The sequence below is a fragment of the Eschscholzia californica genome, unplaced genomic scaffold, assembly GCF_041429995.1.
Source record: "Eschscholzia californica isolate CP2 unplaced genomic scaffold, dmEscCali1.0.p SCAF_5, whole genome shotgun sequence".
NCBI lineage: Eukaryota > Viridiplantae > Streptophyta > Magnoliopsida > Ranunculales > Papaveraceae > Eschscholzia > Eschscholzia californica.
The window spans coordinates 33,114,278-33,186,366 of NW_028238472.1; the positions used below are offsets into that span (position 1 = coordinate 33,114,278).

Sequence of the window (72,089 nt, forward strand, 5' to 3'; positions counted from 1 at the left end):
AAAGAAAATAAACATCAAACATTCGATTGTTTCTATGAATTAGTACAAAAAATCTTTGAAACTTATACTCAAAATCATATATGATCAACTTTAGAGAGAGAATTTGTTATAATAAACTGAAACATAATATAAAATCGTATAAAACAGAAAGCGTTTTGCCTCATTAACGATAAAGAAGATGATTTCAGCAGCTCTAATGAAGATAAACAATGGAGGTTTTTACTGCTGCTGTAATGAAGATGAAACAATGGAGGTTTGTACTGTTGTTGGTGAGTTTAATGGAGGTTTATTGGAGCTTTCGTTTTTAGAGAGAGAGAAAGTTTCCAGATTTCAGTTACGGGATATATTGAAGATGGAATTTACTTTGAATTTAAACGTGATTGGAGAGAGAATGTGGAGATAAAAATGGAAAAAGATATTTTGGATTTTAGAAAGTAAATCAGATTTTATATATAAAGAAGGTTAGTATAGGTATTATAAATTAATATGTAATCTAGGGATTTGTGTTTTCTCTCTAGATGAGACTAAATGGACTAGATATCCATTTATATTATTTTTCTGGTTTTGAAACCCTTTATAGGATTAGAGAGGACTATATCTACTATTAGGACCCGTTTTTTGAGATATAAGCCAAAAAATTCTTCTAATATTTTGTTGAAAAATAAGATATTGATGCAATTTTATCGAAAAAGAAAACAAGAATGAGAATTACAGTCTTTTTGGGTTGGCTTCTTCTTAGAAAATTATTGGTTATCATCAACAAAGAGATAACAAATCCTTTTGTGACTGGGGTAAATTTATGTCCACTCCAGTAGTGGCCAATCTGAATGAACCTCTTATCCAATAATAATAATAACTCTCGAGTACATTTGCTATCGCATGTCCCTCTCCTAAATCCAGGATGTCTTTCGATGAAGATCTAACAACAAAAATTGCAAGATTAGAAGAGGAAAAGAAACGAAACGATGATTCTAACTTCGCATAAAAAAGGATTAATTTTCAGAGAGTGATTTGAGCGTCGAAGTCTCTTTTCCCATTTTCCAGGTCCACCTACCCGACTTCAACCAGAATGTGAAGAGAGTTCATTAGTGAGACCAAAAGGATTAATTTCCAAAGAGATGCCCACTAACCAACTTTTCGACAATTATCAATTGGTTAAGTTGACATTAACCCTCATATTGATAGTGATATTCGTACTACACCCCCAAAATGAAAATGTTCAGGCGTATATCCCGTTTGCATGTGTTTCGTCAAATACCCGTTGAACTTTCCTGCGAAGCAGACGCGTGAATTGTGACAAAAGTACCCTTCACCCAATGCTACAGTGAGCATTCTCTTTTATGTTATGAATGAGTATTATTGAATCTAGACAAAAATAGTTGTTAGAATTTCATGCCGAAAACACCCCCAAACTCCAACATTTAGAACCATAAAGCTCTATAAAAAGAGCAAGAGATTCTTGTAAATCTATAAAAAGAGCAAGAGATTCTTGTAAATTTTAGGAGGTGTTAGTTTGTTTCAATACAAAAAGTAAGTTGATTATTGCCAAAACGATGCGAGGAGGACCTAAGTCTGGTTCAACTAGTCAGGTAAACTATGTTCTCTTGGAGTCACAGTTGGGGTCCTCCTCTAAATAATATATTTACAATGGGGTGTTATCCTTAATGACGTATGTTATTTTCGTTTACAGGGAGTCCCTTGCCAAGTTTGTGAGATGAAGTCTCATGTAGCCTTGAGTTGTCTTTTTCTTTACTCGGCATGCACGGAGGGAAATTTCGACGACATTTGATAAAACAAATAAAACAAAATAAAACATTGCTAGTCCTCGAGCAAATAAAACAAAATAAAAGTCTAACTCACTTTCGGAGGCATCCCGGTTGCATTTAGCGTATGCAACAAGCCTTTAAACCCCTAGGTTGCCCCTAAAGGACGAGTGTCGTCTCGTGAGGGTTTCCATAGATGACACCCACAAACATCATGGTTTCAAATACACAAGGTTCCAAAATCCAAATCATAGATAAACATGGTTCATATAGTAAAGGGTTTAAGCATGTTAATGCATAATGAATCAAGTAAATAAGCACTTGTAAAAGCTAAAGGCCCCTTCACTAATGATCTTACCCTAAAGTGCTAGTGTCATACCATAATGAGCAACATCTATGTTCCGAAGTCACAAAACCTTGATTCCTAAGTTAGTACATTTCGCTTCGACTTCGGCCTCACGGACATACACTCCAAATATGAAATCACTCAAGAATGGTGTATGTGTGAGTGTGATCATTAACATGGACTCAACACATAAAAAGGGGTGAGGACAACATTTTGGAATGAATGATCTCCTAAAAGGAATTAGCCACTAAATAGAGTGGGGAAGCTCACTCGCCCTTCTCACCCATTCTACCCTCTAAGAGTGCTTTCTAAAGGTTAACGGATACTAGAGATGGAATAATGATGGTGGATTCCCAAGAATGTCGACCTCTTCATGATAGAACCTCTCAAACACTTCCACATTTTTTTCTTGCTCGAATACTTATTCATGAACAAAAACACCAACACATATATACAATCACTCACACAAAAGAGCTAACATGCTCAAACATACTCATAAACAACTTTATTTCATTCTTGCTTTTTTTTATTTCTTTCTTCTCTTTTTTTTTTTTTTTTTTTCTTTTTTCATAACACAAATACAATCAACCAAAACAAAATAGAATGCACATAACTCTATTCTTGCAATCAACTTTTCATTTCATACTTGCTCTTGACATTCTTCATTCTTTCTTCTCATGTCTTCATTCTCGGGATATAGGATGATAGATGGTGATAGAGTATCCGCCTCCCTCTAATTGGCAATCTAATTGGGTTTCATGGACTACAAGGGCAAGGTTTATTCGTTATCCTAATGTCACTCCTAGTGGCTAAGGAAGTTGAGCACACGAGATCAAATGAGCTCTTTTATAAGTTACGAGGTTGAGTAGCTTTTCATTCTACTCGGAGTTAGTGCGGAAGAGTACAATCGAAGGACAATTTAGGCTTTGAGCTCTCACATGGGTTAAGTCTCCACTAATGACTACTCTAGGTCTCTTAGAGATGTTTCTTCTTCACTAAGATGTTACTCTCATAGTATAACACAAACACTCAAAGACTCGACTTTCATGCAAAAACCATTAACTATCACAAAACTCATAAACTCGACACATATGCATCAACATGTTTAAAACTATCACTACAAACACATGCAAATCTACTCAAAATGTTAAAAAAATTTCAAAATTTAGCTAATTTGAACCCTTTTGTCTTTGAAACCCATGGTCATGCATTGGTTATGGTCATATCCCGCATCCCCGAACTTAAAACTAACATTGTCCTCAATGTTCTAAGCATACACTCACCAAAAAATAAAGAGGCACATCAATTCAAAGAGAAGAGTGGAGAGATATTACCATAACCGAAGAAGATAAAAGATGATACTACCAAGGCTCATGTATAAAGAGGTTCCAAGTTGATGTTAAGCTCGCGTCATCCCCATACTTGGAACAAACCACGCCTTAGAAGTAAAACATATAAGAGATGCTCCTAAAATATCCAAAAATATAATGAGAATGAAACACATAAAAAGCATGACCATATAGAGCTCTACCAGTAACGCGGGTATACACGATTGCATTGAGCTATGCAATTAGCCTTTGATTATCTTGTTTTCACACAAGAGCACGAGTTATGTCTCGCGGAGGGTTTCCAGAGATGCTACCCACAAACATCAAAGGCCACCTTAATCGGCTAACGATCATATAGCAAAAGACGGAAGATTTGGGGGTCAACCCAAAGAAAGCTATATACACATGGTAATCGTCTCACAACTATGTACAAGCTATAACGTGCAAGTGAGACGAAGAGCGAAAAGAAACCATCCCCAAACTTAGTGGATGCACGGTCCACTAAGTACGCATAAATGCTAGGGGCGACGACTAAAAAATCGTCAAAATGCTCGACATATAAGTGAAGTGGGAGGAGGTCAGTCGAAGGCAAGAAGTCATCATCAAGCTTAGTGGATAGAATATCCACTAAGTCCCTAGACATGCTAGGGAAGACGTCCGAAGTGTCCCACAAGGGGTCAACAACCGAGTCTGAGATCATGTGGAAGGTCGAACTAGATTCTAAGGATAAGGCAATAGGCTCAGGGACTAAGTCAAGGTCCATAATTTCCTTAGGTAAATAATCCAACAAGTTATCCATTATCTCGCTAACTTCTATGTCGTCGACGTCCTTAAAGGCATCTGGAGCCTCAAAGTTGGTTACGACACCATTCCTTCCTAATATGGCATCTAAGACTGCCTCCTCACAAGTGTCAAAAGTTGAAAAGTTCAAAATAGTTTCATCCCCAAAATTGCTCATAAAGCCCTCATCCTGAACATCAAGGTTTACTGTAGTCCTATCATGGTGAGATGACGAAGGTCGGGAGAATGAGCAATAAGGGTCATCGGTCAGTTCATACTCTAAAGGTCTATCAGGAGCTTCTTCGACATTTAACTTAAGACTAGAGTTAGGTGTATTACCCTCACCATCATTTATAGGTCTAAATGGGGGGTTATGATATTGAATAAGAAACAAAAGAAAACAAATAAAACTACTAAACAATCTAAGTAAATGGGCAAGAAGGATTCGAGAGAAGAGTCGAAGGAACAAGAGTCGGGAGACGGTAAGACTCGATTCGGGCAACAAATAAGTGAGAGATGTGTCGAAGTCCGGGAATCCATAATGATAAACCTACGACTATGTGTAGTCCGATTTGATGTGTCGAGGTACAATCGATATTCGACTCCTAAAGTAGATGTCTCTAAGTACTATGTATATCCGGAGATCATACTTTGTCAAACAAACGTCTAAATCGTATAATCCCGAGTCATCGAAAGTGTCGTCTAGTCGCCTAACTATGTGAAGTGCATGACAAGACACATGAAATTATGACTTAGACTACGATCGATATCGAATACTTCGTTTCGTCTATTAACTATGCGAAGTGCTTGACAAGACACATGAAAATACGATCAAAACGATAATCGAAATAAATGAACATCAATTAAATCAAAACGTCAAATCATATTAAACATAATCACGAATTCATCACATTTCATCTCATATAATCGACACACTAAAGTTAGCTAAATATGGTGAATAATAAGAAATGGAAAGAAAATGATGAGAGAATCCCCCTTTTTCGATGTGATTCGAGGCTAAGATCGTCGGAAAATATGAGTCTTTAAGGTGCAGCCAATCTCCCCTTAGCAAATTCTGGGTTCCCCATAGCGACCACCATCATCTTCTCCATTTATCACACACCTCCATTAAAGTTAAACCCTAGCTTCTCTCTCTAGAAATTTCTTGTCCAAAATCAAATCAAACTACATGGGAAGCAAGATCAAGACATGGGGAGCAAAAGCCCTAAGGTTTCCGGCCAAGAAAGTGGCCGAAAAATCCTAGAATAATCCGGCCAAAGAAAGTGAAGAATCCGGCCAAACCAACAAATTCGGCCAAGAAATGCACTGTCCCGAGCTGGTTCGACTTGCAGATGCGTCCCGTGAAGGCATCCTTGCTGTCCCGTGTGCCTGCCGCCGTCCGAGCTCGAGAATGAGCAACACAGCCCAAGCTGTTGTTGCAGAAGCTGGCCGTCCGAGCTGCAGAACTCCCGTGGAAGCTTCCCGCAGCAGCTTCCTTCGCGTGTTGTTGCTGTTCTCGTGCTGTCCCGCGTCCTAGTGTCACGGCCTTTTCTCTCGATAGGCGTCGTGCGGCACTTGTGCGCGCTCTCGGGACAAGTCAGCCAACAAAGTAATATTCCAAACAACCAACGATAGCTACAAAAGAAGGCAACAAGATTATATTGATGAATAATGAGAGCTTACAAGGAAAGACAAGCATATGACTAAAGAAGCTTCCTAAAGGCTAGGGAAGCTTATGGCTCTTCAGTTGCCCACTATTTGGAAGGTAGGGGTCTTCCACTCAAAGTTTACCATCCACTCCCCTACATAGTGCAAAATATATGTTTCACCTATTCTCACAAGGAAATATCAATGCTTTCAACCAAGCATACTCCTTTGTTGGAAATAAAGACATCTACGTCCCCGTGCCAAGGGAAGCTATCTAAGGAAGCTACCTATATACAAGGCACCTTACTATGCACGCTCAAGACATATGCCGGTCTAGCGCAAGGCATATGCTACACTTATTACAATGCATAAAAGTAAAAGACATGTATCTTGGCAATACCAACAAGGCTTGACAAAAAGGGACATGACAAACTCCCCCACTTGTTATGTCGTCGTCCTCGACGACTTCGCTGCCAAGTACTCCACGATCTTTTCTGCATTGTCGAGCAAGGAGCTGGCGCGTTCCCAACTGGCTTCGGCTTCTGGCAGGTTCTTCCACTTCATTAAGTACTCGATCTCCGGTGGCGAATTGTGATGAGCTTGAGCACAGCGATCAGCTACTATCTTCTGCACCTCCTTGGTTGGCTGGAGTTCCGATCTTGGATTAGATCTCTGCTGGTTGGCACGTTGTGGATCCGCCTGATCCTGGTAGAACGACTTCAAGTTGCTGGCATTAAAGACAGGGTGGTGGTTCTGCATGTACCTCGGGAGTTGTACTTTGAACGAAACCTTTCCAACACGAGCGATGATGGGAAAGGGGCCCTCGTACCGTCTCACCAAGTTTCGGTGTAGCTTCTTCACGAACCAAGAAGTATCCCTGTTTATATTGACGAGCACCAAGTCACCTACTTGGAAGTTGTGTTGCCTCTGGTTCTCATATGCGGACTTCTTCATGCGGGCTGCTGCTTTCTCCAGGTGTGCTTTGGCTATTTCTGTTGTCCGCTGCCATTCCTTAGCAAAAGTGAATGCCCGAGGGCTAGTACCTGTATAACCTGTTGCAACCGTGTGAGGAGTTAACGGTTGCTGCCCTGTTACCAGTTCGAATGGTGTCTTACAGGTAGAAGAACTCTCCTGCAAATTGAAACAGAACTGAGCTGCGTCCAATAGATTCACCCAATTCTGCTGGTTGGCATTGACAAAGTGCCTAAGATATTCTTCAAGAAGAGCGTTGAAACGCTCCGTCTGGCCGTCTGTCTGCGGATGATTACTTGTCGAGAAGTTCAGCTGTGACCCTAAGAGTTTCATGAGCTCGGTCCAAAACCGCCCTGTAAATCTGGCATCACGATCGCTGATAATAGTCTGGGGCACACCCCAATATTTCACTACGTGCTTCAAAAACAAGAACGCCACTTCTTCCGCAGTACACTGAGCAGGTGCTGGAATAAAGGTTGCATACTTCGAGAAACGATCAATCACCACCATAATAGAAGTATACTCCCCCACTTTTGGCAAGCCACTAATGAAGTCCATAGATACACTCTCCCATGGACGCTGCACCACCGACAATGCCTCCAAAAGTCCCAAAGGTTTCTTTCGCATCACCTTGTCCTGCTGACAAATGAGGCAAGTCTGCACATACTCTTCAACTTGCTTCCTCATGTTCAGGCAGTAATATGCTGTCTCAAGTAACGCCAATATACGTCGGTAGCCAGGGTGGCCTGGCCAGACCGTATCATGACATTCCTTGATAAGCTCCCGCCTCAGCTCCGCAGAGTGAGGCACATAGAGACATCCACCTGTGTGGTATATAACAAATCCTCTTTGATTCTGAACCTTGTGGAACGCCCTTCCTTCACCATATCGACCAAGATCTTGGCTTCTTTATCACTCTGCAGCCGTTCACGAATCTTGTCGATAATGATGGTCTTCAGCTGGGACCTGCTCCTCTATCCCGTAGTAACCAAGGCGGCCAACTCTGCCTTCCTGCTCAGTGCATCACCAATATTGTTCATCCTTCCTGGTTTGTACTCCATATCAAAATCAAACTCAGCCAATGACTCCTGCCAGCGAGCCTGCTTGGAAGTGAGCTTTTTCTGAGTCATGAAGTGTGAGGCAGCAACATTGTCGGTCTTCACCAGAAACTTCGACCCCAACAAATAATGCCTCCAGGCCCTTAAGCAATGAACAATAGCTAATTACTCTTTCTTCTGAGCTATATAACGCCGCTCTGTTTCGGAAAGCTTGCGGCTCTCGTATGCAACTGGGTGACCATCTTGCACTAATACCCCACCAAGTGCAAAATCAGATGCATCGGTATGAACTTCAAAAAGGCTTGGAAATGTCGGGCAATGCCAATACGGGATCATTAGCAACCTGCTGCTTCATGTCCTCGAATGCTTCTTGACATTCCTTCGACCAAACCCAAGGCCTATCCTTCTTCAACAATCTGTCAAAGGTGCCGCTCTAGCTGAATATCTCCTAATGAACTTACGATAGTAATTCGCAAGTCCGAGAAATGATCTGAGCTCCGACATTGAAGTTGGCACCTTCCACTCTTGGATGGCTTTCACCTTCTTCATCTCTATCCGGATATGCCCATCACCAATAATGTGACCCAGAAAACCAATGTGTTTTTGTGCAAACGAGCACTTATCCTCCTTCACATATAGCTGGTTCTCCTTCAGGACTCTAAACACTTCTCTCAAGTGCTTTGCATGATCTTCCAAACTGTGGCTATACACAACAATATCATCAAGATACACCACCACGAACTTGTCGAGAAACTCATGGAAGATCTGGTTCATCAACGTACAAAACGTGGCAGGCGCGTTGGTTAAGCCAAAAGGCATTACCAAGTACTCAAACGCCCCATACCGCGTCACACACGTGGTCTTCGGCTCATCACCTTCTGCAACACGGACTTGGTAATACCCAGAGGGCAAGTCTAACTTCGAAAAGTACTTTGCCGAACCGAGCTGATCAAACAAGTGCGCTATAAGTGGAATCGGGTATTTGTTCTTCACAGTCACCTTGTTCAAAGCCCGAAAATCCACGCACAGCCGTAAGCTACCATCGTGCTTCTTCTGGAACAACACTGGATCACCATAAGGAGCTTTCGAAGGACGGATGAATCCCGCCTCCAATAGCTCATCGAGTTGCTTTCTCAATTCGGCCAACTCGGGTGGAGCCATCCTGTAGGAAGCTTTCGCAGGTGGCTTAACTCCTGGAATAATCTCTATTTGATGATCAACAGCACGTCGTGGGGATAGAGACTTTGGAAGCTTTGCTGGCATAACATCCCTGAACTCCTTCAGGATGGTTTGGATCTTGGCAGGTACAGGTTCTGCGTCTACTCCTGTAGTCTCCATCTTCAAGGCTGCCAAGTATGTCAACTCTTCCTTCATTAGCCCCTTCTCAAGCTGCATCACTGAAATCATCTTGTCGCCTCAACTCTTCTCGGAAACTACTGGCATCATGCACGACTTGTCTCCAAGGAAACATATGCTCCCCAAGTACGGCATCGGCACCATTTTGTGCTCCATCATGAAGTCTAGTCCAATGATGACCTGAAAATCATCCAAAGGTACACAAGTAAAGTTAGTTTTACCAGACCACTTGCCAGTCTCGAGGGGTACATCTCGAGCTACCCCATCTACTGGTTTTGGTGCCGAATTAACGGCCTTCATGCGGCTTGGATCCTTATGAAGCTTTAGACCCAACCGCTTAGCCTCCGCAACATCTACAAAGTTATTGCTAGCTCCAGTGTCTACCATCACCTTGGTAGTCTTGCCATTAATCTTACATTCAACATACATCAGCACCCTTGAGGCCTTAGGCTTCTCACTTGATTGGCCAACAAGAGCATTGAGTACCTGGAGCGCACCCATCTTTGAATCATCATCGTCACTGTCCACATCTTCCTGTGGATCATGCATACTCTCCTTGTCCTCTTTGCCGCCAAAAGACACTTTCAATGCATTGAGCGCGGCTAGAGATGGACAATCACGTATGCGATGGGGGCCACTACAAAGGAAGCACTTCAAAGGTGCTTTGGCTCCTGATGTAGCGCCCGTCTTCGACCTTGTGCCATCCCGGTGGGGGTAAGGTTTCCGCTCACCACCATGGCCTTTTCCCCTTCCAGGATTGGGCTTTCCTCCAGTGCCCGTAGGCATTTTCCTCTCTTGGTCATTCGTTCCGAAATCTGTGAGTCTCTCAGCGGCGGCCTGCGCTGTGGCCAAGTCTTCCACCCTTTGCCTCTGGAGCTCTATCTGTGCCCATGGCTTCAGGCCTTCAAGAAAACAGAAGAGCTTATCCTTCTCTGACATATATTTTATATCGAGCATGAGCGCTGAGAACTGCTTCACATATTCCCGAATGGTACCTGTGTGTTGGAGCTTCCGTAGCTTCTTTCTTGCCATATACTCCACATTCTCTGGAAGGAATAGAGCCTTGATCTCTCTTTTCAAATCCTCCCAAGAATCTATGACGGCACGTCCGGCTTGTATCTCTTCATACCGGGTGTGCCACCATAGTTTAGCATCCCCCGTCAAGTACATCGTGGCCATCGAGACTTTGGTGTCTTCGTCGTCGGGTCGCACGGCACGAAAGTATTGCTCCATGTCAAACAAGAAGTTCTCGAGCTCCTTGCCATCTCTGGCTCCTCCATAGGATCTTGGATCGGGTACTCGCACTCGAGGAGGATGCCCTTCTGCCGCTCCGGCTCGGTCTTGGGTACTTACAATCCTCATCAACACATTCACTTGTGCTCGCAACTCGTCGATTATGCTACCTTGCCCTTCTCGAAGGTCGCTTATTTGCACTAGCACATCCTCCAGGGATGCTCCCATAGCTTCCACCGCCATATCCACACCATTGTGGCGACCTTCCAATCCGTCAAGCTTCTCCGCGAGCAACGGGACACCTACGACCACTTCTTCCAAGCGCGCGGCCCGTTCCTCCAAAGCATCCAACCGTTCTTTCATAGTTCTTGGAGCTGCCGTCCTATGCTCTGATACCAATTGTCACGGCCTTTTTCTCTCGATAGGCGTCGTGCGGCACTTGTGCGCGCTCTCGGGACAAGTCAGCCAACAAAGTAATATTCCAAACAACCAACGATAGCTACAAAAGAAGGCAACAAGATTATATTGATGAATAATGAGAGCTTACAAGGAAAGACAATCATATGACTAAAGAAGCTTCCTAAAGGCTAGGGAAGCTTATGGCTCTTCGGTTGCCCACTATTTGGAAGTTAGGGGTCTTCCACTCAAAGTTTACCATCCACTCTCCTACATAGTGCAAAATATATGTTTCACCTATTCTCACAAGGAAACATCAATGCTTTCAACCAAGCATACTCCTTTGTTGGAAATAAAGACATCTACGTCCCCGTGCCAAGGGAAGCTATCTAAGGACGCTACCTTTATACAAGGCACCTTACTATGCACGCTCAAGACATATGCCGGCCTAGCGCAAGGCATATGCTACACTTATTACAATGCATAAAAGTAAAGACATGTCCCTTGGCAATACCAACAAGGCTTGACAAAAAGGGACATGACACTAGGCTGCTGGTCCGAGCTGCTGTAGTGCCGGCCTTGCTTTGCCGGCCTAGCTTGGTCGGCCAAGCTAAGGCCGGCTACTCCTACCTCCTTCTTCTCTCTTTTCCTCTTTTCCACTCAAACCCTAAAAGCTTAGAGCTCAAGAACACCCAAAAACTCTATCTTCTTCTTTTCTCTCTCTTGTTTCTTGCCTCCTTTCCAAGGTAGAAGATGATGAATAAGAAACTCCAACTTGTGTTTACTACTCAAACCCTAGGTCAAGACTTAGTCAATTTCTTTAGACTTTGTTGACTTGGATCCATAAAGAGAGGGTGCCCATATAATTCTTCCTTGTCATTCTTCCTTGGGCTCTTGGGCTTTGATTTAAAAACCAAGAGAGTGCCTCCATCCTTGTCTCTACATCTTCAAATTCTCACAAAGGACTAGAATACCCTCGGACTTCTTTCTTTAATATCTTCCCCGTCCGAACTCCGAATTGAATACCGTTTTCACCGTCGGACTCGTCATTGACTATACTTGTAATTTGATTTGCTTGAAGTCTTTTTCTCTCATTTTCGGCACATGAAATGATAGTGATAATTCGCTTTTTTTATTTCGAATCACACGCTTAACTCCAAAATAAGTACCTAACATGAAAAACACATAAAATATTATTGATAACACTCGAAAAGGACTAATTAGTCTAAGTTAGGCTCTCCAAATGTGACATTTTCGTGTCACATCAATGGTGTCGAGTACTTCCAGAAACCCAAGCGGAAAATATTTGAGATATCAATACCTCAAATGTGAAAGCTTTTAGTAACTAGATGAAGCCATTATTGATTATCAAACTCAACGTGTAATACAACATCGAAGTTGTGCGTTGTTATGGTTGTAGAGAGCCAAGTCTCTGGAAGAAATTAAGACTGACCTACGATAAAGAAAACCATAGACAAGCAAAGTAGCTCATTCTAAACTCAAATTGTAACCAACACCAATCTCAAAGAGTTTTGTAACAAATTTAACAAGAATTGTGTTAGGTGAAGTAATAAAACAATGTAGCAAGCCAATATTCAATAAGAGTTTAGTAGTTAAAGAGTAGACAAGAATGTATGAAGCAACTTTCAAACATAATTTGTATTTCCAACCAAAGTTCATGTACATTATCCTACATAAGACCTACTGTTAGCACATTCTTTGGCAACTCAGTCCTCTGATGTTCCAAAGACTCCTCATTGGTTACAGGTTGTCTGACATTTGCATAAAGTCACTAAATTCTCTTTCTTTGGTCTATAATCATCTTCATCTATATCTAATTCTTGCCCATTGTTTACTGTCCTTAGTTGGGTCATATTCATCATCACTTAATGAATTATAACTAAGATAACAATCTTATACAACTCAGTTGACATATCATCAGTCTGAGGGTCTTAAGGTTCTAAGCTCACATCAATATAATTCGTAAAGTTCTCTTCTGGCACAGCCTCTGTAACCATAAGATCAATACCATCCAAGTTGGGCATATCAATAAGATCATCAAACTCTAAGTTGACATCAGGAAGTTTTTTCTTTCCCTTCTTCTTACTTGCTTTGTTTGACACATCTTCACTGCCAAACAAATTATCCCAAAACTCAGGGAATATTTCTTCCAATTCACCATCTTCCTTTCTTTGTTCATCAACCCTAGATGCCTTACTTGACCCAATTTCTTCCTAATAAGAGTGATTACTTCATATAATTTCTTTCTAACACTATTAGATATTAATAAGCAAGGGGTCCTTTTCTTCACTCTTGTCATCCCCTTTCCGATTGAAGTTGAGTTTGTGTTTCCTACTAACAATGGTGGGTTGTGGTCCAGGAACAATCATGCTCTTCGCCATGAGTCAAGGTCATCTTCACTCCACAATTTTAGTAAATCAGAATCTTCCATATTGTGCCCAACCAAATCTTTGTCTTTACTAACCATCTCTTTAACCAAGTCAATCATATTTAACTCATCACCATCAACATCTGAAATTAAAGCAACCGTGCCACTCATATAGTCTTCACATATCCACTTATGCTTCTTAGGATAACTCTTCCAATGACCATCATAATGTACTACAAGTATTTTCTTTTGCCAAGTTCTCCTCTAGGAAGAAGCACATGAATAAATGATAATATAGAATCATAAAATCAACAAGCACATGAATAATTGCAACATAATACTGATCATTCATCTGAATAATTGCAAAATATGTTTTAAATAACCCTAGACTTAAACTGGAAAGCTCCCTGACTTATTAACGATGAACATCTAACCCATATAATTAAAATAACAAAAAGTAAAAAGAATCACTAACCATGAAGTCAAAGGTTTTTCTGTAGAATGAAATACATGTTAACTACCCTAGAGTTAGGTTGAGAAAAACTTACAGACTACCGAGCTTTATCGTTTTGCCATTGATGGTATTCCAAACTGAGGGTTAGAGAGAAAAAGCAGTTAGTACCAAACTAAACAAGTTGCAAGAAAAAAAAATCAAATGAAGAAAAGCCTTTAGAAGTAATTCAACAAGAAAACCCCAACGATTCCTTAGTAAATCATACTTCAGAGCTCCAAAGAGGTTTATGGTTTAGTTCTTACCAACTCGAGCTAAGCTGAAAAAACCAAGTGTTTCCCGCTGGTAAAGTTTGGCTTGAATAAGACAGTTCAATTGAAAGATTTGATATATTAAACAATTGGACTTATTTAATAATCGTTGATCATAAAAAAGAATGCTCACCGTAGGATTAGATGAAGGGCACTTTTGTCACAGTACACGTGTGTGCTTCACACGAAAGCTTTTCACGGGTATTTGACGGAAAACAGACAAATGGGGATCAATGTTTGAATAATTTTCATTTTGGGAGTATAGTATAAATAACACTAAATATTTGGGGGTCCTTTTTTCAGTCCTTATAAATATTAATAGTTAATTTTTAAATCCTAAAATGAGCTCCTAACATCAATTTGGTACAGAAAACAACAACTCAACAAAATTTCTTTGGATCCCCATACCAACGGCCAATTATTTGATTACACCGACTCCTCCCTGTCATCAACTAGCAAGTCTTTCTCTCTCTAACTTTCTCTCTCATCAACGCTGAACCCGATCACAAGAAACGTAGAATCTTCCATCATCTTCTCCGATTTCATTCCAGATATTTCCCCCAATTCTCTCTCTCTCTCTCTCTCTCTCTCTACAATCTGAAAGCAAGGTAAAACTCTAAATAAGATGCAACCAGGTGATTATAGCGCTCCTTCTTACTATCCATACCATCATCTTCATCCTCAACAACCAAACCCTAGCCCTATTCCAAACGATCTCCCTCCTGCTCCTCCTTTACCTCCTCCAACCTTCGCTTCTGCTCCTCCATTCTCTTCTCACTACTCTTCTTCTGATTACAGTAACTTTTCCACCAATTATCCTCCTTATACACAAAATCCCGATCCTGTACCTAATCTTCCTCTGCCTGAACCTTCTTCCTACGCTTCTAACCCTAATTTTCAATCCTTTAACCCGTCTCCTCAACAATCTGCTCCAGGACCAGAAACCCCTGGACATTATCCCCCTTCTCATGCTCCAGTCCAGCAGTCGCCTTATTATCCACCATATGAATCACATCAGCCAATTCCAAATTATGGGTCCCAAACAATTCCTCCCAATCCTAACCCTAATTCCATGCCCAATTCATACGGTTCATCTGTGACACCGGTTTATGATCTTCCCTATGAGACTAGTGTGAAGTTCGATCAAAGGGTAGGTGGTGGTTATGTTGATGAAACTCCTGCTAGATATGGAAATCCAGCTTTATATGGCCAAACCCAATCTGATATTGGTTCAGATTTCTACTCTAATAGATCAGGAGGAAGTGGTGGTATTCGTTATGATCAGAGTAGCCTCCATGATGATGAAATTGGAGATGGTGTTTATGCTTATGATGGGGGAAAGGTTGATCCTTATGGTGCTCGGGGAACCAGCTCAAAATCATCAACCTGGTCTAGTTTTGATGATTATGGACGTTCTGTTAGTTTCTCATCTGGGAAAGATCAGTCAGGATCAGCTAATAAGGTTGTGAGGGCAGTACCCAAAGTGGAGGCACAGGAGGATGTGAAGAATGGTGTGCAGAAGTTTCGGGTTAAGCTTTTACCTGAAGGTGGTGGGCAGGGCCCTATGGATGTACTTTGCCAGGTTTGATCATAAAAACTCGATCTTGAAATATCATATTTAGTATGCTTAGCTACTATATATTTGATTGATGTGTTCATTTAAAGAAACTATTCCCATAATCAAATCCTATACGAGATGTTTAAAGAAATACTGCAGTTTGCAGCATTGATAGCTATTGCTAGCAAAGAATTGAAATGCACTTCGTTTGCATTCTTCCTTATCGCTGTTATCTAGTTTGGAAATTATTACTTTTTGATAAGTTATAATAATAACATTGATATGTTGATTTCATTTAAGTTGAGAATTCTCTTATGCACATAAAGGGAAATATGGTACAAAAAGAAATCCTCATTATCCTCGGTATTACTCGTAAAATGCCTTGTGGGAGTACGTCAGGGCAGAAACATAATCTTCAAAAAAAAAAAAGGGCAGAAACATCGGAATCTGTAAAGTGACATTTCTTACTTCAAAATAGTATTTACCCTAGGTAATCCTTACTTCCCTGGTGGAATTTGAATGGGTTAATGGACTGATAAATATCTGGTCTGACTGTTTTTGTCTAGTTTTCCAAGATTTACTCTCTAAAAATTTGAAGTTCGAATCATGAAATTGCGGGGAGTTGGTTTACATTTTGTTTCCCCGAAAGGTAATGAACAGATAGAAAGACGGGAATTGAACGAACAATCAGGCAGAATCTATTAGGCTGGTTTACATTCATCAAAATTTCTGTTTTAATCTTTGTGGCTCCTCAAGAATCCATGCCAGATACTGACATTCTTAATCTAGGCAGATATGTCAATGCTTCATTACTTACATATTTTAAGTTTTTATTATTTAAGCAAAATATGTGAAAAACTCAAAAACATAAAACTTAACGCAAGGCTGCTAATTTAGATTTTATTCCTAGTTTCCTGTACTTCGATAACCCTGGTGCTTGTCCAATTCACAGAATTGATGATTTCTCTTTTAGGTTGGTCTGGATGGGATACGCATGCTTGATCCCAATAATAGTCGAACATTAAGAATATACCCACTTGAGACAGTAACAAGATCCGAGGTAAGGTTGTCAAGCTTAATTTTGTTGTAATTTCTGGATGTTTTTACATATCATCACATTGAAATTTCTGTCACATCTGATTTCACTAGGTAGTCGATTCTTCTATATTTGCGTTTTGGTCTAAGAGCTCTGTTGATTTTGAACCAAGGCGCATCAGACTGCAATCAAACAGCTATACTACCAACACCATCCTTGATACTGTGACTGCTGCAACTATTCAGGTTGGGGCATCAGGCATATATCTACTTAACTTTTTGTCGGCCCAAAATGGTGTTATTCATTTTCTTCATAAATTGGTGGCATGAGGAGTAAAGTCCACTACCACTACAGTTCTCTCGATAACTTGAGATATTTTAAAATCTGGAATAACTTGCCTCTGTAAGAGAAAAAAATATTGACAATGACACCCTTGGGTGTTCTGTGAGTTCTCTTAAAATTGAGCATTGACTACTAGTCTACTACCAATTGTATTTCCATCATTTTTGGCGAACTCCAGTATTTTTATACCCTTTGTTCTGTTTGAAATACTGAAATATGTCTTAGCCTCTTAGGACTTAGGATTCATTTCTTTATTTTTTTTAATTCTGTTTTTTGTCTTCCTATCGGACAGTTCAAGGAGATGGGTGGGAAAGACAGTTTTAGAAGCAAACTTCCTGATTCTGGAAAGCCGGTTGAACAGAATAACGATAAGAAGAAAGGTTTAGTTGACTGGATGAACTTGATAAAACCTGGAAATGAGGAGAAAGATCACTGGGTAAGACTACTTAGTCGAAATTAAATAGTAATATTATAGAGGAAGGAGATGTTTTTGCCACGTGACACCTCTGGGCATCTTTTTCTTTAATAAAAGACTCGTCTCAGAAATTAAGTAGTCTATGTGTTACACATTCACATCGCCTCTTTAACCTATAATTGTTGAACTCATTGGGTTCTGTTATTTACTTTAGGTTCCAGATGAGGCAGTTACAAAATGTACAGCTTGTGGAACAGATTTTGGATCTTTTAATCGTAAGGTGTGACTCGGATAACTGTCTTCTTATGAATTGAATTATCATTTCGGTCTTGATTGCGTTTGTGTTTTTGTATTCGATCTAACTGACGCTTCGCTATCTTTTCCCTCCAGCATCACTGCAGGAATTGTGGGGATATATTCTGTGACAAGTGTACCCATGGTAGAATTGCTCTCACCGCAGAGGAGAATGCTCAGCCAGTCCGAGTTTGTGATAGATGCATGGTATACTCTTGGATCTGCTTGTTACTTCGTTCATGCTTTAATAGCTTGCTCAGTTAATCCATTATTAATAGTCCATATTGGAAATCAGATTTGTCCAATATGAACTACTTAATCACGGAGGTTTCTTGTTGCACCCATAAGCTAGGACCAAATTAATAGACTATTTAGAGATTCCGTTGATAACACGACTCTTTTGCCATTGAAGTTTGTATCAATGTATCATAATGTAATAACTGGATCTGTTGGTATTTGGTAGTATTGGAATTCTAGGAAAGATCCTGATTGTAGTATTTACAAAATTTTATATGGTGCATCATGGTAAAGTTTGATAATTGCTGTGAATGGTTTGCATGTCCATAGCTGGGGCATACATTTGTTGATGTTGTGCAATGATGACGCAAGCTAAAAGAAAATCCAACTAGTTGATTGCTACATCAGAGCTTAATTTGTTGTGTTCTTCCACAGGCTGAAGTAACTCAGAGATTGAGCAATGCCAAAGAGTCTACAAGCAAACCTGCTGGGTTGCACAGTCACGAGGAGTTCGCGAGAAAGCTTCAGGTAATTAATGAGCTTTTTAATGAAAAAACAGCGAGAAACTATCATCAATGCTGTGATCATTATTGCGATGACATGAATATTATCATGTCTTATTTTGGCAAATTACGGAATGGTCTTCGATATGAGATCTGACTTCATGCTTATTAATTATTATAATCGGTCATTTAGTGAGACTTTTTGTTTTCATATTTAATGTGTGCAAACTGATGGTCTATATACAATGAATGTAAAATATTGAAATGAGGAGTAGTTAAGCTTAGCCTGTGGTTCCATTTGAAGCATTCATCTCCTTATGGTTGTAGAGACTTATGTTTCTAAGTGCCCAAGCTTCATTTCTCAATGAGGCCTGTATCAAGGCGCACCCCTGCTGCTTTTTACATAAATCAAGTATTTGGTTCCATTTTCAGAAAGATAATCTGAAATACTTTCGAACGCTTCGAAACCACTGTTAAATCATAGAAATGAAGAAGTGTACTTTGATATATTTGTAAAAGGATTCTCTTCACTTGGTCTAGGTGCAAACCTTGGGTAAAGTACACCTCTTTTGCTGACTCCAATCTTTCTTGAGACGCTTTAATGGCAAATAAAGAACTTTGTAAGCATGGCAGTTATCTGTACTTTAGGATAGGCTGTGCTTTTTTGTTTTTGTTAGGATAGTCCCACACGGTAGAAGGGCGATCTAGCAACCAGGAATATAGTGTCTAGGTTCTCTCCACTCATTGCCAATTGGTTTTGAGTTGAATGACCACAAACTTAACAGTTTTAAGTCCATTTGTGGACTTCTATAAATTCTTTTCTCTTCAATATTATATTTACTGGTTTGTTTCAAACAATAAAGTAACCAGCTAGGGATCACATTTTATTAGAAGGAAATTAAAGATTGAAGAGTTTTGGTATCCAACTCCATTTTAGAATCTGTATTTCTCTATTGGTGCCCTGATTTCTGATATGTAAATTTAATTCATAAGAAAAATGCTTACTTAATTTATGTTTACGTGCTATCAGGAGGAGATGGACAGAAACCGCAAATCGTCCTCAGGTATGTACCAGTTCCATCATGACTGAATTAAATTTAATTAATTTAACTTGGGAAGTCTGTCATATTAACTTTTGTTAATTTCAACACGTGACAACCAACACTAGTAACCTTCTTTAAGTGTTGTCAAGCAACTTCAATCTTGGCTTAAACAACCAAGGGAATGAGTGTGCCCCTAAAAAGTCAAGAGTGCTAGCAAGATTCACCCTTTCTGTCGTGTTTGACCATAGTAAGATATGGAAGCAAACGAGGTTTAATGTGTTTGATTCGTAATAGCAGCATAGAACCTTCAAAATTTATTAACATACCTTTTCTAAAATACAATGATTCTCTGTATATATGTGAAGAGGGAAAACATCCATGTTCACCTGGGGTATACCTGTTGCTTTCTATTAGTTGGAGTCGTCGACCTGTGAACTGGGACAACTTGGTCACATCTGACTCCATTTATTTCATAATCTGACGTTGATCGGTATGTACAGGTTCGAAGTCCTCAGAAAATTCAGGGAAGCGGATGAGAGAAGTTGCCTGTCCTATCTGCACAGTCCATTTGCAGGTTACCAAGACCCTTTCCTCTAATTGTACCTTGCGTGCAAATTACCTTTTCACTTTTAATGACTGGGTAATTCTTGTTGTAGGTTCAAGTTCCGAGTTCTGGTTCTGAAACAATTGAATGCGGTGTCTGCCAGCATCCGTTCCTTGTGAGTGCTCATTGATTCAAGCAAACCATCGGTGTTGAGTAGTTGCAGTTTAGTTTGTGTCTAACAGAGCAGTAATCTTCTTTGTTTGATACCCTGTCTATATGACCGAGCCGATATATGAAAGAATCTCTTGCAGAAAGGGGGTACTGTTTGGTGAAAAAACACACTTCGCTAAAACAATGAAATTTATACACATCTGCGCCTACACATCAGGAATTTGTGGTCGTCGTATATACTAATTTATGAGCTTTCGGATCTTTTGATTTTGTATATCAATATGTGTTTGATGAGATCTGCACTGTATATGAAAATTTTATTTTTATTTTCTTATTCTTGTGTGGCTTGTATGAGGGCATGACAACTTGGTTTAATTGTAAAGATGGCGTGACATACTTTTTCTTAGAAGACCAGTCATTTAGGTCATCTCAAATGAAGTCTCAATTATTTTAGGGATATTTTATAGGCAATGTCTTTTATTGTTGGACTATGTATTTTGCAAGTTTGACTTGGTCAATTCATCGCAACCAAGTTTGGTTAAAGGGCTGGCAAATCATGGCAGAAAGTGAGGAAATTCTTGACTTTTCACTAACCCATTTGCCGTCTCTCCTACACTTGCATAATAAAACTACCTCACGAAGTGGCAATTGTTCTTTTCTTTAATCTTATGATGTAACCAACATTTCTCGGTGATGCTCAATACAATTGTCCTCAATTGACATTTCAATTGCGCTTGAAGACTTTTTTTTTTTTGATGAAGGGCGCTTGAAGACTTGATATAGCCCTATTGCTTGAAGACTTGATATAGCCCTATTGTAACAAAAAAAAAAGTTGATTAGTGAAATGTGGAAGAAAAGATAGAAATTGTACACAAGTAAATTTATATCACATTAAAATGACTAGCGTTATTTTTACTGATCGGATATATGTGTGAAAGAAAAACTACACTACTCCATCGCTTCAAATAATGTTCAAAGCCAAATACAATGTTCAAAGCCAAATACTCTATCAAAAGTATGAGCTTCTAATAACTAGTGCAATTAGAAATATTTTTCATACAACAAAACCCTATTATTCCTTCACATTTACAATAAAAATAAATACTTGTGATTATTAACAAACATAAAACCCAATATAAATTTCACAACTCTCTCAACAAAAAAATATAAATGTCACAATTCAATCATAAGATAATATGTAAAATCATAAAAGGCCCTTACGCTACAAAACTATCTGCAGGTCATTGTATAATATGCAATTAGGTTTTTGTTGTAATCAGAGTTTTACGCCTCATTTCATCAGTTTCATTATTATAATGAAATTCTTCATCTACAGGTACCCAGTCGAGGTAATAATTTGTTATTACATTTGTAATGTATGAGTACTAGGGTATATCCCGTGTCCTAGGCCATGGACAGTTTTATCAATCAAATGTGACGAAATTTTATTTCTATATTCTAGATACCCTCATTTTTTTGTATTATTTTTTTTTGTTTCCTTTTCCTTAAATTAGTTATTAGAGAGATTTTAATTTCTTTTTTTAACTCTTGAAATTTATTTTGTTTCTTTTTTCCTTCAATTAGTTATTTTATTTCTAAGAAGGATACGGTTATTATTTTTTAAATAGGTAATTTTATCTCTACGAATGACTATATTTTAAATAGGTTATTATTTTAATTTCTTTTTTTTAATCATTGAAATTTTTTTTGTTTTTTTTTTTCGTAAATTAGTTATTTTAATTTCTTTTTTTTTTAACCACTGAAATTTATTTTGTTTCTTTTTTTCGTAAATTAGTTATTTTATTTCTAAGAAGGCAAAGATTATTGTTTTTTAAATAGGTAACTTTATTTCTACGAAGGACTATATTTTAAATTTTGAGAAGGGCTTCCAGACAATATCCTTATTAAATAAGGATGTTTGTCCCGGTCATCGTTTTTCCCTTCTGTTTTATATAATAGATGTTTGGTGGGTTGACAGTCAACTTCCGTACGTTGATAGATATCTTTATTGCCAAACCTCATGTCTACCTTGCATTTGCGGGCAAAAGAGTAATTGAACAAACATTAAATATGACTGTACGAGATCGTTCCAAGCGGCTGAGTATTTATTCCATAAGGAATTATTGGTCCCAATAGTACCACGCAGGGTATATAAAGAAAAATATCACAAACAGTAGGTATCCACCAAAAGGGAATACCTTAGTAGTGTGACTAGTTTGCAGATGAAAATTAAAATACTTAAAAATCATGGCAAGACAAGAGAACAAAAACAAAAGTAAAAAAAGTGTTGTGAATGATTAAGGTATTGAAATATGAAAGAGAAGAGAACAAAAAGAAAGAGCAAAATCCGCAATACCATATCTACCATAATCATATTACAAGAAAGTTTCAGTAAAGATCAAAAGCACAAAGAAAATGATCTTCTACAACAAACCTAATTTCTCAACAAGTAAAAGAAAGAAATGGCATGACCGAAGATTGTTGTTACAGTAACCGATTCATTTAAATAGTTACGATTATCTAAAACTCAGAAAGAAGGTAAAAGAATGGGTAAGTAAGAAAGCCTCACAACAATCAATATAGGCTAAATCCTAAGTATTGACTGACTAATATCGCAATTCCAAGAGCAATAGCTATAAGAGAAGACGCCCAAGTAAGTTTCTCGGTTATCTTAGGCACCCTTTCCTTCAAAGCCTCAGTACATGAACCTATAAACACAGTATAACTTCCCATAGCGAAAACTGTTCCGAGCAAGAACATACCTAAAAACGCCGCCCCTGCCAGCCGTGAAGGTAGAGCAAGTGCAGGCAAAACCATCATAAGAGCATCGGGTTGCAAACCATGAACTATCCCAGTAGCAAAAGTAGCAAATCCGATCTTTTTCTTACCAATTTTTGGGGTTTCAAGAGCTTCGACGATACTTACGTCACACTCGCCATTCTCTAGGGCAACACATGGCGCTGGAACTTCTGAAGCTTCTTTAATTCCCATAGCCCCGATAACAAGTAGTGTCAAGCCAACTACTCTCGTTCCCCATGTTTGGAGTATCTCGATATGAAGTCGGTCTTTAAGTAGTAAAAATAATAAGCCAAAGATTACTTGACCTGCATCATGCCCAAAACCCCAGAGAGCTCCGACAGCAGCACTCTCCATCCGTGTCCGTCCGATTGAGAGCGGTGCCAAGGCAGCGAGGTGGTCTGGTCCTGATAGGGTATGTAAACAACCAGCAAAGAAGCCTGTCCAAGCACTACTTAGTAACTCGGTTCGAACAAGCTGTCCCCCTACAGAAGCAACAGCAGCTATAGAGCCTCCAGATTTAGCAGCAGATTGAACTGTGGCAAATGCTTGAGGAGCTAGAATTGGGTTGACGAAAATCAGAATTAACGCAGACAGCAAAATAATAGCAGCAGCAGGAACATCCTGAAACATTTAATAACATGGAAGGGTCTTAATTAGCACAATAATTCTAATGATGTCGGTGTGGGAGTGCACGAGTCATAATAATTTCGGATCTTGTATCTCAATAACTCTAAAACGGTGGAAGTCTCGTTTCCTGGAATGACAAATGACAAAATAACATAAAAAACATATACTTGGCAATGAACTCCAACATCCTTATAAGACGGAAAAAGCCCACAATGCATAACTGAGGTAACAAATATACTCCATATTACCCATTCAAGATGCGTGAACTTTTCCCGTTTATGGAGGAAATGGAAACATAATGACCTTTATCATCATTTTTCCATGTCAATTTCGGCCGATTTAAAGTAACTATGAATTTTCTCTTACTATTAAGAATAACCATGTCAAACCCAGTATAGGTCTATCTAAAGGGTCTTAAAATGTCATGACCGAAGTGTCGATGATCCCATAATTCCTAGGGGAAGACATGGCAAAAGCTCTTACATTTAGAATTCCAATTCCTGCGAATTTTGATCGTTAGAACTACCATACCAGTACCCAAATTATACTATAGTTGATTTAGATTACCAGCAGAACTATCATTGGAATATTTAGACTCAACCCTGACTATCCCCAAACTAAGGTTTGAAGAGCCATATCCCTTTAATATAGAAACCTATCACTGCTTGAGTTTTGTTATGAACTTATTATGATAGAGAAAATCAAATCCTGGAATTCAGATGATCTAAAATTGATCAAATTTTAGATACTTTAACAAATGGGGAACAGTCAAATATTCTCATTTCCCATGTTAACAGTAATTCAAATGTCTAAACTAGCTAAAAACACAAATCCAACACCTCACAAGTATAACAGGAACCTCATTAGTAGAACCCCTAAATTGACCTGAATTTCAAAGAAAGAAATCAAATTTGTTCAGTTTTGCCTTCTATTCAAATTTCTAGTGATTACCCTTCAAAACCTACCATGAATAAAACAAGAATTGTAAGCCATACCTTTTCTTGTTTTGAAGCTCCTTCCACAATTTTCTTGAAAAAGGGTAACTTGGGTAGCCCATTAGGTGAATCTATAGCTGAAATTGAAGAAGAAGAAGAAGAAGAAGAAGAAGAAGAAGAGGAATCTTTTAGGGAACATAGAACAAATGGATTTGCAGGCAAGAGTGAGGAAGAAGAAGCAGAAATTAAAGGTGGGCCCTTCTGGTTAAAGAGGAAGGAGCTAACTCCCCTGAACTCAGATCGTGAACCAGTAGAAAATCCGATCGAACCAGCTCCAATCCGATTGATTTGAGATGGGAATTGAGAGAGTTTTAGAGGGGATTTGGAAGAGAAAAGAGAAGAAGAGTAGATAAGCCTCTCCATTATAGTTTTATTTTTTCTCTCTCTCTCTCTCTAAAATTTGATTTCAGATTTCAGGGTCTTCAGGATGTATCCTATATTAGAGGAAGGTTTGGAGAGAGAGAGAGAGAGAAAAGGGGTTTGAGGGGTTAAGATAAAGTGTAGTGGTTTTAATTTTATATAAGTGGTTTTATAAGTGGATTTGATAAGTGCCAAGGAAAAGTCCATGGATGATGGAGCCGCCAGCCTACAATTTCAAAGTTGGTGGAAGTAGTGGGTGGCCACATTAGGTATGTGTTAGACATCCTTCAAAGCAAGGACAATCAACCCACCAAATCCACTTAAAGAAAATTTTGATTGCAAACTCTTCCCTGCACAACTACTACAAAATGAAATATGGAAGAATATATGAAAATCCATAATACATGTGAGGGTTCAATTATTTTTGTGGAAGTTAGCACAAAATATAGTATTTTCATAACCGTGTGAGGCCAATATATTGATTTAGAGGAACATTAATGTCCGCTATGCAACCATGACTAAGAAAGCAGAGCACATTTTCCGTTCCAATGACAAGTAGTACATCGTATAATATTTGCTTTATCCTCCACGATAAGATATGGGGCTCCACCAACAACATCAGTCGCAGAATGGCATCACGCATCCAGAACCAATCAGTTTCTTCATATCACAACAACCCAAAATTCATATACATAATAGCGATCACACTATAGTTTATTTAGAAGCACCGCTGTGACATAGTATTTCAACGACAAAAACTGAACACACCATCACTTCTTCAGAGCATCATGGCTTTCATCCAACTTCTTCAACTCCAAAAGTGCCAACTCACAACAAAACAGAAGGGGCCAGACCAACAGAAGCCACACCTGGAACATTACACTAAGATAAACTTTGACGTATCTTTCATATTAAAAAAAAAATTTCACTCATAGGATTCACAGTATATGATGCATCGGGGGAATGTATTGTCAGATAAACACAGGTAGTGGGACTTAGATCGGTGGATGAATGGAAAGCTAGAGCAGCTCTTGCAGGAATTCAATGGGCAGAGGAAAGACACATTACCAAAGTAATACTAGAAGGCGATTCAAAGGAGATTATAACTGCTCTGTCTGCAGAGAAGGAAATAATACTACCACTGGATCGCGACAGGTACAATTGGACAAATATTGAACAGACGTTAACATTTTGAAGCGCTAAGAATCTCCTTCATAGGAAGCTAGACAAGCAAATCATATAACGAATACATTACTTAAAGAAGCTAGGAAAATAGTGACTACTATCCATTCAGATATCCAACTGATCACCGCGCTGTTAATTATTAGTAGATCTAATGAATAATATGGTGATTACTTTAAAAAAATAAATTTTCTTAGTAGGAAATCAATTTTGTTTCAAAATAATTTATTCTAATGACTAAAAAATCTACTTCAAAATCTACAACATCAGATGATCATCGAATCAAAACTATATCTAGCATTTAGATCCAAAATCATTTGGATTTGGTTTTAGATCCACGTGTGTTATGTTCACGTTTTTCCCATAATACCAACATTACCCGTCCATATGAAGAAATCTAAGATTGTATTTTCATTTTCCTCATCCCAGCTGATTTCATTTTTTCCCCTCATTCACCTTCTTCCTTTCGGATCATGAGTATGAAAGATGATATCGAGGTTGAACGTCTTATCTTTTTTGTGTTTTCTCGTCAATTTTTGTTTTAAGATCTGACGAAAAAGAAGGTCTACGGATTTGTTTTAGATTCATGTCTTCACCCTCAAACTTGCAATCTTACCATTATGTGTCAAGTTGACATTTATACCCCTTGTGTTGTATAGATGGCATTTGTACCGTTACGTTGTTTTTTATTTTTACTGAAATTACCATAATGTTGTTAAAATGATACTTTTATCCTTGTTTCTCGAAATAATATTTTTACGCTTCTATATTAACATCATATCCTTTTATATTAACAAAATGCTTTTTTTATGCTTATGTTTTCAAAATGACAATTTTACCGTAGGTTGTCAAAATGGCATTTCAAGCCTTATTTATCTATAAGATATCATTAGTAAAAATGTCATTTTAAGTCATTTTGTCGATGTACAGATAAAACTGCAATTTTGAGTCATTTTGACAATATTTGAATAATAATGTCATTTTGGTACTACAAGAGGGTAATAATGTCGAGATGAAAGAAAAAGATAATTTATATTAAAAATGGTAAAAATATCATTTTGGTACCACAAGAGGGATAAAATGTGATTTTGATTAATATGATTATGCGCTAAACACTTTTCAAATTTTCTTACACTTCCTGAGGAGAAAATATAGGACATTTTGCTCTGTACAGTACATAATTAAATATCTTGTAATATACATATGATTATGATCTACACACTTTTCAAATTTGTTTACAAATTTTGACAAGATTATCATCAATTTGTTAACAGCAACTAATGAATTATAAAGCAATCCCCTTTTTATCATCATCATCATCAACATCGTACACAGTAAAAACGGAAAAATACACAATCTTTTCCAATATCCTCATCATCATCATACACCCAAAAAGAGAAAAAATAATTTCATCTTTAAGCTTTCAAATCTAAAATTTATTAGTACATCAGATCTAGTACAAAAAACTATAGTTATAACAATGAAGATTTGTAAGAAGAAGATATAATTAAGAAGAAAGCATATAAATCTTGTTCCGTCTACTAGAGCACATAAATCTTGTTGATGAACTTTCGGTTTCTCCCTTCATATTTTCTGCAACACATTTGGGTCTCTGTCTCAACTATTTGAAATCATGAATCTGTGGACACATAAATACAAAAATATCATGAATACTTTGATTTATAATTTCGTCATCCAAACACATCATAATTTTCGTTTTCTAATATGATCTTTGATATTACTTTCTTTTCATTTTCTGATATGATCTTACTGTGCACTGCAAAATATTACAACATGTCGTTAAATATAGTGTATGTTGTATTTTGGGAAAAAAACTAATGATTTTGTAAATAAATCATAATATGTCTTTAACATTAAAAAATAACACAAGTAATCGTCTCTTGATGCACAATCAGATTCTCTCCCTACCATTACAGTCATTACTTAGTAACGAAAACTCCATAAAAGAAGAACTCCCACTATTGAAAAAGGTATAGTTTCGATTATCAGCTTGATTGGTGTTTTCCTCGCCGCATAGACTAGATGCTACGATATCATAACCGACTTCCATTGTTGAAGCTCTCTCCTCAATCTACTTATCACCTCCACACGAAAAATATCAACAAATAGAGAAACTCCAAGGGAGGGAGAGAGACTGTAAAGACAGGTAGAGAGAAATGGATGGAAAAAATGGTCTCACACGTATGAATGGAGATGGAAGCAACAAAACCCTATGTGGCAAAAAATATAAGGTTAAACACAACCGTGATAAACTACTCTGCATTAACTGTCTGGAGAGAAATTCCACCAGAGATCAAGTTTTCTTCGACGAAGGGGCTTCGTTTCGCCGGATCCCTCTCACGTTCGCAGTGGAAGTTGTCGATTTAGTGTTTTTACTTAATTTGTCCATCCAATTTTCACCTTTTGAATTAGATAAAAGAAGGGTAACAAGTTAGGTATGTGAAGAAGACAATTTTTCCATTCTTGATAAGCCATCATCAGATATAGTCGATTTTATTTAGTTAAAGTAATTATTTGATTTGGTGATTTTCTTCAACTACTTTATTTGGAGATTTTGAAAAGTTTGTCAATCAAACAGTTTAATTTAGGGCTTTCTTTTTTATGATGGTGAATTGGAGTTTAACACTCCCTCTATCTACAGCTATCACCTTTTATTTAATTATGTTGGTCTTTGTTGATTCATCTACATCTTTCAATTTAGATTTGGCTGGAACAATGACGAAGACATAAGAAAGAGCACCAAAGAGAAGATTGGACAACATCTATTAAATGAAGAAAATACAACAACTTATTGAATCAAGAGGACACCAACTTATTCAATCAACTACTACTACTTGCTTCATCTTTCCTGCATATATTTAAGTATTTTAAAGTTTTAGACCTTTAGGGTCTTCCCATTTGTAATCTTTAAGATCTTTTCATTTTGTGATCTTTAGGAGCTTTCGTTTTGTTATCGTAATGTTGTACTCCTTTAGCTTCACGTTGTACTTTACTTTTGTAAGTCTCGTGTTGTAATTTATTTTTGTAAATCTCATGTTGTACTCCTTTAGCTTCATGTTGTACTTTACTTTTGTAAGTCTCGTGTTGTAATTTATTTTTGTAAATCTCATGTTGTACTCAAAAGAGTCAAAAGTCTCAAAATCATGTAATGTATTTGATTAAATTCCTACATATGAATGAAAATTCGGGTCTGACTAAATAAAAAGAATAGAGATGGAAGCATATTTTAGGGCAAAGTAGAGATTCAGAAGAAAAGGATCCAGAGAAACTAATCGAAGAAATTTTAGGTCTGAAAAAAAATAGTTTAGGGAGAAAAACTTTACAGGGGCAAAATCGGCATGATTCATTCTTGTGTTTCGCACATGCTTAACTTAACTTCAAGTTCACGATTTCTGTCTATGTGGAGATATAAATAAATTTTTTTCAAAAAACGGGATGCGGTCAAAATAATCTATATAATAAGGGAAGAGGGTGTCTTTTCCCCTCCTCCCAATGGTTAAGATTGACTCTTACAAGTTTATCTCCTGTAGCTGAGACTTAACTTTTCAAAGTTAGATGGTTAAGATTGGCATTGAAAATCACTCAAGGGTTAGGATTAGAAGGAAAGGAAGAGAAAGCATCTTTTCAAAGATTTATTTGAATTTACCCTTCTCTTCAAATAGTGGTTCAGATTTACTTTTATGTCCACATTACTATCTCTTATCCCGTCATTTTCTCTATTGCAACCCAACTGGTTGGGAGTGAAAGGTGCTTCCACAAGTTCCACTCCCATCAACTCTTTTTCCACTAAGTCGTACATTGCATGTAATCTAGCCGGTTGGGTGTTTCCTCTCCCATTTCAACTTTTTTTTTTACTATATTAAAAATAAACAACTCTGTGTTACTAATCCTTCTTAACCTTACCATTTATGTAGATTCACACGTCCTTTATCTCCATTATGATTAGTTTTTTATCTTTTTTTTTTTCGTTTTTCTTAACGAAATTTAATTGTTTTAAAGTATTCAGAATTTTACTAAAGTTTAGGGTTCATTGATGATACAATATTTGATTCATTGCTGTATTTTAGCAATTATTCACCAAGAAAACTCAGTTTTGAATTTGATTCAAGTTTTTGGATATTTTCTTCTTTTACCTCTTTCTTGTTTTTCATCGCAATTTAGGGTTTTCATTTTTACAATTCCGTCGTTTCATGGACTGGGTGTATAGACGAAATGTTTAGCTTGAAATATTAGTGTAATATATGCATTACTTCAAAGTTTAAGTTGTTATTAAATTATTATTTTTTTGTTATTATGTAATAAGAGTTTTCAGAATGACTCAATCGATCCCTCTAAAAAATCTAGCTTTGGTTTTTTTTCCACAAGCATCAAAATGTTCTAGGTTAACTCCATTTTCTCGTACTCACGTCTCACATGACATTTTTGATAGAGCTGTGTCTCTGTCCGCGGGACATAAGACAGCGTAACACATATTTGACCTAAAAATCCTTAGAGATGTTTTATAAGGCCTCCCCCATTTTGTTAAAAAGCCTCCCCATGAACCATTTTCCTTGATAAATTATCAGAGGGGGCCTTTAACAAAAATCAGGGGGGCCTATAAAATCTCCCAAATCGTTATAACGGCGGACGTTTCGTTTTTGACCGGGACACAATCATTCCTTGGAGCCTTCGGGTTGAAGTAAACGAGAGGCGGTCAACCGAAGGTTATAAATAGACCTCTAGCCTTGACCATTATTTCAGAAATCCTTTTTTCTTGTTCTCTCATCGAAAAAGTTAGGGTTAGGGTTTTGAGATTTAACTTGAACAATGTCGAGGAAGATCACTTTGAGGAGTTCCGATGAGCAAACCTTTGAAGTCAATGAGATCGTCGCTCTCGAATCTCTGACTTTGAAGAGTTTTCTTGAGGATGATTCTGGTGATACTTTAATCCCTGTGCCGAACGTGAATGGCAAAATCTTGGCCAAGGTAATTGAATACTGTAAGATGCACGCTGAGATTGCGAAGGATGATGAGGGGAAAGCCGCTGAACTGAAGGAATGGGATTCAGGTTTCGTTAAGGTCGATCAGGCTACGCTCTTTGATCTTATCTTGGTGAGAATTCCTTCGCTATTCTGAATTTAACTTGAATTGTTTGATTTGGATATCTTCGTTTATTGTTTAGATCTGAGTTCAATATATGTTCGTCTTTAATTGTGTTCTTTGATAGATCTTTAAATAATTAGGGTTTTGATTTTTGATGTTCTTGAATTGGTATGAGCAAGTTCTTATTTGGGTATCAGATTCAACTTGTTATGTGGATTAGTTGGTCAAGAGAAGTTAGAACTTGTTTCTCTTCTGGTGTTGATTGATGTCAGATATCATGTAATCTTGTATAACCTATTCAAGAATTTCATAGTTATCTGTCTCCTTCGTCATTGATTGTGTTCTTTAATAGATCTTTAAATAATTAGGGTTTTGATTTTTGATGTTCTTGAATTGGTATGAGCAAGTTCTTATTTGGGTATCAGATTCAACTTGGTATGTGGATTAGTTGGTCAAGAGAAGTTAGAACTTGTTTCTCTTCTGGTGTTGATTAATGTCATATATCATGTAATCTTGTATAACCTATTCAAGAATTTCATAATTATCTGTAGATCGAATGTGCTTAACCCAAATCTTCTTGTGTTTCTTGCATCTAGTAATTGATTTGGAATTGCAATGATGTTTTGGTAGTTGCTAATATTGCTTATTAATGTTTGAACACCGTTCTGTTTTGGGTAACTCTGCTAGCATGTGCCCTAGATTTGATGCACGAAAATTAGATTTAAAACGTAATGTTACATGAATTATGAATTAATTAAGAGTAAGCATATCTGTCGTTGTGAGTTCAACTACCCTCATCGATTAAATGGATTCCTTCATCGATTAAGTGGATTCCGAGATTTATTTCTTAAAAATGGAAAATATGCCCTTATGGCAGGTGATAGACACCATATATACGGCTAGCATTGTCACGGCAACGTTGTCGGAAGAATTGCTTTTAACCATGCGATTCACCTTGGGCATTATGTGTTCGTCTTAGTAGGGAGTTAGGTTGTTTTATACGTTCTTCTTAGTACAGAGTTGGTGGATGAATTACTGGAAGTCCTGATTTATGTTTCGTTTTTTGGATAAAGATTCTTATAGTAAGATGAATTTTGTTACTTCGATGACCGTTTTTTAATTTCTCTCGAACCCCATTAATAGTTCCATACTAGAAAGGTGACGGATTACCTCAATTTGCTCGATGTGTGTATTATGTTAATTTCTCCAAAGTTGATGCAGATTAACCTGTTATCATCCCAATAATGATGATGGGGTTTGTTTCTATGTTTCAGGCTGCGAACTATCTGAACGTTAAGAGCTTGTTGGACTTAACATGCCAAACTGTGGCAGATATGATTAAGGGAAAGACACCAGAAGAAATCAGGAAGTTGTTCAACATCAAGAATGACTTCACACCTGAGGAAGAAGAGGAAGTGAGGAGGGAGAATCAATGGGCATTTGAGTAATTGAAACAGAAGTTGAGGAGAAGCAGCAGCAGTGGGGTTAACTTTTAGTAGGTGGTGGTATACAATACTTGAAATAACTAGGTAGCAGTGGGCTGTAGAGGAAACTTTTGTCTTGGTAGATTTATAATATGATTCTCCTCTGAACCTTGAACCCTTAATTACATTTCTGAATTTGATCTATGGATTTTACTTTGTGGAATACCTGGTTTTCTTTGTTTATGTGTGTGTGTGTGTGTGTGTGTGTATGTGTGTTTGTGTGTTGCTAGTGGGCAGGCTGCTTTATCCCTTTTGGTTTACTGACGATCTATTTCGGCAGTCACCCGAAGTAGGAAGAATGTTTACAGAAGGTTCTCTGTTATTTTTTTAGTGTCTGCTGCGACACAATTCTTTTTTCGATAAAGTTATCGTGCATGGAAGACAGTCTGCTTATCAGGCAAAATAAAAATAACTATGATACTAGTAGAAAGTCACAATATAAAAATGTGAACAATTAGGGGGAGGGAGCCAGGGAGGTGAACACTCTCTTTTCTCCAAATAAAAGGAGAAAGATAGGTTATGGTTTGTTTAAAACAGATCCCTATTGGTTAATAACATTAACCATCTTTTGGTCCCTTTTGTCAGACCTAAAATTCCCTTGTCTGTTCTTGGTTTAGTAAGAAACAAATGGCATGATAGACCTAAAATATCCTCAAAAGTGGTTAACAGTGTAAAAAACTAGTGTATGTCCAGTAGGAGTCGTTCAATAATGTTTAGGTGCTTTGGTTACCTATCTGTTTATAATTTTATATTACAAGTTGTAAAATTTAATTGAAGACCCACGTTTTTCAACAGATGAACATATTAATTTAATCGGTACAAGTAATCTGTGAATTGGATTTATTTCTTGCAGATGATCTATTATTGCCTGGTTATCGTTTTGTATGATTATCTGGTTTACGTAGAGAGTTATTTCTCATTGAATACCTTCTAAAATTGCCTTGGTTTCTCATTCTTCGCTATTTTTAGCTCGGGATGAATTTAATGTTGTTTTGATGATATTTGATATGTGATCGTTGATGACTACACCTATACTCAATTTATCATTCTGTTTTGAAGGATGCATCGACATTGATTTTGCAATAATTATAAGGTTGGGGTCCAATTTTCATGATTTGATCGAACATATTGATTAGGCTTCAGGGAGTGCGAATTTACGTTATTATGTAATTTTGGAAAATTTTATATCTGATGGAAATATCCAATGGTCTAATTTGTTCGTTCTGAATTTGGAAACTACATCAAGCTTTTCGTATCATCCATAGTATGATCCAGAAAAGTTCAATTTGTTGATTAAAGTTCTCATTAAGGTTAGATTTCCATGAGTTAATCCAATCTTATAGAAATTCAATTTTTCAATATCTAGCATGATTTGCAAATGAATGTAGCTTTTTCTTTTTGAAGTAATGAATCTAGCTATTCTGTCCCATTTTAGGACGGGAAGCACCCCAAACTAACGTTTTCATAAAAGTATTTTTATTTTTGGTATAACGTCTAAGAGGGTGTTTGATTTTCGCACTTATTAAGTGATTTTCACTTAATAAGTGTGGGCCGGCAATTTTAGGTCGTTTGTTATTTCACTTAATAAGTGAATATCACTTGTAAGTGGGGTCAAAGTAAGTGCAAAAAAGTAAGCTCCAACTTGGAGCTTATTTTTTTGCACTTACTTTCTAAGTGCTAAAAAATACATTTTTATCCTTCTCCAAATATAATAATTACCACCAAAAGAAAATGAGTTGGAGCTTACTTTTTTGCACTTACTTTCTAAGTGCTAAAAAAGACATTTTTATCCTTCTCCAAATATAATAATTACCAATATGATTATAACCAAAAGAAAATCTCAAACAATTGATAAGTAAAAAAATATTTTTATGACTTTAGCGATGACACTTTTCCTTCTCACTCATCCTTCACCTAAGCTTTTCTCTTAAATTTTTTTCACGTCTCTTCCTTCATTAGTCATGAAACCACCCAAACTCCATGATCCAACGTAAGTTCTTTCTCCTTCATACTTTTTAATTATTTGAGGTTAATATTTTCAACACAAAGTATTCATAAACCGTAATTCTCTTGTACCTAAACTCGGGAGCACAATGAATTAGTATGAAATACTAATATGTAAACATTTTAAGGTCAAAATAGACAATTTCTCATTTTTATGACATTTAGAATTAATATAAAAACAAAAATCAAGCAGTTAGAAGTAATGGAAAACAAACGCCGCAACACTTACAAGTGATATCACTTACTAAGTGATTATCACTTAGTAAGTGGTAGCACTTACAAGTGCTAAAAAATCAAACACCCTCTAAGTGCCAAATAAAGTTATAATTAGCACGATCGTGCTGTTTGTGTTGTTGTTTTAAATATCTATATAATAAAACGAGTTAATTCCTATATGGCCCCCTACTTTGTGACCAGCTTCCTTTATGGCCCTTTTTTTTCGTAAATTCAAATATGGCCCCCTATTTTCAAGTAAATGTCATTACTACCCTTCTTAATTCTAAATTTAAAACATTTAAAAAAAGTTATTTCCACCTCACCCCTCTCTCTCTCTCCACCTCATCTCTCTCTACAACTCACCCCTCTCTCTCTCCAACTCACCCCTCTCTCTCTCCAACTCACCTCTCTCTTCTCCGGCAAGGTCGCCGGTCGGAAAATTTTCCGGCCGGCGACCTTCAAACTTAATAAAAATAAAAAAAATTCTCTCTCTTCTCTCTCTCTAATTTTTTTTTTTAAATCTCTCCGCTCTCTCTCTAAAAACTCCGGCGAAGGGGTTTCCCTTCGCCGGAGGTCTGTTGAACCATAAAAAAGAAACAACACTTTAGTCTTCATCGATAAAGATACACCTTATAATCCTACAATTCCATTATTACTCAATCTGAGTTCTTGTAAATACAGATTTTTTCACCACTGGTATTAGCAGCAGGGTATTCTACAACTGCAGCTATAAAAGGACTTTCTTCAAATTGAGGGACCTTAAATACCAGAAGGGGAAGATCAGAGTCCAAAAGAGTACACCTTAAAGATATGGCTCCCAGTTAGAATTAAGAGTTCATCTAATTTTCCTCTAGCTGCAAACCCATTTCAACCATCTCCTTCCTCAATTTTCTTGCTTTTTCCTCATCCCCAAGTTGACTATACCCATTAACAAAATCACTGTAAATCTCTGAACTAGGTTCATACCATTTACCAATCATCTCAGCTTGAAGAATCAAAGCTTCATCCATCTTCCCCTCTTCACATAAACCATTTGTCAAAAATTTGTAGCTTTTCACACTTGGGAAAAAAATCCTTCCTTTTGATTACATCTTTAAAGAACTTCCATCCTTCAAAAACAAGATTTTTACTGCACACTCCTCTAATCCCTTCATCTACTGTAGAAGCCTCCGGTTTGAGTTCTTTCCTACTAATTTCTTTGAACAAAAGCAATGTGGAATCTAAATCTCCATTTTTGCAGTACCCTTTGATCAAAATCTCATAAGTAACACAAGTACCTTCTTCCAATTCCATCTCTCTAAAGAGTTCTTCAGCTCTTTCAATCTCTCATTCATCACAAAATCTTCTAATTAGGGTATTATAAGGCATGAAATCTGGTTCAATCTGCTTCATTTTCATTTCTTCCCACAAGTTCACTGCTTTACATGTATTTCCTTCATCACAAAATGCCGCCATTAACTGCACAAATTTGGGGAAATCTCTAATTTTTCCATCTCAGCCCAAATTTCCTCTACCGTGTTTTTCCATTTTGACGAAAACACAGCATCAATGTATTAAATGTTTGCACATTAGGAGAAACCCTAGCCCTAGCTTCCTACCTTCACCTTCATCACTACTGAAAATTTCTTCATATATAGCAAATCCTTCATTTGCGCCTCTTAATTTTGCAATCAATCGAATCAAAGATTTCTTCTCTGACCAGGTGAAGAAACGGAGAGCAAGACGTGGGTTGTTCCTGAGTTGGATGATGATATCGGAAACTTGTTTTGAAGAGAATCCATTTGGGTATACAGTTTTGATGTAACTCCATCGGTTCTTCGAACGCTGTTCTTTAAGATTCCAAACAACGGAAGAGATTAGGGTTTCGTCTTGAGGGTTTTAATCAGAACTTGATAAATTGGAGGATTGAGTTAAGTAAGAAGAAGTAGAAGAGAGAAATTTGTGGTCGTGCTGAAGTAGAGAGAAGAATTGCTCTTGAAATTTCCATTGAAGATTGAAAAAGAAGTTGCTTGAGCCTTGATGAGCCACTTTTCACTTGGATCGTTGGTCCGACGAGGACTTCAACTTGGGTTTAGGTTTTTCTTTTTTTTTTTTTTTTTTTTTTTTTTTAATGTTTCAAGGTCGCCGGCCGGAAAATTTTTCTGGCCGGCGACCTTTGTCGGAGAAGAGAGATATGAGGTGGAGAGAGGGGGATGACGTGGAAATATCTCTTTTTAATATTTTTATTTTGAATTTAGGAAGGGTAGTTATGACATTTACTAGAAAATAGGGGGTCAAATTTGAATTTATGAAAAATATGGGGCCAAAAAGGAAGCTGGTCACAAAGTAGGGGGTCAAATAGGAATTAACTCTAATAAAACAGAAGGGAAAACGATGACTGGGACAAACATCCTTCTTTAATATAGGACTAGGGTATATCCCGTGCCCTAGGGCACAGACAAATGTTACAAAATTTATTGTTATATTTTATTGAGAGAGAGATATTTTTATTAGTTATTATTTTTTTTGTATTATTTTTTTTGTTTCTTTTCTCTTAAATTAGTTATTATTTTTTATTGAAAGAGAGGGATTTTAATTTCTTTTTTTAACCCTTCAAATTTATTTTGTTTCTTTTTTTTCTTAAATTAGTTATTTTATTTCTAAGAAGGAAACGATTATTGTTTTTTAAATAGGTAACTTTGTTTCTACGAAGGACTATATTTTAAATTGGCCAGCGCTTTGGGGAAAGCAAAATAGTTTCCGGGGTATGAAGACTTGGTCAAAAATTGGTCAATTTTGTTTGACAATTTTATTTAGGGGGAAAGCAAAATAACTTCTCCACCTCAACTCTCTCTCTCTCCACCTCACTTCTCTCTCTCTCTGCCACCTCATCGTCTTCACCGGTGAAGGTCGCCGGCCGGCGACCTTCAACCATAAAAAAAAAAAAAAAAATTTTTTTTTCCTTCTCCTCTCTCTCTAGATCTGATCTAGAGAGAGAGGAGACCTCCTTGGAGGTCCGAACAGACCCATTGAGGTCTCCTCTCTCTCTAGATCAGATCTAGAGAGAGAAGGAAAAAAAATTTATGGTTGAAGGTCGCCGACCGGCCAATTTCCGGCCGGCGACCTTCACCGGTGAAGACGATGAGGTGGCGAATACATGAGGTGTTAGAAAATATTCCCCATAAAATATATTTCCCCGGAAAATTTTCAAAATTCTACATATTCCCTTTAAAATTTCACACCCCAGAAACTATTTAGCTTTCCCCAAAGCGCTGGCCTTTAAATTTTAAGAAGGACTTCTAGACAATATCCTTTATTAAAAAAGGATGTTTGTCCCAGTCATCGTTTTCCCTTCTGTTTTATTATATAGATATTGTCTAGAAGTCCTTCTCAAAATTTAAAGTATAGTCCTTCGTAGAAATAAAATTACCTATTTAAAAAACAATAGTCATTTCCTTCTTAATATAAAATAACTAATTTAAGGAAAAAAAGAAACAAAATAAATTTCAAAAGTTAAAAAAAGAAATTAAAATCTCTCTCTCAATAAAATAATAATTGGGCCGTGATTCAAAGAGCTCGAGCTCACACCTATCATAATCTCCACGTCCACCTTTATTTTCTCCTTAAATCAAGACAACTAATAACCAACGTGTATTAGTTATGGAAGGACAGCTTGCATTTACTTTAGGGTAATATTAATCTACTAGAATAAGCCTTGTGAAGCTACTTATTTACTGTTATTGCCATTCATTAATTCAATGACACAAAACACAAGCCTCACGTATTCACTTCCCATGAATCAGAGAAGACTTGTAATTTTTTTTTTTTAAAGAAAAGACTTCTAATTCATATGCACAACTTCTCACTTTAGTCATAATCATTATTTATTTTTTTTCTTTTCTTGTTCTTTCAATTTTTGCCAACATATTAATTACTTTCTTTGAAATTTTTCTTTAGTTTAGAGAGTTTCTTTTTCTTCTCATCTATTATTTTAGAAAAAAAATTTAATAAAAGAAGTAATAACACATTAAATTGCAACATAATTTTAAATTATAACCATACAAAAAATTTATCACTTCATCTTCTTCCTTACGAGATTTCAAAGTAATTAACGTATTCGATAGTAAAAAAATTTCATCTTCCGTAACATGCTTCCACAAAAAGGTGCGCTTCTCAACATTAACGAGTGTGAATCCGAACATATAACTATTGATAGTGAGAAAAAAGATGATATTTACAGTGAGAGAGATGATGAACGTAAATTAAGAGATAACATCAACGAAGAACATGAAGATTTAGAAGGAGATGTACGAGAAAAAGAATATGATGATATTCCAGATGAGATAGATGAATTTCGACCATATGTTGGCATGGAAATTGAATCTCCCGATAAAGCTTACAAATTCTACAATCAATATGTATCCAATATGGGATTTAGTGTTCGAAAGTCTTCGACCTGTAAGTCTAATCTCACCAACACAATAATAGGTCGAAAATATTGTCGTTCGCTACAAGGATTTTCTAATTCCACTAAATCTGAAAATTTCAAAGATAGAAAAAAAATTCGTTCTGAGACAAGAACAGATTGCAAAGCAATGATGTGTATAAGAAAGAGAGAAGAAACTAAATGGGTAGTCTCTCAATTTGTAGAAGAGCATGACCACAATCTTGTAAGCCCAAGCAAAAGACATAAACTTCGATCACATAGGAAGATAACAGAAAGTCAAGGAGTATTGTTAAATAACATGCGTTCGGCAGGTATGAAAACAAATCTGATGATGAATTATCTGATCCGTGAAGCTGGGGGCAGCCGCAATGTTGGATTTACAGAAAGAGATGCGAGAAATTTCTTTAATGCAAATAGAAAAAAAGAGCATGTAAAGGGTGATGCAGAAGCTTTACTTGATTATTTTGAACGTCAACATACGGAAAATCCATCATTTTTTTATGCAATCCAAGTTAATGAAGAAGGTCAAGTAACAAATTTCTTTTGGACTGATGCTAGGTCAAGGATGAATTACCATTACTTTGGAGACGTTGTTTGCTTCGATCCTACATATGGAACTAATAGGTATGGCATGCCTTTTGTCCCAATTGTTGGTATCAACCATCATTATCAAACAATATTGTTTGGTGGTGCATTACTTTATAATGAATCTGAAGAATCTTTTGTTTGGGTAATGGAAACATGGATGAGATCAATGAATCGTAAACAACCAAAAGTTATTCTTACTGATCAAGAGTCTGCTATCGGGGGAGCCATTGCGAGGGTATTACCAGGTACTCGACATCGTTATTGTTTGTGGCACATATGTAGAAATGCAATGAAGAATTTAACTCATACTATTAATCAACACAAGGGTTTTACTCGTGACTTTAATAATTGTTTATACGGAAACGAGACAGTTGAAGAGTTTCACTCAAATTGGGAAGCAATGTTTAAAAGATACAATTTAGAAAACAATAATTGGTTGACAAGGCTATTTCACAAAAAAGAAAAATGGGCATCAGTTTATACAAGGGATATATTTTGCGGAGCAATGTATACAACTCAACGTAGTGAGAGTATCAATTCCTTCTTCGATGGTTACTTGAAAAAGAGTTTGCCTTTAGCTGAATTTGTTAAAGAATATGAAAGAGCATTTTTATCTAGAAGAGAAGCAGAAAATGACGAAGACTACGAAACCAATCATAAAATAAGGGTTTTGAGATTTTCAATAAGTATTGAGAAACAAGCAGCATAAATTTACACAAGAACCATCTTTCAAAAATTTCAAAGTCAACTTTTCGAGGGTATTTCATACCGGCATGAATTGGTAAAGAAAGAGGGGACAAAAAATAAATATCATATATGGAGACCAGAGCACAAACAAGCAACACGTATGGTCACTTTTGATTCTCTTGACATGACTACAAGCTGCAGTTGTCAACTTTTAGAATTTGCGGGCTATTTATGTAGACATATTCTTAAGATTTTTTTAGTTGAAGATGTTCAAAATATTCCAATTCAGTACATACTAAAGAGGTGGACAAAATATGCAAAATATGGACCGGTGATTGATGAAAAAGGTAAAGAAATGATAGGTGACTTGAATGAAACCGTTACTATGAGATATACTAAATTTGTCAAGAGGCAATTAATATTGTAGCTAAGGGTGCAACATCTATTGAATTGTATAAGGTGACAATTAATAGCTTACATAATGCATTAAAAGAAGTTGAAAGTGCAATGAAGAATGAGACGACTAATATATCTAAAGAAAATATTATTAGCAATTCATCTGAAGAGAAAATACAATTGTTAGAACCACCTATTGTCAAACACAAAGGCCGGAAAAAAAGAATAAAATCTTGGATTGATCAGTTATCGAAGAAGAATGTTGTTCAAACTGTAACAAAAAAATCTGAAGGAGATGCAAGGAGGTAATGTTAATTTATGGTCTCTAATAAAGTATTTATCTTGTCATAATGTATTAAAATATTGATAATTTTTATTCAGAATTTTTGTAGCTCAAAAGACATGCACACAACAACAAAGAAGATTCCTCATAATACAAAAGGAGAAAAGTTGACAGTATTACAACACCAAACCAGGTATTAATTAAGATAAGATAGTGTAAATTTTACTAGAGGCAATAAAAAATCTTGCTAACTTAAAAATTGTATTTTGTATCGCAGTGGTAATGATAAACACATAATTTCTAGTACCAGCAGCGGCATTCTACTGAGTCAGGTAATAATAATTTTAAGTTACACGTAATTTGAAAGAAATTTTTTGAAATTTACTAACTATCTTGATTATTTGAAGGGTCCCTACATGGTCGATGCTTATTCAGTTAATAAGAAGAAAAAAAATCACTTACCGGACCTCAACGAGAACCTTTCACATGAAATTGAAGACAACACCTCACAGTGGGACATGGATATAATATCTCTTTATTCTGACCAATTATTAAGTTGTCATAACCAAAATACAAAGAAGATGGGTTATGTTAGTCAAGATTTCACGTTAAAAGATATGTCCGATGAATGGGTGTTAGAGAGTTTATTATCCGAATTGGGTGTAAAGGTTAAACAACATGTGATCGAAAGGTTAGAATATGTTTTAGGTGATGGTCATTGTGGATACAGATGTTGTGCAGAACTTTTAGGTTTGGACAAAGAAGATGGTTGGGTAACTGTTCGCAAGAAAATGGTTGAAACGTTAAAAGAAAGTGAAATTATATTTTCTGAGCATTTGGGTGTTGATCGATACATATATATTAGAAAAGTACTTGACTATTATTATGAAGAATATTGTGGTAAGGGAAATTATTTTACTTTACCTGATATGGGTTGTTTATTTGCTACCACTTTCAAAATATAACGTATCCACCGCTTAGGGGCGGTGTCCCAGAAGAGCCAAAGATTATTGCAATTGTAATATCTGAGAGGCAAAATCACTTTGTCAAGGCAATTTTAAAAGAAAATGCTCCAATTCCACAAATATATAAAGGTTGGTCTCGATATTGTCTACCTTGTGCAATTGAATGGGCACATTGGATTGGACCCAAAAGCGAAACATGGAATTCTTTAGTAGCTGATTAATTTTCTCAAGAATTTTATTATTATTTTGTTATGTTTACAAGTATTTTAAGATTCATAAATTTTACTATTATTTTGTTATGTTTACAAGTATGTTAAGAATTTTACAATTATATCATTACCTTTAGAAGTATGCTAATTAATTTGTTCAATAATTTTACTATTGTTTTATTGAATTAGAATTAGAAGTCTTCTCTGATTCATGGGAAGTGAATACGTGAGGCTTGTGTTTTGTGCCACTGAATTAATGAATGACAATAACAGTAAATAAGTAGCTTCACAAGGCTTATTCTAGTGGATTAATATTACCCTAAAGTAAATGCAAGCTGTCCTTCCATAACTAATACACGTTGGTTATTAGTTGCCTTGATTTAAGGAGAAAGTAAAGGTGGACGTGAGATTATGTTACAATCCAACGGCACAGAGCTCGAGCTCACACCTCACGGTGTGAGCTCGAGCTCTTTGAATCACGACCCTAACTAATTTAAGAGAAAATAAACAAAAAAAATAATAACTAACAAAAATCTCTCTCTATCAATAAAATATAACAATAAATTTGGTAACATTTGATTGATACAAGTGTCCGTACCCTAGGGCAATTTAAGAAAAAAAGAAACAAAATAAACTTCAATGGTTAAAAAAAGAAATTAAAATCTCTCTCTCAATAAAATAATAACTAATTTAAGAGAAAATAAACAAAAAATATAACTAACAATAATCTCTCTCTATCAATAAAATATAACAATAAATTTTGTAATATTTGATTGATACAAGTGTCCGTGCCCTTGGGCACGGGATATATCCTATTTAAAATATAGTCTAGAAACTCTATTTAAAATTCATAACAATAAAAATCTCTCGAGAATATTGTCTAGAAGCTCTTCCCAATTTAAAATATAGTCCTTCCTAGAAATAAAATAACATATTTAAAAAAATAACTATGTCTTTCTTAGAAATAAAATAACTAATTTAAGAAAAAAAAAGAAACAAAATATATTGCAAGAGCTAAAAAAAGAAATTGAAATCTCTCTCAATAAAATAATATCTAATTTAAAACAAATGAAACAAAAGAAAATAAACAATAAGTAAAATACCAAAAAGTTAAGGTATCCACAATATAGCAATAATAAATATGAAAAGTTGTCAATTTTGATTTGTACAATGATTCGTGCCCTAGGGCACGGGATATACCCTAGTCTATATAATAAAACAAAAGGGAGAACGATGACCGAGACAAACACCCTTTTTTTAATAAAGGATATTGTTTTGAAGCCCTTCTCAAAGGTTGGGCAAAAGCCCCAATCCCTTTCTCAAAATAAGGCCCACTCCACTGCAGGAAAGAAATGGGAAGCAGGCCCAAACGTGTCAGGAGTGGGTGGGTGTGTAATTTTAGGCTTCATTTTTTAGCAAATTACAAAAAGTGCCCTCACACAAATCCCGTACAAAATCAAGTTAGTTTCCTTCAAGTGTGACACGTGTAGGTCCAAAAGCAAGTAATTGTGAGAAATTACATTATTAAGGAAACTTTTACTCTTATTTACATAAATTACCACCTAACATTACGGAAATGCCATATAAAAAATCTGGGTTTTCACGTTTCTCTCTCTACTTTTTCTTTTAAATACTTACTCTCTTTGTAATTTTTTTCTTTTGTTTTAGGTATGATATTTTCTTAAAATCTTAAAGTTCTTTTCTTTTTTGGATAGATGTTGCATTATTTTTTGTCAAATATTTGATTCTATTTATATTAGTCTTTCAAGTTTCATATTTATCTACAAATTTATATTTTTCTTTTCAGGTTTCATTCCATTTATAATCAAATGTCATATACATTTCTTCCAAAACATAAATAATTTTAGTGAAACAATTTACCGTATTTTGTAACATTTACTGTATTTTTGCTTATTTACTAATAGACATGTGTATTGCACACGAATGTATATGTTGAAAGATTATGTTTTGGTGATATTTCAACCGTAAGTTCATGTCGTTTTGAAATGTGCAGTACATTGTCTAATGTACTCCGTATAGAAGTTTGCAACCTACATTTAGAAACGTGCATAATCTAATGTACTCACATTTTGGAATATACAGTAAATTAGGAAATGTACTGTAAATTAGGAAATGTACCATGTATAAGTCTGTAACCTACATTAAGATTTATCTTGTATCGGAAATTATTTATGTACAAAACATTTTAACTGTACGATATATGATAATTTATTGTGTATCAGAAATTATTTATTTACAGAACACTTTTGTATTGAGATTTATCTTGTGTAACGGGAATTGTTTTATTTACTAGCCTTTGGTTATTTACTAAACACTTTTGTACTGGGAATTTTTTTGTGTACCGAAAACTGTTTTATGTACTGGTCATTTGGTTATTTACTAAACATTTTTTACTGGGAGTTTTCTTGTGTACCGGGAATTGTTTTATATACTATATAATTTTTTTATATTTCTAGCTCACTTTTGTACTGGGAATTATCTCGTGTACCGGGAATTGTTTTATTTACTAGCCATTTGGTTATTTACTAAACACTTTTGTACTGAGAATTTTCTTGTGTACCGGGAATTGTCTTGTGTACTGGAACTTTTTTAGTAAAGAAAATAAAATAGTCAACGCAGATCAAGTTAAAGATAACTCCTAAATTGAAAAATTTAAACGTTTAAGAAAAAAAACTCACAGTTGCAACCTTGACAAAATGAGGTAAAAGATAGAAATATGAAACGAATGAAACTAAAAAATGTACAGTGAACTTCCACATGACAAAGAAACGTGGGAACTTTCACATGAACCGGGAGTTTTGAAATGTACAGGACATTTGGTTACTTACTAAACATTTTTCACTGGGAATTTTCTTGTGTACCGGGAATTGTTTTATTAACTATACATTTTTTTTTATTTTTAGGCCACTTTTGTATTAGCAATTATCTCGTGTACCGGGAATTATTTTTGTACTGGCCCTTTGGTTATGTACGTGACACTTCTATATTGGAATTTTTGTATGTACATAGTCTCCCTCTCTTTCTATTCAATGTCCAAGCTTCCTTTTCCCATCTCTCTCTATAAATGTATAAACCCACACGCCCACAGTTATAATCTCCTAACTCGATCCATCAATCTCGCCCAACCCCATCTCTAAAACATCCACCGACCTAACCATTTCTCTCCTCCCCAAATCAATTTTACAAGATTACCTGCTGAAACCTCTCTCTCTCTCTCTATTTATATATGCATTCTAAGGTTAGATAGATCAAAATGGGTATAAAATCTTTGATCAGACTCCAAATGATTCCATGGTGTTTTCCCCTTTTATAAAGTCTTTTGGAAATTTCTCCAAAATCTATTAATCTCTGTTTAAGAAAAAAGATTTCACGTTGCAACCTTGACAAAATAAGGACAAAGATAGAAATATGAGGCGAATGAAACTAAAAAATGTACAATGAACTTCCACATGACAAAGAAATGTGGGAACGGATTGGGAACGGTAAAATGTAGCGGGAACTGAGAAATGTACACTACATTTCAACACGTAAAGGTATATCTATGACGTTAAATTTAACAAAAAATGGTACAATATCTAAGAGAACCAGGAGATGTTCATTGCGCCATTCTATGCACTCAACATTTTAATATTTTCGGAACAAATATGTGAACTAAAAAAGCAAAAATAGTAAAAGCAGATCAAGTTAAGGATAACTCCAGATTTGATTTCTTTACCATTCAATGTTTATCAAATCTTCATAGTAAAAGGTAAAAAATCTTACAAAACTCGTATATTAATACAACCAATAAGTGGATTAAATCAAATATGTCACCAATTTTTTTTGTACCGTCCTAGTGATTTCGTGATTTTCTTAACAGTAAACAGCAACTCCAAAGATTAACAAGAATATAGTAAAGAAACCAACCTAACACCACTGTCACCAATTTTTTTTGTACTAGAAGGGGCAAATCTGATTTCTTGATTTTCTGAACAATAAACACCATCATACTCAATTCTTTATAGATTTGTGATTTCTACAAATTTCTGGATCTTCTAGTGTCTTCTGATCTTGATTTTCTCTTGGTTCTTAGAAAAAAATGAAGTCAGATCTGAGTTTTCAAAAGAGATAAAGTCTATAGAAATAATTTATGTATTTGATAACTCTACATCTAAAAGAGTATGGATTATGAACCCTAAATCTCTTTGATTAGAGAGTAACACAGAGAGAATGGAAAGGAGACTATAATTGTTAGAGAGAAAAAAAAATTGCAGGAGATATTTAAAAGTTGAAAGCTTTTTAGAGTGAGAAAGAGAAAGGGAATATATTTGTGGAGTTAGGGGAAGGAGGGTAATGAGGGTATTTGTAAAAAAATGACACATCTTTTGTTGCACCTTTGCAGTTCGGACCCACCACTCCCTGACGCCTTGGACCTGATCCGTTTTTCATGTCTGCCCTGGACCTTCCCCATAATAGGGTATCACTTTTTGGTCCCTTGACTAAAAAAGGCTTTAAAATATAGTCCTTCGTAGAAATAAAGTTACTTATTTAAAAAACAATAATCCTTTCATACTTAGAAAAAAAAATTTTAATTTAAGAAGAAGCAAAATAAATTTCAAGGGTTGAAAAAAGAAATTAAAATTTCTCTCTTTCAATAAAATAATAACTAATTTAAGAGAAAATAAACAAAAAAATAATACAAAAAAAATAATAACTAATAAAAATCTATCTCTTTCAATAAAATATAACAATAAATTTCGTAATATTTGAGTGATACAAGTGTCCGTGCCCTAGGAAAAATGATGACTGTGACAAACATCCTTATTTAATAAGGTATATTGTTTGGAAGCCCTTCCCGAAATTTAAGATATAGTCCTCCTTAGAAATAAAATAACCTATTTAAAATAATCCTTCTTAGAAATAAAATATCTAATTTGAGGAAAAAAAAAGAAACAAAAGATATTGCAAGGTTAAAAAAGAAATCGAAATCTCTCTCATAAAATAACTAATTGAAGAAAAAATGAAATAAAAGAAAATATCCACTATATAGCAATAATAAATATTGAAAGTCGTCAAATTTAATTGAATAAACTGTTCGTACCTTAGGATACGGGATATACCCCAGTATGTGTACAAAGATGATATGAAAAATTATCGTTTCTAGTGAATTCCCATTTCATTTGGTCCTTACCTCTATTAATATTAATAAATAGTATATTTTCATGAAGTTTATTTTTCAGCCTGTTAATGTTCCACCTCCATTGTGGATTAATTGAGATATTCGACTGAGTAGAATGTTTAGTCAGGCCCACGTGGTGGGGGATGCGAGCAGGCGCCCGCACTGGTTTCCCACCACCAAGGGCACATTTCTGTTAGGGGTTTAGGTTTCAAATATATTAGAGTATCTGCAACGGGACACACAAACTTTAACACTTAAGAGTGCCACATATCTTTCATAAGAAACAAAAGTGCGACATATGATTTTTTGTTAAAAAATCTTCTCCAATGGAGCACTTTGTTAGACACTCTATTATGAGGTGGATGCATTTATTATAGAGAGTCTCAATAGAGACACTTTAAAATTAGAGTGTCTTTTTGAGTTTTTAAGTGCCACATACTCACACTTTATTGAATTTAAGAGTGACAAGTGTATCAAATAGTATTTTAGAGATCTCCATTGGAGATAAAAAAAAGTTAAGAGTGTATCTATTTTGACATTTAGGAAAAAAAATCTTAATTCACACTTACCAACTAGGATTTTTAGAGTTTTTCTTGGAGTGGCCCATTGCCGCTCTTAGTAAGGATGCGTATCTATACATGAAGCATCTATTTGCTCAGTTGAATAAAGTAGTCGAGTTCCTTGCAATTGATTCTAGTTCGAATCTCGTGCCCATTCTATCTTTCTTGTTTTTTTTCGAGAAATTGTGAGCGGTTGAAATCGAGGGTCAATAAGTCAGCGAGATCGGGCCGTTGACCAAAAGTCAGACTTCCACCTGTTAATATTTTTATGGGTGCCGACGACGTTCTTGGGCCTCACCTGTGACAAGAAATCAAACACATGATAAGATTTTTGGGAACACCGGGATGGTGCCGGCCAAAAGAACTCCGATGATCAAGTCAGTTAGCTTGCAAGAAAAGTAATGAACACGTGAATGATATCCTTGGTGTGTTATCGTGGAAGGGGATGGTCGGAGTATGGCGTGGTTCGTTTAGTGGCCGGAGCTCGATCTTTACGGGTTAGACTGACTTGCTTGGAGAGATAATACGACAGTTTATAAGGTTTGCCGTCTAGTGAGGCGGCTCTTGTGAGGTCTGTCTTGAAGATAAAATGGAAGGGGATGTACCATAAATAAAGTGGGATGCATGCCTTAGCGAAGGGTCAACCTTGTAGGAAATCACGTGGATGATGGAGGAGTCTAACATTTTAGCTAAAATAGGCAGTCTCTTCGGAGAGATAAAGTAGACTGCCACCTCGAAGAGATCAAGTAGGCAACCTCCTCAATAAAGTAGTTGTTCTGGTGGGAAAAAGAAAGGTTGCTCTTCTTGGTAAAGTAATCATCTAGAGAGAGAAATATAGTAGCAGTCGTAGATTGCTTGCAAGAGGTTTGGATGATCGATGTGAGAGATAAGTAAGTTGTCAGTTGGTTGCGAAAGAATTGGACGTATTAGGTGATAATTTGATGATCGTATCATTTTGTCCCCAACCATTTTATAGTGTCCATGGTCGACTATAATCTGGCGATGAGTTGTCATCTTCAATGTGGTAACGTATGGAGATGTCACCACAAATATGGAGATCCGTAACTTCCTAACGGGTATATTAGTGACACCGTCACTTCGAATAACAGTAACGTCTCTTCAACGGATATACGGAGAGAGGTTTACCCAGGAGGCGACAACCGACATCTTTATCCAGGGTTGGATTTTTCGTGTCGCGCATTGTACAGTTGCTTCAGATGTCTGGAGATGGATGGGTCATACCATGTAGTTCATGGACTAGTCATCCTGTAGGCCCATCGATTGTAGATTTTGAGGGGCGCTCTTGATGATGGATTTTGGCCCATACAGAAATCGACTAAGACCTACGTTAGTCATTACAAGGCATTGATACATCATGAAGATGTGATAAACATGATAACCGCCTAAGTTCAACCATTAATGAAAGAGGCCTAAAGCCCAACAACACGAAAGAAGCCTAAAGCCGGACAAGTTTATTACATTATGAGTTATTTCCTTTTTGACCCCTACTTTGTGACCAACTTCCTTTTTGACCCCCTATTTTTCGTAAATTCAAATTTGACCTCTTTTTTTTTAAACTCTGTCGCTTAACTTTAATAAAGATGCCATAACTATCCTTTTTTTAACCCTCTATTTTCATAACTACCCTTTTTTTTAATTTGGTCAGCGACCTTCTGTCGGAGAAGAGAGGGTTGAGGTGGAGGGAGATATGAGGTTGAGAGAGATGTGAGGGTGAGAGCGAGTTGAGGTGGAGGGAGTTGTGAGGTGGAGAGAGATGTGAGATGGAGTTGAGGTGGAGGTGAAGTGGGTGATATAATGTGGCTTAATGTGTTTTTTAATTAATTTTATTTTGAAAATATATTTATAAGAAAGGTAGTTATGACATCTTCATTAAAGTTAACTGATGGAGTTAAAAAAATGAGATCAAATTTGAATTTACGAAAAATAGAGGGCCAAAAAGGAAGCTAGTCACAAAGTATGGGGCAAAAAGAAAATAAATCTTACATTATTTATACCTTTAATAACCCAAGTTCAATAAATCATGAATTCCACCTCCTATGGGACGAACCTGGGGCCTCTAGGGTTTTGGAGTTAGATAGTACATATGCTTTACCGATCCTTATTTTTACTTAGTTACACCTTTTTTAGCATTTTTATTTTATTTTTAAGTATAGAAAGCTAAAAGTTTTGTACATATGTAACGAGTATGATACAAAAGTCACCATACCAAAAAATCGTTTTTAGATTCTACACTATAGGTTATACGAAGAAATGATTTTCTTTCCATTACGTTATTTTTAGTTATGAACCTATAATCTAAGATTTAATAAACAAATTTTTTTTCTCACAGGTGATTGTGGATTCTCAAAATACAGTTAGACTCATTTATGATTGTGGATTCTCACAAACGAATTTTTTTCCACGAGTGTTTTCTTAAAATACAGTTAGATTCATCTATGGTTTTATTGATCAACTGTTAATAATCTTATATTTTGTTCAGCTTACGCTTAAATTTCTTGTTGTAAGATAAACCCAGATTCAAATTTGATACCGGGCCCCTAAATTTTCAGCCACGACATGTGTTTACAATTTTGTTCAATATAATTCTAAATCCATTAGTGATGTTTTTTTAGCTGACTTCGATGTTCACAGTTAAGGAAATATTTGGATTTGACCAATTTTAGCGTTAATTTCAGTTTTAGGCGCCAAGTGAGTTGACCGAGGAAGGCTTGGCTTACGATGAAAGGATCCCGAAATCCAAGATAACCCTTGGGTTTTGGGGAACATATGAACTTCCAGCTCTTGGCATGTAAATTTTTTTTATTTCCCACCAAAAAGACCTTTGCATGGTCTCGATGCTTTTACAAATTCCTTTCGGAATGACAATGTGACATCTGGTATATGAAGGAGTTGCTGCAATTGTCGAAATAATCATTCATATAATATGTTCTGGGTACTTTAACAAGGATAATTTTTTCTAGTTCTTGGTTGATTTCTTTGATTTGGGGTAATTCAATAAATTTTAAGATCAAATTGAATCTGCATGGAAGAAGTTTTCGTGATGTAGTTGCAAGTGAAGAAGAAGAACAATGAATCGATCGTTGTTGGGTTGAGGGTCTTTTGGGTTCAAGTGGAGATTAGGAGAACAATTGGAAAATCTCTAATTTGTTCCACTACTGGTGCCCTAGTTTGTCTCTCCAAAGAACTTGTTTTTTTTTTTTTAGTTTTGAGCTTTTAAGAATATGAAGAAGACGAAACTTTTTTTGTTTTTTGATGAAGAGAAGAAGACGAAACTTGAGAGAGTTACTTTGAATCTTTTCCAGTTACTTTAAATCTTGAGAGAGTTGTTCTTTTTAACAACATTTGTTCTTAAGTATTGTTTGTTAATGTATTTCCTTTTTCTTAGCTTAATTTAAATTATGACTGATCGTTACCCTCTAACGCAAAGAGAAACAAGAAAGAAGAAGCGAAAAAAAGCAAAGGCATGACTCCTTGACCAATGAAGCAGGGGAGTCATCTAATACGGTAGAGGGTACATCTCAGAAGAAGGTGAAAATAGGTCCTAATGATCCATTTCTCAGAGGGTCAACTGACTAAAGTCTTCTCAAGAATTATGAGAACCACATTGCGCATTGGATTTGGAACGGCGAAATGCGTGTATATTTTTTGAAAATGTCAATGTTTGATAACTTTCTGTTTGCCATTCCTTTAATCCAACATAATGCATATGTTTAATTTTTTGAGAGGATTGATAGGTTTTAAGACTCCGCAATCACGCATCTAGTGTGCAAGTGGGAGCCCTTCGACATGAAACAACACGAGCACTGAAGAAATATCACATTTTAGACATGAAAACTCGAGTGTAAAGATGTGCATGAAAAGGTGCAATGCATAAGATTAAGGTAAAACCCTCGCTAAATTGAAAACTAAACAACATATAAGATGAATTTAATATACAAAAATAGACAAACAGCTAAAACATAACATAAAACAATGTAATTATGAAGTTGAACCAAGATAAAACCCTAGGAATATGAACAATACCTAAATAAAAAAAAAAAACCCCATACAAAATCAAACAAAAGAATACGTAATATGAAACAAAGTAATAATGAAGATGAAATAAGTTAACCCATAACAAAGCTGAACTTTCTGAAGGGATTTATACCCTTATACTAGTGTTTATAGCGGATAACGACATCTAATGTCTAACACTAGTATCCCCAAGATCATCGTGCAAAACTAGTAATTAACTAATAAGAAGATAGTAGATTACCTTAATCGCTATTTCCTTCGAGCTAGTTGAATAGATTAAAGAAGACCAAGAGCTTCAAATGTAGCTCCTCTACTTGGGACACCGGATAGTGTATTTAATCTCCCTCCTTGAAAGCTCGGTAGGACTCCAATGGTGGTTTGATAATAAGAAGACCTTCTTCTTGCTTGACTAGAAGATAGCTTGGGAATTAGCTCACTTTCTCCTCTCTACTTGATGTGGTAGAGTAAGAAAGCTTAGAGAGAAATTCCACACCTTATTCTCTGCCCTAAAAGTGTTTATATAGAACCCTAATAAGAATCCACCTCCTTTTAGGTTTCCTAAAACACCCTTTAGAATAAGATTTAGGGAAATTGTCGAAAATAACAACTATTGATATTTTCTCAATTCCCTAAGGATGAGGTGTCCAAACACCACGAAAATTGGCAGATATAATGCTTATTATATCAGCAACTAAACCTCCAAAGTTCAGCCCAATCCGAGTCCTAGAAGTACCCGAACCGGTCTAGGCCCAAAACCATTATTTCGGCCATTTTTGCTATCTTTTGCCCAAATTCTATTTAGGCCTGTGAGATATGTTTATGGGACATTCCCAATGTTATATCACACTCCCACTAGTCATATCATCCGATTAAATACCTATTCTTATGTGTAACCCGATGTAGGATCCGATCGAAGTTAGCCGCGAATTACTTCGTAATTCGATGATCGTAGTTGGTTTCTAGCTAAACACTACGACCTCTAAATCAATCGGACTTGATGATATTCTTCATCAATTGTCCTAGCCGACATATTGCTCGCATTGCCATCTTGGTCGAAGGACATCTCCTTCAACTCCTTCACTTTCCTCAACCAATCGACTAAACTAACTGAGCAAAAATTTGGGCGAAATTTTTGGTGAGGAGGTTTAAGAGTGTAACTCTAGATGGGAGGGAAGATTCAAGATGCTTCAAGATTGAGACTCAATTAGATTCTTTTTTACCAAAAAAAATCGAAGAAGGAATGGTGAAATTTCATTTGAGAATGGAAGAAACTCAAAATTTCGTTCTAGAGAGAGGGGTTTTCTCGCTTCTGTCTTTGTTAGGAGGAAATTTGGAGTCTACTAGAATCCCTATATATGAGAGGTTAGTCTTGGAAGATATAGAAAAAAATCAAGTCATTTGAAAGGTAAACGAAAATTAGGGCCATTCCATCCATTTCTCTTTGCATAAAGGTCATTTGACGCAATTCCCTTTGTAAATATTCATTTCTTGCAATTCGGCCAGACGACATTAGGATGAAATCATGTGCATCTGCAGCTTCAATGACAACCGCAGTGGCCAACAACTGGTAGCCCAGTTGGTCAATGCATCTTCTTCACAATGCGAAGGTCTTAAGTTCGATCTCTTGGAAGCGTTAATTTAAATATTGAACTTAAATATAAATAAAGTTGTTTATGTATGCTTTAGGTCATTTAATTCTCGGACTTTAGGCCAATAGTAATCTAGACAGTTCTCAGTATTTATCAAATCGTATCGATATATCACAATGCCATGGTAGTCAATAGGAAGAAAAGAAAAGAAAATGACAACCGCATTGAAGAGAGGGAAAACGGAAGAAAGGAAAAGAAAAAAGAAGGGGGGCGGGACCTTTTGGGCCGTAGGGGGCGCCGCCGTATGTCAAAAACCGTGTTACTCGTCTCTCTCCAGCTTGAAAGCAGGCGTACCCTCTCACCCTCTCTTTCTCCCTCTCTCTGTTACTCGTCTGATGTTTGGTTTTGGATTTAACTATGTTGATTAACTAATCAATATCTAGAAGTTCTAATTGATTTCCTCCCTGATGCCTAATCCATGTAAGTCTTTGATTTTGTCTTAGACTTGTGAAGAAATTGATGGTTATTAGAAATTCCTTATATTGATTTTGTTCTCTTCTAATTCTTCTATGCAAATATGTGTGCATTCTCCAAAAGAAACTCCCCTTGTTGTAAAAAAAAAAACAAATTGGGTTTCTGATTTCTGCAAGAGATTTATTTTCATTTAGTAAGTTTATTGGAGGGTGATGTTTTGTTTCTTGGTCCATATTAGTTTTGGTACTGAATTTACTTTGATTTTGGTTATATGTGTATATCCAAAATTAGGTTGCTCTCCATGCCTTGGGAAGAACCATATAGAGCTAGTGCTCTTATTAAGCTATCTAAAATTAGGTTGCTCTAATACTGATAGAATTGTTTATCTAGTTTTGGTGATATGTCAAACCATAACGATCATATTCTCTATATAGGATTTTATAGCTTGAAACCTAATTACTCATATTCTTGGCCTTAGAGTCAGTGAAGTTGACTTGTGGCTCCTCAAGACTGTGAGCAACTTTTTACTACTAACCAGGTTTGGATCAATATAATCAATATAAAAGTACAAGAGTTACTAACTCAAGGAGTGTTGAAGTGGTCAATCTGCATTTGGAAAGTAAAGTTTAATGATGTATATAGGCAATGTATTTATCATTTAGAAGTTCAACCAGTTACTTGAAGAACTAAATGTATCAATTAGTTCTGCATAGATTGCATCGGAGGTTACATTTTCCTTTTCTTGTCATCCACCTTCATATATGGAACAGTTGTAGCCAAATAAAGTTTCAAGAAGTTGTTTCTCATACATGCCACATAGAAACACTTACGATGTGGAGATTCTTTTACACATTTCAATGCACGTATTACTTATTTGGTAAGCCAAAAAGAAAGAAATGGTTGTTCGAAAATAGAGAAAGACTTTATAGATCAATGCACATATTACTTATTTAGTAAGCTAAAAAGAAAGAATTGGTTGTTCGAAAAGAGAGAAAGACTATTATAGTTCAATTCACATATTACTTATTTAGTAAGCCAAAAATGAGAGACTCGATTGTTCAAAAAAAGAAAAAATGACGTGTAACCCACGAGTCTTCATAGTTTTTTACAAGGTATATTCTCTAGAATATTATATACTTGGAAAATATCCGAGAGCGTCAATTTAAGGTTATAAATAGACTCCTAAGTTGGGATTTAGAGATTGTTTTCTTTGAGAGGCTAGGATTAGGGTTTTCAATTATGTCGAGGATACTTACTTTGAAGAGTTCTGATGGGCAAACTTTCGAGGTTGAGGAGGCCGTCGCCTCTGTGTCTGTGACAATAAGGCACATGCTTGAACTTGGGTGTGTAGGTACTGAGGAGGTCTTGTTGCGGAAAATACCAAGCGACGTCTTGGTGAAGGTTATTGAGTACTGTAGGAAACATGTTGAGAGCTCAGAGGGAAATGACCAGGCTGCCGTTGAAGAACTAAGGACTTGGGATTCGGAGTTTATGAAGGTGGATGGGAGGACCTTTTATCATCTTCTGATTGTGAGGGTTTCATCTCTATTTTCTAGATCTTGTTGTCGTTTCTTTGACTTTCTTTTGTTTGCCCGATTGTTATGTTTCTATTATCATTAGGTTATCCTTGTTGATGTTTTTAGGCATGTCTGTATTTTGTGGATATCTGCATAGGAGTTCAGGGATTTCTTGGTTCTACCTTTAATTGTTGCTTCTTCTTTTAGCAAATTACGTGATGTGACGTTCAACGCCACTTCATTGATAGAATAGATCATTATCTGCTTCTAATCGAGAATTTAAATCCAAATTTGAACTGTCTAATAACATGTTGCAAATTCTTAAATGAGTTATTCCTTTGTCGTGGTTGTTCACAAAATAATATTTTGCCTTCACATACCATGTGTAGATTGTGTAGACATTTACGTTCTTTTGCTGTTTCAATTGGTTTATCCAGTATCTCTGTAGATTGCAGATTTTATTTTACTTGTTTCCTCGAAGGCTTACATGTGTATTTTGTTGTTTGACCCACTGATCCTTTACTTCCAGTGTGGTTTTGAGTCATAATTCTGCTTAAAATCCTAACTTTCAAGAGTATTAAGATTGAATTGTGATGGACTTGGTTACATTTGTGAATTGCTAAACAGCAATTGAAGCACGTTTATGCTTGAGTTCTAGGGAAGCATGTTTACAAGGTATAAAATTTGCGAAAGAAAAAAACTAATGCTACAACTATGATACAATAAGATTTCATTTATGTGGACTTAGCTTCTTCCAGTAACTTCACTTTTTCGAATAATTTTAAAATCTGTTGTTGACAACAAGTAACACGAAAGTAGAATATGTGCATGACTATGGTTAGTTTGTTGTGTCTATAGTTTCACTATAAAGGTTGACATCTTTGCTCTAAACTTGATTTCATTGGTTGTGTCTTATGCATTCTGTATTTTGTATGGCCCATATTGGGTTGTCAATGTGGTTTCTCCAAGTAGAAACTAAGATTGACATCTTTTAATCAAAGTATCTGGAAATCAGTCATGGATTTCCTTGAGGCAAGGGGAGAAACTAAGATTATAAATGACAGAGGCAAGCGCCTTATTTATGTCGTCGTGAAAGAAGATAACTTTCCGCTGCCCCGAAAATCATCTTAATTTATTTTTTCCTTTCTATGTGGTTTCTTCATGTACTATATTCTAAGTTCTTTGTTGCTGCTGTATGGTGTTTCAGGCAGCAGATTTTCTGTACATTCAGAGTTTGCACGACTTGGCAACTCAAACTCTGGCTGATATGATTAGGACGATGACACTTGAGCAATTGAGAAGGATATCTGACATCTTCACCTCCGAGTAAGAAGAAGAAATCGAGAGGGTAACCCAGTAGTCTTTTGAGTGATAGAAACAGAATAAGAGCCATTTCTAACTGGCATATGAACATCATATCTAATCAAACTTGTTGCTCTATGATTTTAAATTGTGGCATATTTGATTTCTCTCTCTCTCTCTCTCTCTCTCTCTCTCTCTCTCTCTCTCTATCTATATATATATATGCTTATCTTCATAACCTCTATTATCATTTACACATTTTGCTACAATGGAATGTGCTCAAATTTGATTTGGGCTCTTGTTGGCCTTTTGATGCTCTATTGATCAAAGTTTTGAGGAATTGTTTAAGGATCTTTACTAGGCATAATCAGGAGATTCCCGAAACATAGATTTTCATGTAGGCCATCGCCTTTTCGATGTGACATTCTTGGTAAAAGAAAGGCTCTGGTTGGTCCTTCGGTGTTGTCTCGATCAATGTTCTGAGGAAATAGTCAAGGATCTCATCTGGGCATAATCAAGAGATTTACAAAACATAAGATTTTCACGGCAAAGGCGAATGCCTTTTTCTTAAGATTTTCAGGAAAACAGAGGCGAAAGCCTTTCTCATATGGTATTCGTGGTAAAAGAACACAACACCATTGTTACCTAGTTTGTGGATCACTTCGGTGGAATATGGATGCTAGTATGCAATTTGCTACTATGTGTGAATCACTTCGAGCTGTACCTTTTTGGGACGCTCTTTTCGATTGCTTTACGATTTAGACTATTTTCCTAAATAATGTACTCTTTATGATGCATATGTATATAATAGACATACTAACTCACATTTCCTTTTAACAAAAAAAGAAATCTCCGTTACACTTTAAATTTTAACACCTTATTAGCAAGATGATGTAATTATCTACCCAAACTAGTCAATTGCAAAGGATTTAGATAGAAGAGGTTTTAACTAGACGGGAATTTGGCCAAAACCCCCTAAGAAATTATGACTTTGGTTAAAAAGAATTCATCAAAGTTTTTTAGGCTTCACCTCCCTGATGGCAATTATGTAATTTTTAATTTCAGTAAAAAGACCAACCTAACCCTAGTCTAAGAAAATACCTTGCAAACACCTTGCACTGTCTTGCAAACACTTTGCACTGCCTTGCAAACACCTTGCAAACACCTTGCAGAGCCTTGCGAACACCTTGCATGACTTTTGCAAATACCTTGCACAACTTTGCGAACACCTTGCAGAGCCTTGCAAAGCTTGCAAATACCTTGCAGAGCCTTGCAAACACCTTGCAGAGGCTTGCAAACACCTTGCAATGCCACGCAAATGGTTTGCAAATTAGTTTTTGAATTGATTTAACATGAAATTTGTTACAAATTATTATATATTGTCTAATAAAATGTTGTAACGAAAAACTAGCTAAAACCCCTACAAATTCATAATAGTCATTTTATAAGCTCTAGCACCATCATTTTACATTTCTTCGAAAAACTTCCAAAACTTTCATGAAATTCTCAATTTGAACATAAATACCAATTATGATTGTCCAAGAAAATATTTCTCACAGGCATTTCATCTAACAACTTTATAGCTATTTCAACCAACCTAAGTCTTGTATAACCAACTAACGTTGCATTCCAAGCAACAACATCTCTTTCAAGCATTTTATCAAACACATTGTTTGCATCAACTATACTTTCACAACTTCCATATAAATCCAACAAATAAGTTTGAACATAAACATCAAAACTAACAAATTGTCAGCCATCATTCATAACTCAATGAAAATAAAGCAATGAAGAAGTTGGATTATACCTTGAAACACTATCAAATTCTCCTTCCATTGAAAGTATATAAATTTTTCTCTCTCTAGAATTTAGAACCAAAAACTAAATCAAACCCCTTAAAAGCCTCTTCAAACAACAAGCAAATAGATTAAATCACCAAAACCTAAAAACATCAACCTATCTTATAGCCAAAATCGATTCAAACCCTAGAAATTCTAATCGGCGTCGACAATCCAACTCGGTTCGTTCATGAGAAAAACACAAGTTCCTGATTTATTAGTTAGATTATTACTAGGTATTTCTAATTGAATGAAGGGTATTTTTGACTCTTAAAAAGTTGGTGCTTTTAAAAATGTCCTTCAAGCCTTTTAAAAATAAGTAAAAAAACACTAAACATTTAATAATTACTTTCAGGTAAAAAGAATAACATAAAAAAGACTAAGGTTGTGTTTGTTTTTTTCTATTTTTCAGATCTGAAATCTGAATTGAGCTTCAATTCAGATTTAGATGTTTGTTTTTTCGTATTTGACATGATATGAAATGTTGGCTGAATCAACTAAACATCTGAATTGGCTGAATTAAGGCCCACTTATTTCAGACTTTAAAACAAGTCTGAAAAAATAAAAAAAATCTGAAATACTACAAATGACGAAAATACCCCCAAAAATAGAAAATGACCCAATCTTCATCTTCTTCATCTTCTTCACATCACCATCCATCACCACCGGACCACCACCAAGTACCACTGAAATTCCATATACAACTGAAATGACTCCATCTTTATTTTCATTTTTTTCGTAACCATACCGAAAGAGAGCAAACTCCGAGTACAACTAAAATTCCAAATATTATAGGAACAGTTGCTACAATCCATCTGGTTTTATCTGCTTCCTGTAAATCACTTGATCCAGTAGTAGGATAAAAATTGGTTTTGGGGTAGGGTTTAATGGGTTGTCAGGGATTTTATGGGTTTCAACTTCTGGACATTGATTTGATAGAGGAAAACCGCAAAAATTAGGGTTTCCAGAGAAAGTAGTAGGACCTTGATTCAATAATGATCAGACCTGGGGAACTTTTCCAGTGAGATTATTATGTTGAAGATCTAAACTTACATTAACAGGTAGCTTCGAAAATTAAGAGATTTGAAGAGATCAATTCAAAGGTTATCGGGAAGAGACCCATTTAAGAGATTTGGGTTAGGGTTTAATGGGTTATTAGGAAGATACCCACATTCAAGAGGTTTGAAGTTAAATTAAGAGATGAGGAGATACAGTCTATAAGTTTAGAGAGAAGAGAAGTGGCATTATAGAGTTGGAAAAAAAAAATCAATGGGTGTATCACTCGTCTTAGATGAAGTAGTGTTTTGGATGAAGTAGGGTTTTGGGATTTTAGTTTAGCCGTATGGGAAAGAGGGCAGGAGAGAGAAGGAGAAAGTAGAAAAGAAAAAGTAAAGGACAAAGTTTCTTTCATTAAAATATTAATGGGGGTATATATGTAATTTTTTCAATTCAGACGTAATGATTCAGATTTGGAGAACAAACATCTTAATTGCGAAATAATTCAGCCAATTCAGATTCAGCTAATTCAGTTCAACTAATTCAGATTCAGCCAATTCAGATTCAGACGTCTACAAAAAAACAAACACAACCTAAATTACCTTTTCCTTAACTAATTTCTTAATTTTTTCTTGAAACATAAATAATTTTATTTTTGTTGAAATTAATGCCGGATTTTGATAAGACGTATATACTTCAAAACAATTTTTCATTAACTTTCCAACAAGATCCATTGTCAATACACTATTTTCGAAGAAAAACTCCAAATAAATCATGTTTTTTTTTTCCGTTTTCCTGCAAACATGGTTTGCAGTTCTTGCAAACTTGATTTGCAAGCTTTGCAGAATGTAACCTATGTTTAAAGATCTTCTTGCAAACTCGATTTCCAAATCGAGAACAAAAAAAAAAAAATTTCTTCTTTAAATCTAAAAAAATTCTTCTTCTTCCTCATCAAATGAATTAAGAATTTCTGATCTGCTTGCACGTTATATTCATCGTCATAAAGTGAAGATTCAAACCGAGTCTATTAACTATATTAATTACTATAAAACAGAACCCTAAAACTGAACAAATTAGGGTGGTTGTGGATTTTCTCATGTCGATCATGCTGTTAGGTTGGATTTATGGGCTCGAGATTACTGAAAGCTACTTCAATAGTATAAACGGCGACGACAAAACTGATAAGACATATGGACCGCTCCTTATCTCATATGCAGAACAACAGAAGATAAAGGAACTGGGGTTTATATTTTCTCCAGTTAGCTAAATGAACTCATGCGCCTGTACGACTGTACACAAACACAAGTGAGTATGATAAAATCCACCTCATTACCATGAGGATCCAAAAACACACCTAAGGTGTGTTTGATATCTCTTATTTCCACCGTTTCATATGAAGTATAATTACATTGCTTTAATTCCCTAGAATCTATTTCCATAAAATAGTCCACTTTTAATTCCTTGCTCCCCCTCGGAATTAGTTTCCATGAAAAGTCAAAAATCAAAATAAAAATATTTTGATATATTCGGATACTTGAAACTTAATATTTATCTCCATATATGATCAAAATGACATTTTTACCCGTAAAATTTAGCAGAATAAATTTTTACTTATATATTGAACAAATGACATTTTTGTCCTTCTTACCAAATGACATGCTTACAAAGTTGTCAAAATGAAATTTTGGCTTTATGTAACAAAATTACATTTTTTCCCCTTTTATAATATTAAATTGACATTTTACCCTTATGTTTTCAAAATGACATTTTTACCCTTAATAATATCAAAATGACATTTTTAACCTTATGTGGTCTGAATGATGACATTCTTACCTTTATCTTGTAAAAATGGCATGTCCGCACTTTTACATTAAAATGACAATTTTACCCTTTTATATATATTAAAATCTCTTTTTTATTCATACGTTGTCATTATGAAAACATAAGGGTAAAAGTGTAATTCTGACATCATAAAGATGAAAAATGTAATTTTGGCAACATAATAGTAAAAATGTCATTTTGACTACATAAAGAGTGAATAAAAGTTTTTCGTTGAATATTATATTCGTAGAAGTTAGTTGTCAACCAAATAACAGAATTTGTAATTCCGCAGAATAATAAATGACTACCAAACGAAATAACTCTTATTTTCATGGAATAAATTACGTGGAAGACTTTCCATGAAACTCTTTTATTTCCATGGAATTATTTCTCTGATATCAAACACAACCTAAGAAGATCATCACAAATTCTTCATCCATAGCTGAAACTTCCCAAAAAATCCCTTCTCTTATAAACCGCTCGATCTGCTGCCATTACCTTATTTAATGAATAAACCCCCATCAGGAAGAAAAAGAAGAAATCGAGAAGAAGAAGAAGGCAAAAAACCATAAAACTTTATGTGTTATTTAGAGAGAATGTGAGTTTTAGTGGGAAATGCTATTTTGGGAACGAAAAAAATGACTTGAATAGTAACTATCTATAATTTTAACAGAAATGCTATTCCATGCGAAGCTTTCCCACCTACGCCAGACCTATTGAATTAGAACATGCCACGTCTGTCCGTGCAAAAGTGGGGCTTTTCAAAATGTTTGATTTCAGTCCATGAAAGTAGGTACATTAGCTTTACGTCTCTCTTCTATTAATTAATCTTGACCATTAAATTGATGGACGACTTGGATGTTAATAAAAAACCCAAATTGAAATTGTCTTCCCAATTTTAATCTAACTAACACCTGACCTGTTCTACCCCCCTTTCTCTCTAAAAACCACCAGACATGAACAAGCACGATTTCTTCTATTTATTCAACCATTCAACGTGAGAATTTCCCAAGATTGCACCCACTAGTTAGAGAAGTATTGCTGAAGCCATTTCTCTTGAAGATTCAACCGTTGGAATAAAAAAATCGCCCGAAATTCGCAAGATTTGAGGTAATAAGTTAGGGTTTTTAGTTTTTTTTTTCATGTTTGAACAAAAAACTAGGTTTATTGCTTTAGGAATGTGTTAAATTAATCAAGCAAATTTGTAAAGAAAATTTGAGGCGGGGTTTTTGAGATTTTTCCATTATTTTTCTTTAACAGTCCAAACTTAGGGTTAACATCTGATTTTTCCATTATTGTTCTTTAACAGTAACTACTTTTGACAATATCTACCTTTAGTTTGATTGAACTAATCTTTATGTTGTTGTATAACGGTTTTCCATTTAAATAACATTTACCTGCATTTCTGGTCAGATATTAGGTGAATTGAGCTCTTCGTAAATTTCTTTTTTGACTTCTTAGCCATTACTTTTGTGGAGTACTGACTTTCGAAAGTTCAGAAAGTGGAGATTGTGAGCATTATGAGCCTGACAATGATAAATACAATGTTAGATCAGAAACAGAAATAGAAGTACCTAGGTTTGGAATGGAGTTTAACAATGTTGAAGAGTTTTATGATTATTGTCTTCCTTACGCCAAAAAAGTGGGTCATCCAGTGAAAAAGACATCACAGAGAAGCTTACAAGGAGTTTTAAGATACGTCGCAATAGCATGTGCTAAGGGGGGAGTATAAATCGACATCTAAGAATCCTCAACCAAGTAGTATAACTGGTTGCAAAGCAAAAAATTAACACTAAGTTACTTGATAATGGAAAATGGGAAACTACCGTTGTGAATCTTGAGCATAACCATATCCTTGGTCTAGGAAAAGTTCGTCATTATAGATGCACCAGAAAGATTAACCCATATGTAGCTCGACAAATTGAAATATGTGATTTGGCAGGGACTAAGACGACTCGTAGCTTTAAGCAACAAGTGGTGGCAGCTGGTGGACATGAGAATGTCCCATTTACCGAAAGAGATGCAAGAAATTACAAAGAAAAAAAGAGAATGATACGTCGTGGGGAAGGAGACGGCATGGCGATTCAACAATATTTTTTGGCTATGCAGAGAAAGAACAATGGATTCATTTTTTCGATGGAAGTAGATCATAAGTCTCGTTTACGTAATGTTTTTGGGCAGACAGGAGAAGCAGAGAGGCATATAAAAAATTCGGAGATGTCGTGACATTTGACACGACTTATCTGACGAATAAATACCATCTTCCTTTTGCCCCGGTCCTTGGAGTGAACCATCACGGGCAATATATTCTATTGGATTGTGGGTTGTTGTCTAATGAAGATGCAGAATCTTTTTCATGGTTGTTTAGGACATAACTTTCTTGTATGAACGAAAGAGCTCCAAGTGGAAAGTCAAGTACAGAAGAGTTTGCGCATAAGTGAATGTCAAGTACTCAACGTAGTGAAGGTGTAAATGACTTTTTCGATGGATATATAGGTCCGAAAACTACTTTGAAACTTTTTTGTTGAACAATATAATACAACTTTAATGGACAAAGTTGAAAAAGAGGCAAAAGAAGATATTAGGTGATACAATTAAGAAATTCCATGTGTGAGTCCATTTTAAATAGAAAAACAAATGAGGGAGAAGTACACGCTGAAAAAGTTTGGCGACTTTCAAGAAGAATTGAGAGGAAAATTGGCTTGTGATATAGCAGATAGTAGAGAGTATGTCAATGTCTACGAGTATACTATTTCGGAGGAGAAAGAATATGGTAAAGGCTCGAAAACTTTTTCATACAAAGTTTTTTGGATGTTCAACAATGTGAAGTTCAGTGCAAATGTTTGTTGTTTGAATTTAAGGGTATTTTGCGTTTACATGCAATAACGGTATTATGTAAGAATAGATACATTGTTATCCCAGATAAGTACATTCTTAGGAGGTGAAGGAAAGATGTAACGAGATTGTACACAAAGATTAATGTGAACTACGGTGGATGGGATACAACACTGGTAGAAAAAAGATACGAAGAATTGTCTCAAACCTTTACCGACGTAGATACTGCTGCAGTTGAAAGTGAAAAAATTACCAAACAGTTGAAAGATCATATCCTAAACTTTAAGCCAGTAATAGAGTTCGAAGATAAAGTCACTAGTGGTTCTGGTTATACCGTTGATTGTGCAGAAAATGCACGACAGGATATTCTAGATCCCGCATCGTGTAAAGCGAAGGGCCGCCCTCGAGAGAATAGATTCAAAAGGAAAAGCTACAAGTAAATTACTTCATTTTTTTCCATACCTTCTTATTTGTTTATATTTTAACTAATTTGTTGTTTTCTTTGTTAGTGCACTACTTCAAAACGACTACATCAAACTCGAGTTGTAATATTGTTCGTGATGCGGCTCTTGATCCGATTTGTGATTTAATAACTACACAAGAGAGTCAACTGGGCGGACTTGTTACACAAGAACATGATCTTAACTCCTCTACAAGAAATGGTAATTTATAATTACTTGTTTGATTCATTTTGAAATATAATTTATGTTTTGATATTCGGCTTACCACATGCAGTCACATATGGACTTATTAATGGGCGTACATCGCCCACAAATTTACGATCCTTCAGGAACATACAATGCGGAATGTGACTATTACAGTACATATACAAATGAAGAGTAAAGGTATATATTTTGTCTTTGCATGCTTTAGTAGTATTCGGTTGAATGAAAATATTAAGTTGGAATTATTTTTGTGTTCTTTTTATTCTTTGTTAAGTTGTTTTATTTGGTGGAATCAAACTTCTTCATACTTTAGTAGTATTTAGCCACTATTCGATATAGGTATGAATATGATTTTTCTACGTGCAGGCACACTAGGATGAGCTCCTTATAGGATCCATTTCATCCACATCCTATTTTTTATTGACAGGGTGTTTGGGTGATTCAAAGTGGTTGGTATAGACTAGAGAGAAGAATGTGATAGGTGTTTGGGTGATTGAGAGTGGTTGGTATATATGGCGGGAGATTGAAAGTTGAAATTTTAAAGAGAGATATTGATTTAACTAAATTATTGATGCCTCTCAGTTTGTATTTGTCCCTTTTCTATACTCCGTTTGTTTGTTTGTGTTGTTATTGGCTCCGTAAAATTCAAGCTCTTTCACTATCTATTACTACAACTATCCATTATAAATTCAACAACAACAAAATTCCATGAATAAACCTGTTCCTTTAAAGTTGGATGTATCATTTCCATTAACACATGAGTTCCTTCACTGTCTCTATTAACAATAAAAGACCCAACAACATAAAATTGGTAACTTCGACATTCATAAAATTGTCATTCATAAGTAAAACATTTTAAAATTGTCATTCATAAGTTGACATTTTAACCATCTCTAGAAGACTAACCATCTCTAAAGTGATAAAGTAATACAATAACAACTAGACGTTCATAAGTAAACTTGAGTAATGAATTTACTCATCCTCAACACAAATGGTAAAGATACACTAATCAAGAAAGACTAATACATTTAGCATAAAAGATATATTTTCTAATAATTCTTCAACTCTATCCATTCATCTTGATCTTTAGGCGGTGTAGATGTTCCAATTTCGTCGTTTACCGTTGGTGAGGAATTGAGGATGTTAGAACCGAAGAAGAAGAAGAAGAAGCCGAAAGTCTTGAGTCTGCCCAAATGAAGTGAGATGGATGGTCATTACTCATCAAAGGACACTTGTAATAGAAACGCCCTGGATTGTTCGTGGATCTCGATAGTTTCAAAACCATGTTACCACCACCACAATGATATGGAATCTCTGGAAACGTAATTTGAGACATATTGCAGAAAACACAATATGCGGTACTGAGTAAACTAAACCAATTGAATTTGGCAAATTCATATATCATTGAATCCATAACAATCATAACACATAAAATCAACATTAGGTTGATAATGAGTGCAAGAAATTTATTTGCAAATTGGCATAAAATCACACTTCAGATACCATAAAACCACAACCACATTACACATGAAATCCCATAAAATAATCAAACCAACATAGTGGCAAAAATCCCATAAAACACACCTAAGTTTTTCTTTACATATTGGCTAATTAATTTATCAAAGTCCTAAGCAGTAACCTTGTTTTTTGTTCAAAAATGAAAAAAAAATGAAAAACCCCAATTACCTCACAAATTCTAAAGTAATAAACCTAGTTGTTTGGACTGTTAAGGAAAAACACACCTCATATTTTCTTTACAAATTCGCCTAATTAATTTAACACATTCCTAAAGCAATAAACCTAGTTTTTTGTTTAAACATGAAAAAAAACTAAAAACCCTAACTTATTACCTCACAATCTTGCGGATTTCGGGTGATTTTTTGCTTCCAATCGGTTGAATCTTCAAGAGAAATGGCTTCAGCAATACTTCTCTAACTAGTGGGTACAATCTTGGGAAATTCTCACGTTGCATGGTTGAATAAATGGAAGAAATCGTGCTTGTTCATGTCTGTTGGTTTTTTAGAAAGAGAGAGGGTAGAACTGGTCGGGTGTTAGGTCAGATTGAAATTGGGAAGACAATTTCAATTTGGGTTTTTTTTCTTTATTAACATCCAGGCCGTCCATCAATTTAATGGTCAAGATCAATTAAAAGAGGAGGGACGTAAAGCTAATGTACCTACTTTTATGGACTGAAATCAAACATTTTGAAAAGCCCCCCACTTTTGCACGGGCAGGAGACGTGGCATGTTTTAATTCAATAAGTCTGGCGTAGGTGGGAAAGTTTCGCATGAAATAGCATTTCTGATATTTTAAAAGGTTATTTCCCAAATAACCCCCAACTTTGTGACCAGCTTCCTACCTAGCCCCTTACTTTATCAAAAATACCCAGATGGCCCCATTTTCATTTACAGTTATAACACCGTTAACTAGTCATCACCTTTCTCTCATCCATCTCATCACCTCTCTCTGCCACCTCATCGTCATCACCGGCGAAGGTCGTCGGCCAGCCAAATTTCTGACCGGCGACCTTCAAACATAAAAAAAGAAACTTTTTCCCTCTCTCCTCTCTCTCTCAAAAAAAATATCCTCTCTCTTCTCTCTCTCTCTAAGTACTCATGCGACATTCATAGATTTGTTCGCAGAAAAAAAAATATATTCCTATCTCTAAAAAATACGACCGATGAAGGTCTGTTCGCAGACCATTGAAGATCTGCAATCAGACCATTGAAGATCTGCAATCAGACCATTGAAGATCTGCAAGCAGACCATTGAAGATCTGCAAGCAGACCATTGAAGATCTGTTCGACAGACCTCCGGCGAAGGAAAACCCCCTTCGCCAGATTATTTAGAGGGAGGAATAAAAAAAGAGGAAAGAGGGGAAAAATGTTTTTTTTCTATGTTTGAAGGTGAAGACGATGAGGTGGCGATAAAATTAATGAATCTCCAAATGCTCTAAAAGTCCTTTCAAAAATTTTGAAAATCTTGTTTCTAACTTTTGAAACTTTTTCAAAACAAAAAGTTTTTAACTCTTTCAAATTCTAATCTTGAAATTATTTGAATAATCTTAAATCTAATTCAAAATAGGGGTATTTAGTGTTTGGGTCGAGGATAAGTACCGGCTTTAGCGTTTAGGTCACAAGTTTGTCCGTTATAGCTTTTGGGTCACGGACTAACAGTTGACCGCGTTGACCGTCGACGGAAACTAACTACCGTTTCAATTAAACCGAAATTACTGTTTCACCCTAACTCTTAAATATAATTTACGGAATAACCTAACCTATTTCCGTTAGTTTGACGGAATGAATCCGACGGCCCAGATTCGTTCTGAATGGACGGTCAGATTGAAAACGAAAATATAATTTGGGTCAGATTCGTTATATCTATTTCCCGCGACAGAATTGAGGATTTTGGAAATTCCTAGGGTTTGTGCGATTTCTGAATTTAGGGGTTTAGGGTTCTTGTGATTAGGTCAATTCCGGCCGGTTACATGTTCGTGCGAGCTTCTTTGTTTACTTTGAAGACAAATTTCTAGGGTTTACAAGGCAGTAAGGTAAGTGTTCATCAATTTTTTCTTATTTGACCTAATTTCTATTTAGAACTGTTCCAAGATTTCGAACTTGCTTAGGTTTAGGGTTTATTCCATTTCCATACGAATGATTAACCTAATTTCTATTTAGAATGCTGAATAGCTAAATGATTAACCTAAAGTCTTTGTTTTTCGAACTTTCTCTCTCTGGATGTAGGTTTAGGGTTTATTCCATCAAAATTACTTCCATGTTTGTAACACTTACCTTACTGCCTTGTAAACCCATTTAACTTACTGCCTTCCATGTTTGTAACACACTCACCTTACTGCCTTGTAAACTCATTTACCTTAGTGTCTTCCATGTTTGTAACACTTACCATATGGAAAAGGTTTAGGGTTTATTCCACTTCCAGATGTTAGTAATTTTGAAACACTTTCACTGTTTTCCATGTTTGTAATTTTGAAATTCTTTCACTGTGCTTTGTTATTGTTTATTATATGTGGTTGTTGTTGTGGTTGTAAGTTTCAATGCTTTTGTATTGTTATATCATGAATAACTTTGCAGAAAAATGGTGGGTTCTACCTCTAAAGAATCAGTAAACAATAAGGGTTTGGGTAAGCAAACCAAAACAAAGGGCAAGAACATTGACTATGTGTCTGAGGAAGAGTTAGATTGGCTTCCTATCATAGATTTTGCTAAAAGGTGTGAAGATCAAGTTGCTAGAAGAGGTTCATATACAAATGTGTTAGATAGTGGTGTTGAAGATGATGGTATTGAACCTGATGAGGAATACCATTCTGGAAGAAGCAGTGATGGTGAAGAATTTGTTCCCACAGATGCAGATGAGTATATAGGAGGAGATTCTGATAGAGAAGATTTGTTCAATGCAGACTTTGTGAGTAGATCACAAGATGTGTATGATGAGGGAACACATGGGTTAGGGGACACAGACACAGATGAGTTATTCATTGGTATGGAATGGCAGAGTGTGACCCACTGTAGAAATTTTATAAAAGCTTACTCCATCTCAAAGAAGTTTGTGACAACTCAAGTAAGGAATCACTCAACTCAACAAGAGTATAAGTGTAAAGATAAAGACTGTGAGTGGAGAGTGTATTGCTCTGTACTGCCAGACAAACAAACCTTTAGGCTTAGGACTGGTGTTTTAAGACACACTTGTAGGGGCAGTGGTAGAGGTTTGAGTAGAGGCATTGGTTCAGTTGGGATTGGTAGGGGCAGTGGTTCATTTGAGATTGGTAGGGGCAGTGGTTCAGTTGGGATTGGTAGGGGCAGTGATTCATTTGAGATTGGTAGGGGCAGTGGTTTAGTTGGTTTGAGTAGAGGAAGGGGAGTGGTTCCAGGAGCTCTGAGTAGGGGCAGTGGTTCAGTTGGTTTGAGTAGAGGAAGGGGAGTGGTTCCAGGAGCTCTGAGTAGGGGCAGTGGTTCAGTTGGTTTGAGTAGAGGAAGGGGAGTGGTTCCAGGAGCTCTGAGTAGGGGCAGTGGTTCAGTTGGTTTGAGTAGAGGAAGGGGAGTGGTTCCAGGAGCTCTGAATAGGGGCAATGGTAGAGGTAATGTTATTGATTCAGTTGAACCATCTCAAACCTTCACCCAGACAACTCAAGAGTCTCAGATCACACAACAATCATAGATATCACAAGGGAATCAATACAAAAAGCAAAAGTTGGCTTCTGTGCGCAGAAGTGGAAGAATTGGTTTGAGAAGTAATCCTGCTCTGAATGGGAAGACATTTGTCATTGACTCTGACTAAATTGGTATGTACTCCAAACTTGCCTAAGTATTTTGTGTAGTTAATGTTTATTTTGAATGGTTTCTTGATGTTACTGTTTTGAAATGGGATGTTATGTTACTATGGTCACAATGGTTTCTTTCATGTTAGTATTTTGAATGGATGTTGATGTTAGAACTTTTGAATGCATTTTGATATTGATGTTAGAACTTTTGAATGGATATTGATGTTAGAACTTTGGTTGGATATTGCTATACTAGTAGTTCTTAACATATTCATTTGTTTTGATTTTTCAATACATCTTCAAGCCACATAAATCCTGAGCATGATGGTTTAGTGTATGAAAAAAAAAACTTCTTTCCATAGCTATGAGCTCTGCCACTAGTTCCTAGTTTCATTTCTGCATTACATGAATTTCTAACACATCTAGTAAGCAAAATATGACAATTACTTCCATGATGTTCAAATGAGTTACAATAGCAGCACTTGGGCATCTTTGACTTGTTCATAAATTCCTCACATAATTCATCCATATGTAGACTTGGTGTTGGCATGCCTTTCCCTCTCAACAAGGATTGTTGCTTGGTGGTTGCCTCATGTTTGGCAATTGCATCTGCCAACCACTCAAACTTTTCACACTTTTCACATCTCACAAATTTTTTCCCTTCATTTTCTTGTGAATGTGACATCCCTATATGCAACATACCCTTGCATTGTTGTTTAGGACATGGGCATCCATCCCATGGGCAGTCTCTTGCTTTATGATCATCATCACCACAATAGTAGCATTTTGAGAATGAAGATGACCTACCCATTTGCATTTGCAAGAGCTTCATCTAACCATTGGAATCCATCACATGAAGGAAATTGACATTTTAGGTATTTTTTTCCCTTAACAAGTGTTCCTTCAAATTGCAATAGCGTTCTAATATCAGGGCATCCTCTCTTGGAGCACTTAGAGTACGTCCAACAACAGGAAATTGCAGAATGTGAAGCTTGATCACACAATTGACATATCTGAAAATTAAGTATAAATTAGGCATTGGTACATCTGTTTGTGCATAATGTTAGTATTTGGGTAAAAAATGGCAGAAAAAATAAAACTTACCAATTGGTTCTTTGATTCCATATTGGTTATTTCTCTCTTAACTCCAATTGATGTTGATGTTGATGTTAGCAGACTCCTAACTTGAAGAAAAAACACAATTTACTTGTTGAAAGCAAATGATGAGATTGAGGTATGAAAGTGGGAAGAGGAGTATTTAAAAGATTTTGAGAAAAAACGGTTAGATTTGTGGGTAATCTGGATCGTTCATTTGGACGATCCAGATCAATTTCAAAAAACGGTCACATGAAGTTAGCAGATGACCATTAACTCGTCAGCGTCACGCCGTTAGCGTTTTTGAATTGAAACGGTAGTTAGTTTTCGTCGACGGTCAACGCGGTCAACTGTTAGTCCGTGACCCAACGGCTATAACGGACAAACTTGTGACCTAAACGCTAAAGC

The 72,089-nt window shown here is 35.9% G+C and overlaps 4 protein-coding genes and 2 pseudogenes across 4 annotated transcripts; 4 read left to right on the top strand and 2 right to left on the bottom strand.

Annotated features, from left to right (window-relative positions):
• The first annotated feature begins 14,368 nt into the window (after window positions 1-14,368).
• Window positions 14,369-20,630, top strand: LOC147538694 (protein FREE1-like). The gene is made up of 10 exons (XM_086639701.1): window positions 14,369-15,612; window positions 16,562-16,648; window positions 16,738-16,869; window positions 17,259-17,402; window positions 17,596-17,661; window positions 17,772-17,882; window positions 18,348-18,440; window positions 19,446-19,479; window positions 19,959-20,032; window positions 20,115-20,630. The coding sequence occupies exons 1-10, from the start codon at window positions 14,656-14,658 to the stop codon at window positions 20,190-20,192; spliced, it is 1,776 nt and encodes a 591-aa protein (XP_086495827.1). The 5' UTR covers window positions 14,369-14,655; the 3' UTR covers window positions 20,193-20,630.
• A 1,881-nt stretch (window positions 20,631-22,511) lies between these two features.
• Window positions 22,512-25,196, bottom strand: LOC147538695 (chloroplast protein FOR GROWTH AND FERTILITY 1-like). Its single transcript, XM_086639702.1, has 2 exons — window positions 24,595-25,196; window positions 22,512-23,593 (listed from the first exon to the last, which is right to left on the bottom strand). The coding sequence occupies exons 1-2, from the start codon at window positions 24,955-24,957 to the stop codon at window positions 22,748-22,750; spliced, it is 1,209 nt and encodes a 402-aa protein (XP_086495828.1). The 5' UTR covers window positions 24,958-25,196; the 3' UTR covers window positions 22,512-22,747.
• Window positions 25,197-30,785: 5,589 nt separating this feature from the next.
• LOC147538696 (SKP1-like protein 1B) lies at window positions 30,786-32,886 on the top strand. The gene is made up of 2 exons (XM_086639703.1): window positions 30,786-31,248; window positions 32,514-32,886. The coding sequence occupies exons 1-2, from the start codon at window positions 30,964-30,966 to the stop codon at window positions 32,685-32,687; spliced, it is 459 nt and encodes a 152-aa protein (XP_086495829.1). The 5' UTR covers window positions 30,786-30,963; the 3' UTR covers window positions 32,688-32,886.
• A 2,683-nt stretch (window positions 32,887-35,569) lies between these two features.
• LOC147538697 (pentatricopeptide repeat-containing protein At2g15980-like) lies at window positions 35,570-38,669 on the bottom strand (annotated as a pseudogene).
• Window positions 38,670-39,070: 401 nt separating this feature from the next.
• LOC147538698 (protein FAR1-RELATED SEQUENCE 5-like) lies at window positions 39,071-42,288 on the top strand (annotated as a pseudogene).
• An 11,793-nt stretch (window positions 42,289-54,081) lies between these two features.
• On the top strand, window positions 54,082-57,320 carry LOC147538699 (SKP1-like protein 1B). Its single transcript, XM_086640029.1, has 3 exons — window positions 54,082-54,340; window positions 55,686-55,864; window positions 57,059-57,320. The coding sequence occupies exons 1-3, from the start codon at window positions 54,328-54,330 to the stop codon at window positions 57,179-57,181; spliced, it is 315 nt and encodes a 104-aa protein (XP_086496155.1). The 5' UTR covers window positions 54,082-54,327; the 3' UTR covers window positions 57,182-57,320.
• Window positions 57,321-72,089: the final 14,769 nt, after the last annotated feature.

Coding starts and splice junctions, on each gene's coding strand:
- LOC147538694 (XM_086639701.1), top strand. CDS start 14,656: ATGCAACCAGGTGATTATAGCGCTCCTTCTTACTATCCATACCATCAT. Junction 17,403..17,595: donor ATGAGGAGAAAGATCACTGG/GTAAGACTACTT, acceptor TATTTACTTTAG/GTTCCAGATGAGGCAGTTAC. Junction 17,662..17,771: donor TTGGATCTTTTAATCGTAAG/GTGTGACTCGGA, acceptor TTTTCCCTCCAG/CATCACTGCAGGAATTGTGG.
- LOC147538695 (XM_086639702.1), bottom strand. CDS start 24,957: ATGGAGAGGCTTATCTACTCTTCTTCTCTTTTCTCTTCCAAATCCCCT. Junction 23,594..24,594: donor GAGCTTCAAAACAAGAAAAG/GTATGGCTTACA, acceptor TAAATGTTTCAG/GATGTTCCTGCTGCTGCTAT.
- LOC147538696 (XM_086639703.1), top strand. CDS start 30,964: ATGTCGAGGAAGATCACTTTGAGGAGTTCCGATGAGCAAACCTTTGAA. Junction 31,249..32,513: donor CGCTCTTTGATCTTATCTTG/GTGAGAATTCCT, acceptor TCTATGTTTCAG/GCTGCGAACTATCTGAACGT.
- LOC147538699 (XM_086640029.1), top strand. Junction 55,865..57,058: donor CCTTTTATCATCTTCTGATT/GTGAGGGTTTCA, acceptor ATGGTGTTTCAG/GCAGCAGATTTTCTGTACAT.